Consider the following 61,072-nt stretch of genomic DNA (forward strand, 5'->3'; position numbering starts at 1 on the left):
AAGACATCACTAGCTAGAGACTCCTTGAATTTGCCATTTTCATCTTGGAATTTGCTGAAAATTTCTGGTTTTCAAGGAAGAATACACAATATTAACCTTCCTGCAAATGGATAATAATTTTAACAACTTTAAATTAAAGATGTGCTTCATGCATGGTGAACTTACCAGGAGAGATGTTGAAACCATGTTGCCTGAGCAATCGAAATTGAAGTGAAGAAGTGCTCAAATCATCGCAGTTTGAGGTTTGGTTGTAAATTTGATCCAAAATCTCATCAATTTCTTTCTCAAAGTGGTATGATATGCCAAGGCGTTCAATAATGTCAATCAAATTCAACGTATCAGACAACTTTCTTCCAGTTGCTAATAGCATACTCCTCGTTTGTTCCTTCAATGCTTCAATCTCTTGAGCATACTTTTCAGCAACCTATTTATAATGTATTTAAAAAAAGAAAACTGATAATTAGAAAAGCTAATGTTGTTCAATAAACATAAAGAAGAAACTAAGCATGTTTGCAAGATGAAACTACAAATGAAGAATACTACTAAATTACATGATTATCAATGGAGAATGAAAGGAAATGATCACCCCAGAGTCTAGGGGAGAAGTCGGCGACGGGACGAACAATCTCTTCTTCAAAATTGCCAACTACAGCTGAGGCCATTGCTATAAAATTTATACTTTTAGTACCACAAAGAGTTTTGGTTCTTAGTTCTCTGAGGGAGAAAGAAAGTAGACTGATGAGTGAAACTGAAGAGAAGGCATAAGTATTTATAATGCTTTCTTATTTCTTCATTTCAGTTGCCTTACTTGACCATATATATACCACATAGTCACCAATCATCATCAGCCTTTTGATTTCTTCATTGGCGTCTCAGTGAATCCAATTTAATAGGTGTAGTATTTCTTTAAGTTTTCTTATATTAATTGTGTTGTGGGACGTCATATGTCGGAAATAATGTTTTCCATGAAAAATGTTTTTCTAGAAAATGAGAGGTTTTATCACTTTTTTTTTTATTTGACTAGAGAGTGAAAAATAATTTTCGGATTTTTTTTTTGTGTGTTTGGTTAGAGAGTATAGAATATTTTTAGGAAATAATTTTTATGCTACTCTCCTCAACCCACCTTCTCCTAAATCCCTATGTTCCCGTGACTCTATTTTCTTCAAGAATTCAATTATTCTTTTCAAAATTCATACAAATCTAAAGGAGCTAATGTGCTACTTTACTTTTTCACATAAGAATAATATTGAAATTTGAGCTCGGTAACTAAAAAGAAAATACTTTATTTTGTTGAAAAAGAAAGTATCATTTCTACGACATGAAACGGAATTACTTATTTTATTGAATGAAAGAAAATACTTTTTTTACATCATGAAAAGAAGGTACTCTTTTTGTTGAAAAAAATATTTTTTCTATTTCAAGAAAAGAAAATACTTAGTCTGTTAAAATGAAAGAAAATATTTTTTCTATATCATCAAAAGAAAGTGCTCGTTTTGTTGAAATGAAAGAAAATAATTTTACTACATCATGAAAAGAATATACTTTGTTAAAATAAAAAAAAAAGCACTCTATCTACGACATGAAAAAAAAAATACTCTTAATAATAGTTCTATTTAGGGTGAGCGCTAGGCGAGGTGGGGTGGGTGGGAGTGGGTGGGGTGTGGGGGAGTAGGGGGTTGGGGTGGGTGAGTAAGGGTAGTTTTGGGGGTGGGGTGGGCTGGTGGGAACTGGGAATAGGGTGGAGAAAGTTGAGAATGAGTTTTGAAAAATATTTTTCCTTCTTTTGACAGGAAAAACATTTTCATGCAGAAAATATTTTTTTAAATATTCAAGCCAACCAAATATGAAAAAATAGAAAAATATTTTGCGAAAAATATTTTCCATCATACCAGACGCACCCTATATTTATCCTCTATTATACTATTCGATCAAATTTATTTTTATCGTTATACTATCCGGATAAATTCACCCCTATCTCTAAAAAAACGTATAAAAATTAAATCTAGTTCTAATGGCAATCCACAATCCCCTTGTATACATACCCGTGTTGCGCGATCAATACAATTGTATCAAATGGTCCATTCGTGACGAAAATTTTTTAGAGAAATTTTCATAAAGCACTATTTTTTGGTAGTAATTAGCCATTAGATACCATTTGCTATATTACGGATTATAGATACCTTTTGAGTGATTATAAGATGTATTTGATGTATTTAAGCTATTGTCTTCATGAATACAGTAGCAAAAATAGGCGTGAATCAGGAAAGTCCAGCTAATCAGTTGTTGTATTCGAGTGTATCCGACTGTATTCATGGAGTGAAACATGGGATTACAGCTGGACAGATTATTGTATTCAACTGTATTCGACTGTATTCACGGCGTGAAATAGGGGATTACACTGTTTTTAAAACGGAAAGTGAATCAATTAACATAATAGACTCCTAGTATAACTCAACAAACTCAATTATAACACACAAATTTTGTATTTTTAGTTATAAAAAAGATTCTCAACCAAAAAATACCCCAAAACATAGCAATCTTCAGAGAAATTATATAATACATCTTAATACATAAATTATATTAATTAAAAAAAACTTATGAATACATTCATGGCATACAGCGAGACGGTGAATACGATGAAATACATAGAATACAGCGGGATACATTGAAATACAATGAAAAAAAAGACAGAGAATACAATAAAATACATGGAATACAGCGAGATACATTGAATTACAATAGAAAAAAAAAGACAATGAATACAATGAAATACATGAAAATACAGCGTAATACGTTGAAATTACATTGAAATATTTTACAAGAAATGTTCTTCTTCATCGCGAAAGATAAAGTTGTGGCGTGGATGTCACGTAAAATTGCTCTGGATTGATAAAGGTGATTTAAAACTGAATCAGGGGAAGGCAAATCAGATGGAATAACAAGCTTTGGTTGCAATTGCGGAGGCGGCTGTAGCTGTTGCACGCCGGAAACAGCCGTCGCCGGCACTAAAACAGCCGTCGCGGGCGGCGAAGATAAATCCACAAATCCTTCTTTCTCATGCTTCTACTTCACTACCCCAAGAGTCATCTGTGAAAATTTCTCCTTTAGTGCCCCCTTACATCAATTTGTCTTCTTATCGAGTTTATCAGTTGTAGTCAATCTTTCAACTAGAGGAGGGTGGGAATATTGATAAGCCGAATACCAGGGATCTGTATTCATAGCCGACAAGTTTTCTTCCTGCAAGATCTTGTTACAGGATATTAGTTGCACATAATATCACCAATAAAGTGTTTGGTTACCTTTTGAATCTTTTATACTTTGCACAAATCCGGTGAAAGGAGGAGGAGATCGAAAATTTTAATGTGATGGGGAAAGAGAATGGGATGTATCAAAGTAGAGAGAGAAAGAAAATAGTTTAACTGATTAGCGTATTTAGTGGCTTAGGGCTAGGAGGTAACCAAAATTAAATATTTTGCTATAAACCTTAAAAGGTATCTATAGAATATAATTTCTTTAAATGTTATTTATTTAAAATAAATAAGGTGTTAACCTTTACTATAGGAGGTAAAAATTCCTTTGTTTGTTATTCTTCCTTTTTGTTTCTCCCCATTGCATATTGACTCATTAAGTTATTTTCTTTATGCATAATAGTATATCATTTCAGACCTGGTTAAGCTTCACAACAGTTCACTTCTAATTACTAATATAGCTGATTGAAGCAAAAATTAAAATGCCTTAAATAAATAAGTTTGAGAGATTATCGGTAATTATTAGGACTTGGAGCAATTTTTTAAAGTTTGATAGAAATAGAGGATAAATTTGGTGAGATAGTATAACAACAGGTATTGTTGGTGAAATTACAAGTAATTACAGTTGAAAAATAAGATGAAGAAAAATAAATAAATATTTTTCAGGCTGAGGCGCGGATATCTCGCTCTCTTTAAGGAGATTCAAGCCTACTGCGGTAGCATCTTCACCGGTCCAGCAGTAATACTCTTGACTTGTCCCCTCCGGGATACAACAGCCCGCAACGTCGTATGACTAGAACAAACTCTGGACAAGTTATTGAGTCTAAAGCTCCACCAAAATGAACACCTTCCTTCAACAAAAATAATATTCTCTTTTGTAGATAATAAGTTGGAGACTTAGATTTTTCTCCTTCTCTTACTCTCTTTTCATGCACACTACAATATTTTCCCATCTACAACACAAGGAAGAGCCAACACTATTTATAGGTGTAAAATTATTCCATAGGATAAATAACAAAGTAGTGAGATATTAAAATAATAGACATGGGTTAGTAGTTACAAAATATAAGCTTTAGTGGGTAATGGTAGATCATGAAATACGCAAACCTCTGGGAATGAAGCATTAACTTGAACCTATTATTGGAACCTTCAAGGGATGGTGGGATGCAAAAACTACCAACACAATACACAAACAGATTATGCAGATTGTGCCTACCATCATATGCTGGGAAATGTGGAAGCAATGGACCTCATGTAGATATGGCAACAAGAACAAGTTCAACCACATCGCTATGAAGTACCAAGGAGTCTAGACCATAAAGCAGGCAATTGCGAAGGTGATTCCTGGTATTGATAGCAAGGTCCAGTGGCCTTCTTATTGTGATAACATAGAAAAACTCAAGCCGGTTTAAACCTGGAAGCAAGTTAGATTGAAAACACCCTCGTCGGATACTATCAAGGTCAATACTGATGGGAGCTTCATCAAAGAACTGGCGCGGCAGGTATTGGGGGTATTGTGAGAAACAGTAATGGTGACTTAATCATGGCTTTCTCAGTCACAGAGTAATAGCAACAATATGACTGAAGCTCTTGCAGCTGAGTTTGGAGTGAAATGGTGTAGCCATCATGGGTTCACTAATTTTGTTCTTGAACTCGACTCTCTGATCATTACAAATATGTTGACTGAGAAAGACGCCAACAACCTCAAGATTAAGCAGATTGTGGACAATATCATCAACTCCATAAATGATGCTAATGTCTGCGTGCAACACTGTCTTAGGAAGGGTAACCAGGTAGCTAACTGTCTAGCTAAACTTGCTGCTACTTCCAATCAGGCCAAGATTTTTCAGAATTTCCAACGACTACCAAACATGGCTAAAAGTATTCCTTCTTGATAAATGGCAGCTGCCCACAATATGAACAAAGTATGAAAAATCTAATTTCTTTGTTAGTTAGAGTTGTATATAGTGTTTGAAGTGAGGACCTATGCGTTTTTGTTTTCTCACTCCTCCTTCATTTTATTGGGTGATGGCATCACCCCTGTTGTATTGTTTATGAGGAACAGTTTTATGCCCCCCTCACGTTCGTTTTTGTGAAATATAACATAGCCCAGAAACTCCATCTGGGTAGTTTATTTTTTTTTTTAAAAAAAAAGTGTAGATCATGGCATTAGTGGTTTCATTAGTTATACAAAAGTAATGACCACTTTCTTGCTAGTTTATAACCACTATTTCACAATAAATAATGCACTTTAATATTATAATTTTAATATTAAAATACACTAACACCAACAAATATAAATTTGACCAAATAATATAACAGTAAGGATAAATTTGTCGAATAGTATAACAGAAGAAATATAGATAATATTCAAAAGTAGAGGAGTAAATATGATGATCCTTTACCCATCTTATAAACGTAAAATGTCTAGCCGCCTTAGTTAAGAATCTTTCTTGGCCATACTCCGGAAATTACTAGAGAATTTCCCCAGCATAGTGACAAAAATATTCATATTGTGGCTTCACAATAATTAGTATACAAAATTTATTTGTTTACGTCATTGTGGTTCTTTGAGTCAGCTGAATTGTTTGGACTCTGAAGAAAGTTGCACAGTTAAGTAGACAAAGTCGGCTTTGACCAGATGTTGACAAACGAAGTTGCAGATATATATTATATTATTATATTTGTCTTTACATATCCTTTTTCTGGCCAAAACAAAAGCCTATAAAAGACCATAACTGACCTTTGAATTATATCATCGAACCAACTAATTAATCTCCATTTATCTCCCAAAATGGAATTCTTCAGCTTGATTTCCATTTTCCTATTTCTATCTTTCCTCTTTTTGTTAAAGAAATGGAAGAACTCCAATAGCCAAACCAAAAAATTGCCACCAGGTCCATGGAAAATACCAATACTAGGAAGTATGCTTCATATGGTTGGTGGAGAACCACACCATGTCCTTAGAGATTTAGCCAAAAAATATGGACCACTTATGCACCTTCAATTTGGTGAAATTTCTGCAGTTGTGGTTACTTCTAGGGAGATGGCAAAAGAATTACTAAATATTCATGACGTCGTTTTTGCATCTAGGCCTAAAATTTTGGCCATGGACATTATCTGTTATAACCCGTCCGATATTGTATTTATCCCGTAAAAATAGCACGGTATAGCCAGTTTTCGGACTGGTCATTCAAAAATAGTCAGCGTTTACGAAGTCAATGAAAAAAAGCCACTATTTTGCTGTAACAGAGACCGGTCCAGCATAATATACTGGAGTTCGGTACACCTGTGTATGAACTCCAGCATATTATACTGGACCGGTATACTTTGCTGACTCCATTATAATATACTGGAGACTGGAGCACCGGTGCTCCGAACTCCAGTATATTATACTGGACAATTATACTTGCTAGAACTCCAGTATATTATGCTGGAGTTCTAGTGTACTTATGCTGGAACTCCATCATATTTTGCTGGAGTTCCAACATACTTATGCTGGAGTTCCAGTATACTTATGCTGGAACTCCAGTATAATATACTGGCGTATTTTCTGGGTTTTGAACAGTGTTTTCGCTCAGATTTATCTTTACATGAAAAGTGGCTAAATTTCGATTACTTTTGAAACTGGGCTATTTTTAAACGACCAGTTGTAAATCTGGCTATTTTTGAATTTCTGCCATTTATCCCTCATGGAGATCACTGGAGACAAATGTGTAACATTTGTGTCATGGGACAACTCAATGCAAAGAATGTTCGGTCTGTTGGTCCAAGTGAAGTTGGTTTTGAAGATTGACAAAGGAACTCAAGCATGAACCGGGTCCATCCACAGTGTACACAGACACGGGCAGAATCACGCATAAATGATGCACGTGAGGGAGATAAGCTTAACCTATTATATCTGATATCTCCTAATCGAAAAGGTTGCATAATTGATAAGGAGAAGGACTACTTACTCAAAGAGAATACTATCGAAGATAAGGAAGGAGTTAGAAGTTGAAGTTAACTAGAACTATTCCACCAAGGAAGAGTATAGCATTGGAACTCTAGTTATTTCTTATTCTACTAACTCTATAAATTACAGGATGTTCTCACTTTACAGGTACGCAAAACGCTGAAGTTAAAAGTAAGTTGAGAGCAAAATAGCAAGGCATTTTGCAAGCCATTCTTGTGTGATTCAAGTGTGCGAACCTGAAACAACATGAACCAGATAGAAGAACCAATTCCAAGTGTCTGTCTTTTATTCTAGTTCTATTTTAGTAGGTGTTTTCATATTGTACCTTTCAGCTTTATCTAGAAGAAATTGTAATCGGTACTTTGAGTATTCAAGTTATAGTTAACTTGAAGTTGTCGCAACAGTTAGAGGCTGGTTGCTACAACGGGATTAGAGGTAATTCTTAGGTTTACAAAGAGTTTTTGTAAATGTTATTTTGGCTCAATGATTTAGTGAAGTGTTGGGGAAAATCCTACTGAGTAATAGGTCGTGGTTTTTTCACCTTTTGAGCCGGGTGTTTTCCACGTAAAAATACTTGTGTTTTTTACTTTCCGCATTTAATGTTTCCACAATAGTAGTTTAAGGAACACTTAGAAGAACCAGGTCCTTCTATAATCTGTACACGCGAAAATTGGACACCATACAAAATCACCCCCCCCCCCCTCTTATGTGGCATTGAAGTATAAAACATCAATTGGTATCAGAGCGGGTAATCCTTGAAGAGGCTAACACCTTAGGAAAAGATCAAGATGAGTGCACCACCTGGAAACTGTGAAGGGCAATCCACTACTAGGCCACCACTCTTTAATGGCTAGTACTACTCTTGGTGGAAAAACAGGATGACAGATCACATCATAGAGAGTACTATGAGCTATGGGACATTGTCACTGATGGTCCATTGGCTAACTTGAACAAAAATATTGAAGGAGTAGATGTGCCAAAGAAAAGAGCTGACTGCACTACTGAAGACTTGAGGAAATGAGAGAAGAATGCTAAAGCCAAGAAATGGCTTGTTTGTGGACTTGGTCCAGATGAGTACATCAGAATTCAAGGCTGTACCATTACTAAGACAAATATAGGACACACTGCAAGTGGCTCATAAAGGAACACCTCAGGTGAAGAGATGCAGAGGAACTCTCCTGTACTCTCAATATGAGAGTTTTGCTATGAAGGAATGAGAAACCATTCAAGAAGTGTATACAAGTTTCACAACACACTACTAGAAATTCGGGAAAATCGACCAAAGTTGGTCGGTAATGGCCAATAACAGTCCAAAATGCGACCATTTACGTGTGGACGGTATTTTGAAGGTCGGAAGGGCATACCCACCAAAGTTGGTCAAAAATTACCGACCAACTTGGTCGATCAATTAAATTTAAAAATAAAATATTTCAGAAAAAACCGACCAAAGTTGGTCGGTATTTTAATTATGTAATTAAAAATACACCATCTGGGAATCGAACCGGGGTCTGTACTGTGGCAGGATACTATTCTACCACTAGACCATTGGTGCATTTTATTTTAAGACTATCTTATATTTCATTTATACTCTTTAATTGTATTTTTGCACGAAAATAACCGACCAAAGTTGGTCGGTTTTATTAAAAAATAAAATTACCGACCAAAGTTGGTTGGTTTTTAAAATGACCGGCCGAATTAACCGACCAATTTCGGTCGATTTATTAATATTAATTTTAATTTATTTTAAATGAGAAACCGATCAAAGTTGGTTGGTTTCTTGAAAAATAAATTTTGCGGGGACTCAAAAATAGTTTCCCACCTTTTTGCGCCAAATAAAACCGACCAAAGTCTGTCGGTTTCGTAAAAAATTTAGAAAATAAAATACTTTGAAAAAACCGACCAACTTTGGTCGGCTTTTTGGCCGTTTTTTTGACCGACCAAAATTGGTCGGTCGACCTTGGTCGGTTTTTGCCAAATTTCTAGTAGTGACACTGGCAAATGAACTAAAATCTCTTGGAAGGATTATTCCTGAAGAAGAAGGGTTGAAAAGATATTGACTAGAGTTTTACCTATCACATGGGAGAGCAAAATCACCGCCATATAGGAATCAAAGATTATTTCCACCTTTCCACTGGATGAATTAATTGAGAATATTACTGCCTATGAGCTTAGGAGACAGACTATGAAGATGGATGTACCTAAGAAGGAAAGAAGTTTGGCTCTCAGAACCACTGAAGGTTCTGATCTGGAAGATGATGAAACGACCATGATCACCAAAGATTTGAAGAAGTACCTAAGAAGAGGAAAGGGTTCTTCAAGAAGTGGTAGCTACAACAATCAAAAGCTCATGAGAAACAAAACAATGATGGCTGCTACAAGTGTGGAAAGACTAATCACTATATCAAGAACTGTCCTCTGTGGGAAATTGAGTGGAAGAAGGAAAGAGCTAAACGAAGGAACAGGTTCAACCCAAGAAAAGCAATAGCAAAGGATCAACAAAGTCTATGGTCGCTGCTTGGGGAGATAGCTCAGATGAAAGCTTAGATGATGATGATGATGATGATGATGATGATCAACGAGCACTTTTGGCTATTGGAGAATCTGATGAAGAAGCTGAGGTAAGTGTTTCTCATCTAAAAGACAAGATTAAATTTTTTGTCTAAGGAAAGGTTATCTGAGTTGCTCCTAGAGCTAATTGATGAATCTGAGGATATAAACAATTAAAAGGAACAACTGTCAAAAGAGTATGTAGTTGTAAAGGCTAAGTGCAAAACCCTGGAACATAGGGCTAGTGAAACTGAAAGTGAAAATGATGTGTTGAAGAAACATGTTCATGAACGTGACACAACTGTCCTAGAACTTAGATCTGAAAATCTAAAATTGATATTAGTAACAGTAAAAAAGACAGCTGATCACACACAACTCACTTTAGAAGAAAATATAGGAAAAATGAAAGATGAGTTGTACAAAAGAGATGAGCAGATAAGAATCCTAAAGGATGATCTAAGCAAGGTCAAGCATGAGCTAGACAGAACATGCAAATGGAACAGGTCCTCCGATGCACTTTCATAGCTACATGAACACCATAGTAGCAACAAGAGAGGACTTGGCTTCGGGACCTCTGCACCTAAGTTGGATCCCAAAAGCAAGTACCTCACACTGCCTAAGGAAAAAATTTGCACACACTGTGGTAAAACTAGTCACTATAAAAGTGAATGCACTGCAAAAGAAAAGGCAAGTAAAAAGAACAAATAATTTGTTCGAGGGAAAAATAGGCTGCCAAGTTGGGCTAAAAAGAATCTGATTCACCCTTTTGCCTACAGAAAAGGACCCAAACTAGTTTGGGTTCCGAAGACTAACCCCTGATTTCCTTTTGCAGGTCCAAGTGAAAGAGAGTAGCCAAATATGTTACATGGATAGCGGCTGCTCAAAGCATATGACAGGAAGCAAGAACCGGTTCCTTTCACTTGAGGACCTTAAAGGAGGTAATGTCTCCTTCTTAAATGGGAAGAAAGATGAGATCATTGGGGTTGGCAAGGTAGGTAAGACTGATTCTCACTCTATTGAGAATGTCTACCTGGTTGATGGACTAAAATACAGTCTAATAAGTGTATCACAACTATGTGCTAGAGGTAACATGGTTGCATTCACCTCTACAAAATGCTTTGTGATTAATCTTATCACTTACAAGATAGTTTTGCAGGGAAAAAGAGTAAAATATATATATATATATATATATATATATATATATATATATATATATATATATATATATATATATATATTGTGGATCTGTCCACACTCTCAGATAATGAACTCACATTCTCAAGTGTGTTGGATAATGATCCCCTCCGTTGGCACAAAAGACTTGGACATGCCAGTCTAAGTCAACTCAACAAACTAGTCTCCAAGGACTTGGTGATAGGACTGCCTAACATTAAGTTCAAGGAAGATAAATTTTGTGATGTTTGTGCAAGGGGGAAGCAGGTAAGATCCTCTTTCAAAAGCAAGAAAATGGTAAGTACCACCAGAACGATGGAACTGGTCCATATGGATCTTTGTGGACCAATGAGAACTTTGAGCAAAGGTGGTAAGAGATATGTTATGGTGCTTGTTGATGATTACTCTAGGTTTACTTGGACACTGTTTCTAACTTCTAAAGATGAAGCATTTGACATGTTCACTTCTTTTGTTAGAAAAACTCAAAAACAACTAGGTAATCAACTTGCATCAATTAGGTCTGATCATGGTACTGAATTTGAAAATGCTAAATTTGCTGAATTTTGTGATGAGCATGGCATAGATAATAACTTTTCTGCTCCTAGGACTCCATACAAAATAGAGTAGTTGAAAGAAAGAATAGGACAATGGAAGAAATGGCTAGGACTATCCTTCTTTCTAGTAAACTGCCTCATAGTTTCTGGGCAGAAGCTGTGAACACTGCATGTTACATCATAAATAGGTGCATGACTAGACCTCTTGTTGAGAAGACGCCCTATGAGTTACATAAAGGGAGAAAGCCAAATATATCCCATCTTAGGGCATTAGGATGCAAGTGTTTTGTCCACAATAATGGTAAATCTCTAGGTAAGTTTAATCCCAGAAGTGATGAGGGAGTATTCTTCACATAGTAAAACTTATAAGATCTATAACAAAAGAACTATGTGCGTAAAAGAAATTGTACATGTGGTTTTTGATGAAACTAACATTCTTTCTGAGAGGCAAGAACATGAAAATGAAGAAATTGGGCTGGTAAGAAATTCAAATGAAACCACAGCCCAGACTAAAGCTGCACCAGAGGACGGAACAAGTGATGGAACAGGTTCTTCTACACAGGGCAACCTGATAGGGGGAACTGAACAAAGAGGAACTGATCCTCAAACTTCAAGGGAACCTGTCCATGAACCTGTTCCTTAGCAACAAAACATGGAAGAAACATCTAGGGGAAACCAGTTGGTTGTGAAACCTTATCAGTACCAAAGTTCTCATCCCATTGAGAACATAATTACTGATCCAACCTCGGGAACCAAAACCAGATCTTCTTTGAAGAATCTTTGTGCTTTGATGCTATTCTATCTCTTATTGAACCTAAAAATATTGTTGAGGCTTTGCAGGATGCTGACTGGATGAATGCAATGCAAGATGAACTCAACCAATTTGAGAGAAGTCAAGTTTTGCATCTGGTACTAAGGCCCAAGGACAGATCAGTAATTGGCACTAAATGGGTCTTCAGGAAACAAACTTGATGAAGATGGAACAGTTATAAGGATCAAGGAAAGATTGGTGGTTCAAGGGTATAATCAAGAAGAGGTCATAGACTATGATGAGACTTTTGCTCCAGTTGCAAGATTGGAAACTATTAGACTCCTTATAACCTTTGCTGCTTACATGGAATTAACTCTCCATCAGATGGATGTCAAGAGTGCCTTCCTCAATGGCTATCTAAAGGAAAAAATGTTTGTTAAGCAACCTCCGGGCTTTGAAAGCAAGGAATGTCCTGATCATGTGTACAAGCTTGACAAGGAAATTTATGGGCTTAAGCAGTCTCCAAGAGAATGGTATGAAAGATTATCAAAGTTCTTGGTTGATCATGGCTACAAGAGAGGTAAAATTGACAACACTTTATTCTTGAAGGAAAAAGGTAAATATCTCTTGGTAGTTCAGATATACGTTGATGATATAATCTTTGAGCAACTACCGATAAGCTAAGTAAAGAATTTGCTCAACTAATGGGGAGTGAATTTGAAATGAGTATGATGGTTGAGCTTAATTTCCTTTTAGGCTTACAAGTTAAACAAAACTCAAATGGAACTATGATCCATCAACAGAAATATGTGAAAGAGTTGCTTAAAAGGTTTAAAGTGGAAGATTCAAAGAAATCGATACTTCTATAGCAACAGCCACAAAATTGGATATAGATGAACCTAGTTCATTTGTTGATCAGATGTTGTATAGAGGAATGATTGGTTCTCTGTTATATCTCACTGCTAGCATACCTGACATTGTTTTCAGTGTAGGCCTTTGTGCTCGATTTCTAGCAAATCCAAAGGAGTCTCTGTTAGCTTGTATGGGTCCACCAAATCGTAGAGTACCTGGTCCTCTACAAGTTTCTGCTGAGAGCACTTAGTAAGGCAGTAAGTAAATAAGGTAGAGGATTTTTACGTGGAAAAATCCCGCACAAGGGGATCAAAAAACCACGACCTACCCTGTAGGCTTTTGACTTCACTAACTTGTAATCTTACCTATTACAAGCCACTTTACAATGCTTCCGATTGTAAAGACTTCAAACTAACTTGTGGCACCTTTACCACAAGCCACTTTGTGACTATCCTAGTTACAAAGGCTTTTTCTAACTTGTGGTGCTATCACCACAAGCCACTTTGCAATACTAGATTACAAAGACTTTTCTTTATGACTAAATCTAGCCACAACCTAAACTCAACGAGTCTGAGGATTTACAAGAGAGTTCCTAATCAGTAAACTTCTAAGTAAGCAATTTAGGAGATATTGTAGTGCAATAACAAGGTTACAACTCAACTAGGACAGCAATGATCAATCGTTTTGGAACTGGTCCGTAGTGGCGATCAACCTTGTTCAAGCTTGAGAGAATGATCTTTTCTGTTTTTTGCTAAAGGCTTGAATGAGAAACAGAACCCTTCTAGTGATGTTTTTGTATAGATCGCCTTTGGTACATCTTGATCACATCAATTGAAATGATGTGAGTACTTTGTTTGGTTAGAGAATGAGTGGGCTGACAGTGTGGTGCAGTGCGGCAGAAACAATGCCATCAGTCACTTCAGTTCCAGCTGTGTCCAATTGACTCTATACTGCTATATAGGAACCACAGGGGCATCAGGTCCTTATTTGGTTCTTAGCTCCTGAATCTGTAGCAGTTAATCTTTTACTGGAGTACGTTAAAGTTTGCAGCAATTCAGGTTCCCTAAGTGATTCTGAGCAGTATGTTTGTTAGATCATCAAAACATAAGGCAAGAGTGTTTAAGATCTATCAATTTCCCCCTTTTTGATTATGACAAACTTAACTGTTATAGGGTCAGGCTTTAGGCAGTAAAAAAAAATTCAAGGAGTTCCCCCTGAGACTATGCCTTACCTTTTCATACAAACCAGTTCCCCAATGTGGTTCCCCCTGAGTCCTATGTCCTATATTAGGCTTCCATTTCTTCCCCCTTTTGGCACCATTAAAAAGAATAATCAGCACAAAAAAGTTCATCTAAGCTAACTCATGCCACATATGTGCACACAATCATGAGAAGGAATAGAACATAAGTAGAGAGTACTAGACAAAGTAAGAGAGGATTCATATTAATAATTTTTTAATATGCCTCTTCCTTTGAAAAAAGGAAGAGACAGCATTGGACTTGTTCACGGGAGCAGTAGTAGTAGTACATCCCAACCACACAACAAAAAAAACAAAAACAACCACCAAACATCAACAGAAAAGAGATATCCAGAAAACTGGTCACTGAAGGGAATATTAGGGGGCACTAGGAGGAAAAGGCTTGGAAGCTGCAGCAAGGGTCTGGAGAATAAGGTCTATTCGGGCGTGTCCCGACTTTTGCTCGTTGAGCAGTTCAGCCTTCAGGTTCTCAACTTGCGCCTTGAGGTCAGCATTTTCTTGGGTCAAGCGAATCACCTCATCATTCGACATGGGAACCACTCGAGCTTGCTGGCCTTCCAGTATAGCGTTTCTGGCCTTCAATCGATGTATCTCCTCAGCTGCACTGTTCTGGGCATTGATGAGCTGAGACACAGTTGAAGTGCTTCCTACACCCCCATACTTCTCAATACACTCACACTCTTCCAAGGTTGTCTGAGAGACTGTCTGTTTACGGGTCCCTACTTTACCTGTTCCTAAAGGAACCTCAAAGTGTTGGAACACTCTCGTGTGCAAGAATCTGTAGGGAAGCCCGTGATTGCCATCCTTGAAATCAGCCACTTTCTGTATGTGCTCAATCATTATAGCAAGCAGACTCACAGGGTTGAAACTGTCCAATTGCTCCATTAAGAATAGATCGAATTTTGAAGTTACAGAGCGCCTTTCTGCTCGAGGCAAGAGGACTTTGTTAACCAGCTCAAACAACAACTGGTAGATAGGAAGCAGTGCTTTCTTGTGAATCTGGTCCCCTTTCTGATTGGAATTATCTTTCACCACCGCATTTCAGAAGTTGTACTGGCAAACATCTCGAACACTCTTCACGCAAACTGTAGGAACTTGAAAAATTTCCCCAAGCACTTTCACATCAAATACAATGTCCACACCATTGACCAAGCCACAAACATGGTCAGTATCCACTGGAAACAAGCTGGCAAAGAACCTCTGGACCTCCTCCTCATACACTTTGGGAGCATCCACGTAGAAAAAGATGCGTCCACTGTTGAAACTCCACCATTTCCAGGATTTGACGCATCCCGGCAATTTTTGAGATTGTGGGGTCAAACGTACGCCCCAGCAGAACTTTCTGGTGCCTCAATCACTCAGAGCCCAGGCAGACCTCACTTCGTGCTTTCTTTCAAGAACTAGGTTCTTCAACTGTTTCATATTTGCGTTTCCTTTGCTTTTCTCCACTGACTTTACCTTTCCCTTTGGACTTGACAAGAATATCCTCATCTCTCACTACCTTCTGCATTCTAGACTTGGTAGTAGACCCTTTCTCCAGAGAAACAGACTCAGACTTTTTCGAGGACCCCCTGACAAGGTAACCGGGTTTCTCAGGAGTTCCTTCTTCCACCTCAACGACAGGGATAAATTTATTCTACAGGTACACCATCATTCACCAACTTTCTTCTTTTCGTCTTACTGCTTTTCTTGCTCCTTTGGAGTGCAAAATTGTAGGCCACTTTGACTTGAAGCCGGGTGGTGGGGCGCTTGATTTCAGACTCAGGAGTGGAAACAACCCTTCGCTTACTTATGAATGAGTCTAGGGCCACGTTGTCCAAGTCCGCTTCATCACTAAATTGTATCTCTGGTCCTTGAATTTCCAGGGGCACATCGTCGAATGCAGGAACACCACTGTCCTGGGCATGAGAGTCCTGACCTGGGTCTTCCTGAGTGGGATCAGGTTCCCCATGGGAAGCCTCAGTAGGGTGTGTTACTGCATTTCCTTCAATGGCAATAATGGCCCCTTCTTTACTTACACTTTCTGACGCGTGTTTCTGGGAAATGACCTTATGCAATACCCCATCAGCGGATACCACAAACACCATCTTTTCTTTGTCAACCGGTGCTTCCATAACCACGGAGTCGACTGCAATAATGGCGGAGCCTGTTGTAAACTCAGTGTTGTGACCTTGTTCTCCATTTAGGGATTCTGAGTTGGAGGATGGTTGGAAAACTGGGGAAGGTGTGACTGGAGCAGTAGGAGTGATAGAGGGTGACAGAGACTCAGAAACGATGAAGGGTTCCATAGATGGGCCAGAGGTGGTTACAGAAGAGGCATAGAGATCGGATGTTTTCTCAGCCATTGGGAGAGGTGGTGTGATGATAGGGCTTATGGTGAAGAAAGGAAAAGGAGAGGGGTTTTTAAATAGAGAGGATAATTATGAAGGAAAAAGAATAGGCACCGTTTCCGAAATGATGGTTGGCGTGGAGAATTGTGATGTTTCAGAGGGAGACGGAACGCTTGAATCGAAGGGACGTGACAGCCGGATCTGAAAAGTTGATGATATGGCAGTTGTATTTTGTACCTTTTAAGACGTGTATTAAAGGATGTACAAAACTATTAACCTTTAGTACAAGGACCTGGTTCTTGAGAAACATTTTCTTCAAGCTCCCTCTTCCTTTTTTTAAAATAAAATCCTCTTTTATCGGTCATGTACTGCATCTACTGCTTCTATGCTTAACATGCGTGTCTACCTGCAATGGTATTTGAAGTGAGTTAGACAGAGCCAAGAAACACTTTAAGCTAATTAGTTCTTAAAAATACGACCCAGCTGAAAAGAAATCAGGTTCTCAATTTGGCGTCAATAGTCCCAGCTTTACTCTGTTTCTTTCAAACTGTTCCCTAATTAGTGCCTTGGTGAAAATGTTTGCAATTTGATCTTCTGTGCTGCAGAACTTCATGCATATCAACCCTTTCTCCACATTATCTCTCAGAAAAATGATGCCTCACATCAATATGTTTGGTCCTTTTATGTTGAACTAGATTTTTTGCCATATTGAGTGCACTAGTGTTGTCACATAGGAGAGGTACACTCTCAGTGAGAACTTCAAAATCCTCTAGTTGTTGCTTGATCCATAGAAGCTGAGCACAACAAGATGCTGCAGCTACATATTCAGCTTCAGCTGTTGAAAGAGCCACTGAATTTTGCTTCCTTGTACCCAAGAGATAAGACATGAGCCTAAGAAGTGAGCCATTCCAGAAGTGCTTTTTCTGTCCACAAGATAACCTGCATAGTCTACATCAGCATATCCAATTAGATTAAAACTGCCATCTGATGGATAATATAGCACCAGGTCCTGCGTTCCTTTGAGATATCTTAGTATTCTTTTAGCTGCCTTCAAGTGAGATTCCTTAGGATTTGATTGAAACCTTGCACATAGCCCTACGGTGAAAACAATATCAGGTCGACTGGCAGTGAGATAGAGGAGAGACCCAATGATGCCTCTATACATAGTTTGATTCACAGGAGTTCCAGCTTCATCCATGTCCAGTCGAGTGGCAGTTGCAATGGGAGTGTCTATCACCTTCGATGCTTCCATGTCAAACCTCTTCAGAAGTTCCCTAATGTATTTTTGCTGACAAATGGAAGTACCCTTTGGAGACTGTTTTACTTGAAGACCCAAGAAGAAGTTTAATTCTCCCATCATGCTCATTCAAATTCACTTCCCATAAGTTTTGCAAACTCTTCACACAACGAGTCAGTCGTTGCCCCAAAAATGATATCATCAACATAAACCTGAACAATGAGCAGGTTCCTTCCTCGTTTCTTTAAGATGAGAGTATTGTCAATTTTCCCTCTCTTAAAACCATTTTCTAAGAGAAATTTTGACAATCTTTCATACCAAGCTCGAGGAGCCTGCTTTAGCCCGTACAGAGCTTTGTACATCTTGAACACATATTTAGGGTGCTCATGACATTCAAACCCTGGGGGTTGCTTCACATAGACTTCTTCCTTAAGGATTCCATTCAAAAATGCACTTTTGACATCCATTTGGAATAAGGTGAATTCCATATGAGATGCAAAAGCGATTAAAATTCTGATAGCTTCCATCCGGGCCACTGGAGCAAACGTTTCATCATAGTCAATCCCTTCCTCCTGATTGTAGCCTTGGACAACTAGCCTTGCCTTGTTTCTTGTGGTAATTCCATGTTCATCGCGCTTGTTTCTGAACACCCACCTGGTTCCTATAATGGTTCTATCTGGGGGTCTGGTTACCAAGTGCCACACACTGTTTTTCTCAAACTGGTGCAGTTCTTCTTGCATGGCGATAATCCAGTCTGCGTCTTTCAAAGCTTCCTTGATGTTTTTGGGTTCTATTTGGGAGAGAAACACTAAGAAGGCAAGTGAATTTCTAGCTCTTGACCTGGTTTGTACTCTAGAGTCTAGAGGAGTGATGATGTTGTCTATAGGGTGAGAGCTTTGGTGTCTCCAATTGGACACCAGAGGTTCACTCTGAGAGGAGGGAAGTATGTTTGGCTGGTCTTCCTCTATCCTTCTTTCAGGTGCTAGTGGAGTTCCCTGAACTGCATCAACCACCCTTTCTTCAGCTTTTGTGGTCGTGATTAAGGTGCTTGGTTTTGTTGACGATGAGGCAGCATTGTCGTTATTTGGCTCCTTTACTTGACTCATCATGTCTGTCTTTCCGTTTTTCATGTTAATGACTTCACCAGGAACAAGTGAGGGTTCTCCATCTTGATCTTTCTCAGGACTCTTCTCACATGATGGATAAGATTCATCAAAGATAACATGGACACTCTCTTTAACACATTGAGTCCGCTTGTTATATATCTTGTAAGCCTTGCTTTGAGAAGAGTACCCAAGAAATATTCCTTCGTCACTCTTGGCATCGAATTTACCAAGCTAATCCTTTCCATTGTTGAGAACATAACCTTTGCATCCAAATATTCTAAGATGAGTCAGCTTGGGTTTTCTTTCATTCAACAATTCATAAGGTGTCTTATTTAGATGTGATCTGATCATTCACCTGTTCACTAAATAGCAGGCAGTGTTGACAGCTTCAGCCCAGAAATTTTTTGCAAGCCCACTGTCAATCAGCATTGTTCTTGCCATTTCCTCCAAAGTTCTGTTCTTCCTTTCTACTACTCCATTTTGCTGGGGAGTTCTGGGATCTGAGAAGTTGTGAGTGATTCCATTTTCATTGAAGAATTCATCAAATTTGACATTGTCAAATTATGTTCCATGATCTGATCTGATACAAACAATTCTAGACTCCATCTTTACCTGGATTTTCTTCACAAAGGCCACAAATACCTCAAAAGTTTCATCTTTTGTTCTGATAAACAGAGTCTATGTGAATCTGGAATATTCATCCACAATCACGAAAATGTATCTCTTTCCTCCTCTGCTTTGCACCTTCATAGGTCCACACAGATCCATATGCAGGAGCTCGAGCGACTGTGAGGTGCTCACATCTCTTTCTGACTTAAAGGAGGACTTCACATGTTTTCCTCTGGCACAGGCATCACAAACCTTTTGAGCCTTGAATTGTGACACAGGCAGACCATGGACCAGGTCCTTCTGAATTAGTTTGTTCAAAAGAGAAAAGCTTGCATGCCCCAATCTTCTATGCCAAAGTTCAACATCATCGTCAACAGCCAGACAACTCAGATCACCATTCTGTAAGGATTCAAAGTCAGCAACATAGATGTTCTTGTATCTTTTGGCCACCAGAACTATTTCACCAGTCACAAGGTCAATGACTGTACATATTTTGGACAAGAACTCCACCTTGTTTCCCTTATCACAAATTTGAGAAACACTCAGGAGACTGTACTTAAGTCCATTGACATAGTACACATTTTCAATAGAGTGAGTGAGTGACTTCCCAACTTTTCCAACTCCAAGAATGTACCCCTTTTTGCCATTGCCAAAGGATACACTCCCTCCTTGCAGGGCTTCTAGTGAAAGAAAGTCTGTGGTGTTCCCAGTCATGTGTTTCGAACATCCACTATCCATGCACCATTGTTGACCGCTTCCCTTCACTGTTCCCTGCACAAGAAAATTAGGAGTTAGTTTTAGGAACACAAACAAGTTTGGGTCCCTTGTAGTAACCAAGAGGATGAATAAGAGCTCTCTTAGTCCATCCAGGTAAAGTGCGTTTTCTGTGAGTGGAACCTGGTCCCTCTTTTGTGGTCACAGTTTCAGCAGCCACTTTATCTTTTGGTATTGACTGATTCTTGCCTGGACACCTTCCATGGAGTGCCCAGTGTTCCCACATTGGGTACGAGGCCAGTTATCAGATTCGGTGGACGTTCTTACTGTGAGGGTTGTAAGGATCTTTCTTCTTTGGGAACCCTGCTGTTCGCCCTTTCTCACTGTCATTAGTGAACAACGCCGTGGTAGCTTCTACGGACCAGTTCCACTTTAGAGACTTTTCAAGATCATTTATTGCTTTTTCTAGATTGACTTGGAGGAGCTCGTTTTTCTCAATTTCAGCACTCATCCTACATGTTAAGGCCTTCACCTCATCTTCAAGTCTAGAATATTTCTCACTCACTATCTCCCCTCCTCTTCCAGAGCTTTCGGGTTTTGACTCAGTCAAAGGCTTTGCTATTGGTTCCCTTTGGTCAGAAGTTTCTGCCAAGAGATCACTCTTTTCTTTTCTAAGAATTTCAATGGCTTTCGTTTGATCAGTAATTACAACAACTAAGTCTTTTCTAATATGTTCAGATTCTTCTAGTTCTAAGAACAAGGAATCCCTATCCTCCGCAAGACTACAAAAGGTAGTAATTAAAACATCAACTAAACACAAGAGTTTTTTTGGAGAATAGGATTTCAGATTTCTCTGAACATCCCTGAAGGTTACCTCTTCGTTGCCATTGTCTTCATCATTGTCTGATTGAGCCATCAAAGCAAGCGTTGAGTCATATTCAATCTCCTCGCCTTCAACTGCCATCGTGGGACTATCATCAGTGTTAGATTTTTCTAGTTTTACTAGTGTAGTTCCCTCATAAGCTATTTTTAAAGCCTCCCATATTTCCTTGGCAGTGTCACATGTAGAGATTCTGTCGTACTCTTTAGGTTCCAATCTATCTACCAGGATTTTCTTGGCACGAAAATTCTTCTCCATCGCTTCTTTTTCTGCTTCAGTGTATTCTTTGGTGGTCCTTTTTACAGAAAATGGAATTTCATTTTGTACCTTGATTGGAACAAACGGACCATCGCAGATAACATCCCAAAGCTCGCAATCCTCAGCCATGATGAAATCATGCATTCTAGCTTTCCACCACCAATAGTGTTTTCCATCAAACTTGGGTGGGTGGTATATGGATTATCCTTCTTCAAAATTTAGTGGAGCCGTCATGAGGATCCTTCCTAGGTGTTAACCTGATAGGAGGAACCTGCTCTGATACCAATTGTTAGCTTGTATGGGTCCACCAAATCGTAGAGTATCTGGTCCTCTACAAGTTTCTGCTGAGAGCACTTAGTAAGGCAGTAAGTAAATGAGGCAGAGGATTTTTACGTGAAAAAATCCCGCACAAGGGGATCAAAAAACCACGACCTACCCTATAGGCTTTTAACTTCACTAACTTGTAATCTTACCTATTACAAGCCACTTTACAATGCTTCCGATTGTAAAGACTTCAAACTAACTTGTGGCACCTTTACCACAAGCCACTTTGTGACTATCCTAATTACAAAGGCTTTTTCTAACTTGTGGTACTATCACCGCAAGACACTTTGCAATACTACGATTACAAAGACTTTTTTTTATGACTAAATCTAGCCACAACCTAAACTCAACGAGTCTGAGGATTTACAAGAGAGTTCCTAATCAATAAACTTCTAAGTAAGCAATTTAGGAGATATTGTAAGTGCAATAACAAGGTAACAACTCAACTAGGACAGCATTAATCAATCGTTTTGGAACTGGTCCGTAGTGGCGTTCAACCTTGTTCTTCAAGCTTGAGAGAATGATCTTTTTTGTTTTTTTGCTAAAGGCTTGAATGAGAAACAGAACCCTTCCAGTGATGTTTTTGCATAGGTCGCCTTTGGTACATCTTGATCACATCAGTTGAAATGATGTTAGTACTTATTTGGTTAGAGAATGAGTGGGCTGACAGTGTGGTGCAGTGCGGCAGAAACAATGCTGTCAGTCACTTCAGTTCCAGCTGTATTCAATTGACTCTATACTGCTATATAGGAACCACAGGGGCATCAGGTCCTTGTTTGGTTCTTAGCTCCTGAATCTGTAGCAGTTAATCTTTTGCTAGAGTCCGTTAAAGTTTGCAGCAATTCAAGTTCCCTAAGTGATTCTGAGCAATAAGTTTGTTAGATCATCAAAACATAAGGCAAGAGTGTTTAAGATCTATCAGTCTCACTTGACTGCTGTCAAGAGAATCTTGAGATACTTGAAAGGCACCACTGACCTTTGTCTTTGGTATCCAAAAGGTAGTAATTTCAACCTAGTGGGATATGTTGATGCTGATTATGCAGGTTTTCTTGTGGATAGAAAGAGCACCTCAGGTATGACACACTTTCTTGGCTCATGTCTTGTGTCTTGGACTACCAAAGAAGCTGAGTATGTTGTTGCTGCCTCATGTTGTGCTCAATTGTTGTGGATGAAATAACAATTAATGGATTTTGTAATTGATGTAGGTTGTATCCCTATATTCTCTGATAACACTAGTGCCATTAGTATGACCAAGAACCCGGTTCATCATAAGAGATCTAAGCACATAGATGTTAGGCTTCACTTTTTGAGGGACAACTATGAGAAGGGTTTGATCACTGTGGAATTTTGTGCTTCTGACAAGCAAATAGCTGACATCTTCACAAAAGCTCTAAGTAGAGATCACTTTGAAAGGAACGGGTTAGAATAAGGGATGATTAAGATCACCTAAAAGAAACCAGTTCTAACTCAAAATTGGCTAGAAAATTGTGAATTTTTGTACATAATTAGATTAGACTTTGCTCAGTCTCATACTTTCATAAGTATACTCTTGTGCCATGTGCTAATATGACTCATTAATCTCTAATGATATTGTTGGCTTATAGGAGTCCACCAAATAATAGAGTACCTGGTCCTCTATGAGATGATGTCTAGAATGCAGTAAAGACTGAAAGTAAAGAAGACAAGAGATTTTCTACGTGGAAAAATCCCACACAAGGGGATCAAAAAACCACGACCTACTCTTGTAGGCTTTTAACTCTACTAACATGCAATCTGTCTATTACAAGCCACTTTGCAAAAACCCTATTGCAAAGACTTCAAACTAACTTGTGATGCTACCACCACAAGCCACTTTGCAAAAACCCTATTGCAAAGACTTCAAACTAACTTGTGATGCAACCACCACAAGCCACTCTATAACTATCATAGTTACAAAGGCTTTAAACTTATGACTATCCCTAGTCACAACATAAACTCAGAAGTTTTACGAATTTTGGTTTGTTCCTAAGACAACGCTCCTAAGAAAGCAAACTAGGAAATACAATGAAGAGCAAACAACAAGATTACAACTCAACTACGGATGTACATAAACTCATTAAGAAACTGATCCTTAGTGGAGTTGTCTTCTTGTTCTTGACACACCAGTGACTTCAATGCAGGATGAACATTGTTATGCTTGAGAGAATATCACTGAATGCACAAAGAATGGTGTGTCTTGCACCAGGTTGTTTTATCACAAAAGATAGCTCAATGGATAGTGATGTCAACTCTTGGTGTACGCTTCTTTCCAATGAGAAGTGACTGGTGTACAGTCTGCACAGCCACTTCTGGGCAGTTGCATTCCAGCTGGATAGTGGACTTTGTACTTCTTGTCAGGACACACCTGTGACGATCCGGCCAGTCGTCTCATGAGTTGCCACTCCGTTTTTCCCCATTTCTGCTTCTTTATGTTTTTTATCCGTGTTTCGAGGTATTGGGTAGGTCGGATTGAATCCGGAATGATTTTGGTGAAGTTTGAGACACTTAGTCTCTTTTAGGAAAGTTTAAGTTGGAAAAGTCAATTGGATGTTGACTTATGTATTAAAGGGCTCGGATGTGAGTTCTGATAGTTCGGTTAGCTTCGGGAGGTGATTTTGGACTTAGGAGTGTGATCGGAATGGGTTTTGGAGGTTTGGAGAAGGTTTAGACTTGAATTGGCGAAGTTGATATTTTGGTGGTTTCCGGTTGGTAGGTGAGATTTTGATGTAAGGGTCGGAATGGAATTCGGAGAGTTGCTGTAGCTTCGTTGTGTCATTTGGGATGTGTGTGCAAAATTTCAGGTTATTCGGACGTGGTTTGGTTGGGTTTTTGATCCAAAGCGGAGTTCGGAAGTTTTTAGAAACTTAGGCTTGAATCCGGGGTATTTTGGTTGATTTGATGTTGTTTGAAGTGTTTTGATGATTGAAACAAGTTTGAATAAGGTATTAGGATATGTTTGTGCTTTTGGTTGAGGTCCCGGGGGCCTCGGGGTGATTTCGGGTGGTTAACGGAGAGTTTGAGGTGTAATTGCAGCTACTGAGATTGCTGCTTCTGGTGTTTTTGCACCTGCGGTTCGGGGACTGCAGGTGCGGCGCCGCACGTGCGGAAAGGGAGCCGCAAATGCGGATTTGAGAGGAAGAGCCAGGAGCCACAGATGCGGGGGATTGACCGCACCTGCGAAGGCGCAGGTGCGGAGAGTTGACCGCAGATGCGGTATTTTGCCGTTAAGTGTTTTCCGCAGATGTGGAGGTAAGACCGCTTATGTGGTACCATAGAAGCGGCTATAGTGCCGCAGATGCGGAATAACTGGACAGAAGAATTAAAAGAAGTCCTTCGCGAATTTTGGGTTATTTCACCATTTTTGACTTCGGCCTTGGAGCTTTTTGGGCGATTTGAAAGAGGGATTTCAAGGGAACTTCATTGAGGTAAGGATTTTGGACCAAAAACTCATTCCTATGCTATTATTTCATGGATTAGAGCTAGAATTTATGGAAATTAAGGGTGAAATTTGGGGAAAGCTAGGGTTTAGGATTGGAGACCTTTGATTGAGGTTTTGATGGACCATTTGAGGTCGGATTTCTAAGTTTTTCGTATGTATGAACTCGTGGGAAGATAAGGAAACTATTGGCGTGAAAATTTCTAAATTTCAAGACGTGGGCCCGGGGGTCGGGTTTTGTTAATTTCGGGACTAATTGTTGATTATTTTTTCTTGGGTTTCGTTCCCTTAGCATATTTTGACGTCCTCGTTCTGATTTTGGTTAGATTCGACGCTCGTGGAGGCCGATTCGTGGGGCAAAGGCATCGCGAGCTAGAGATTTAGCCGGTTCGAGGTAAGTGATGATTGTAAATGATGTTCTGAGGGTTTGAAACCCCGGATTGCACATCGTAGTGCTATGTTGAGGTGAGACACACGCTTGTTGACGAGCGTGGGGTCGTACACTATTGGGGATTGTGACTTGGTCCGTCCCGGTTGATGATTTTACCGCGTATTTGACTGAGACTTATTTGCTATCATTATGATTTAAGCTGAATGCCATATTTTGGCTTCGTGCCAACTATTTGAACCCTTCGGGGCTTTTTATTGATATTTCCTCACTGTTTTAACTTACTACTTGAACTCAGTCATGTTATTTTCCACTGTTTTATTACTTAGCCATTTTTACTCGGTTTTGAGACTTAAATGATATTTTAAGTGATGTTTGGGCTGAGAAACACAATTTTACTATTGCCCAAGGGGCTTGTGAGGATTTGTGACTGAGTAAGGCCGAGGTCCTATGTTGTAAGGAAACACTGATACTGATTTGAGGCCGAGGGCCTGAGATATGTACGCCACGAGGTGGCTTGATTGATATGAGGCTGAGGGCCTAGATTTGATGCCACGAGATGGCTTGTTATTGCGCTTGGGCCGTAAGGGGCCCCTCCAGGAGTCTGCACACCCCCAGTGAGCGCGGGTACCCATTGTGATGTGAGATTGAGCCCGAGGGGCTGGTATTGTTCTGAGATGTTGCCCGAGGGGTGGATTTGTGGATACTGTGCCCGAGGGGCGAGATTCTATTTGTTTACTATACCCTAAATTGTCTGTCAATTACCTGTTCATTGTTGGAAAAAGGATTTTTACTTGACTTTTCACTGGTTTACTGTTTTTAACAGGTTTTACTGCTTCATTATAGAATGCCTTGAGCCTTATGTGTTTTCTTACCTTCAGTCATTATTTATATTTGTTACTCACTGAGTTGGAGTACTCACTTTACTCCCTGCAACCTCTGTGCAGATTCAGGCGTAGCTGGTTCCGCTCCCGAGTGTTGATCCTTCCAGCTTCAGGCGGACATTCGGAGTACACGAGGTAGCTGCCTGGCGTCCGCAATTTTTGTGTTTCTCCTCCTTTATCATTTCTATCATGTTTCACACAGATGTATTAGTTTACAGACTCAACAGACTTGTATTATGACTTATAGATGCTCATGACTTGTGACACCCTGGTTAGGGCTGTGTTGGGTTATATTTCCGCACTTTATTGATATTATCCGCTACTTAATAATATTAAAAATGATGTTTTAGACTGTTTATGTTGTTTAACTGCTTAAAAAGGTAAATTGGGTTTAGTTGGCTGGCCTTGTCTTCAAGAGAGGCGCCATCACGACCGGGTTGGGATTTAGGGTCGTGACAAGTTGGTATCAGAGCCTAGGTTGCATAGGTCTCACGAGTCATGAGCAGGTTTAGTAGAGTCTCGCGGATCGGTACGGAGACGTCTGTATTTATCCTCGAGAGGCTGCATAACCTTTAGGAAAACTTCACATTCTTGAACTTCGTGTTGTGCGAATTTATTGATCCGAGTACTAAACTTCTGTTGTTCTATTCTCTCACAGATGGTGAGGATGCGTGGTACCGGACAGGGTGTACGACCACCAGTACCACCAGCCGGGGCCAATAGAGGCCGAGGACGCGGTCGTGGTAGAGGCAGAGAAGTGAGGGCAGCACCTGCAGATCCACCAGCTGCCCAAGTTCAGGACCAGGTCCCAGTTGTGGACCCTTCAGCCGCACCAGCTCAGGCACCAGCTATGCCTATTGTGATTCCGGGTCATCATGAGGCCTTGGCTCAGATATTATCAGTTTGCACTGGCCTAGCTCAGGCGGTTTCAACCACTACAGCTGCAGCTACTTCTCAGGCCGGGAGAGGCAGTCAGACTTCCGCCGCCCGAACACCTGAGCAGGTCGTGCAGGGACTTCAGATGCCGGGGGCACACCCAGCTCAGCCGGTTGCCGCTGCTCATGACTATGTAGTTCCTGTCATGCCAAAGGATGAGCATCGTAGGTTGGAGAGATTTGGTATACTTCAGCCTCCGACCTTCAATGGAGTAGGGGGCGAGGATGCCCAGGGCTTTTTGGACAAGTGTTAGAGGATGCTTCGTACAGCCGGTATTCTGGAGACCAGCGGGGTCGCTTGCACTACCTATCAGTTTTCAGGACCTGATTTTACTTGTTGGGGGGATTTTGAGAGGCGTAGGCCTGTTGGTGCAGCACCCCTTTCCTGGCAGCAGTTCTCCGTTCTCTTTCTCGAGAAGTATGTGCCGCAGTCTCGCAGAGAGGAGCTGCGTAGGCAGTTTGAGTGGTTGCATCTGGTGGAGATGACCATGTCACAGTATGAGTTGAGGTTCTTTGAGTTGGCTCGTCATGCCATCTGGTTGGTCCTGACAGATAGAGAGAGGACCAGGAGATTTGTTGATGGTCTTACTTATCAGCTCCGTATTCTCATGACCAGGGAGAGGGTGACTGGTGCTACATTCGAGGAGGTTGTGGACATTGCCCAGAAGATTGAGTCTATCCTTCGCCAAGAGCGAGAGGAGAGGGAGGCCCAGAGGCCTCGAGGATCCGGTAGATACAGTGGTGCTCCTTCGAGGGGCCAATTTCAGCACGGCAGAGGCCGACAGTTTCGACATGGTCAGTATGATTGCTCAGGTAAGGGCCGACAGGGCCATTCTTCACTTAATGCCCTTCCAACTCAGAGCTCATCCCGTGCTCCATCTATTCAGGGCTCTTCTATGCCGAATGTATCTGCTAGTCACTCCGGTGCGAGGGGTTCCCATCAGTCCCCTTCTCCAGCACCTGGGAGTTGTTATGAGTGTGGCGAGATGGGTCACATGTGGAGGCAGTGTACACGTCGTGTTGCTAGTTCATCCCAGCAGAGGGGCCAGTCATCAGCTTCAGCGCCAGTTGCTCCACCACCACCCGCCCAGCCAGCTAGGGGTGGGGGTCAGTCAGCCAGAGGTCGCCCCAGAGGGGGAGGTCGATCGGGGGGTGGTCAGGCCCGTTTTTATGCTCTTCCAGGCAGACCCGATGCTATCGCTTCAGATGCTGTTAGTACAGGTATTGTTTCAGTCTGCCACAGAGATGCCTCTGTATTATTTGATCCCGGTTCCACCTATTCTTATGTGTCATCATACTTTGCTCGTTATTTGGGCATGCCCAGTGAGTTTCTTGCTTTACCTGTTTATGTATCTTCCCCGGTGGGCGATACTGCTATTGTAGACCGTGTGTGGTAACTATTGGGGGTCTGGAGACCCGAGTGGATCTTTTATTATTGAGTATGGTGGATTTTGATGTTATTTTGGGCATGGATTGGCTGTCTCCGTGTCGCGCTATTCTGGACTGTCATACTAAGACAGTCACATTGGCTATACCGGGTGTGCCACGGATCGAGTGGCGAGGCGTGACTAATTATGTTCCTAGTAGAGTGATCTCTTTCTTGAAGGCCCAACGTATGGTTGGGAAGGGTTGTCTTTCGTATCTTGCCTTTGTGAGGGATGCCGGAGCTGAGACTCCTAGTATTGATTTTGTTCCGGTTGTGAGGGATTTCCCTGATGTATTTCTTGCAGACCTGCTGGGCATGCCACCGGACAGGGATATTGATTTTTGTATTGACCTAGTGCCGGGCACTCAGCCCATTTCTAACATATCGTATGGCACCAGCGGAGTTGAAGGAGCTAAAGGAGCAGCTTCAGGAACTCCTGGGTAAGGGGTTCATTCGGCCTAGTGTGTCACCTTGGGGTGCGCCAGTTCTGTTTGTGGAGAAGAAGGATGGCACTATGAGGATGTGCATTGATTATAGGCAATTGAACAAGGCAACAATTAAGAACAAGTATCCTTTGCCTCGCATTGATTATTTATTCGACCAGCTTCAGGGAGCGAGGGTATTTTCTAAGATTGATCTTCGTTCCGGTTATCACCAGTTGAAGATCAGGGATTCGGATATTCTTAAGACGGCCTTCAGGACCAGATATGGTCATTATGAGTTCCTGGTTATGTCTTTTGGGCTGACCAATGCCCCAGCAGCGTTCATACATTTGATGAACAATGTGTTCCGGCCTTATCTTGACTCATTTATCATAGTCTTCATTGATGATATTCTGGTATATTCGCGCAGTCAGGAGAAGCACGCCGAGCATTTGAGGGTTGTGTTGTAGAGATTGAGGGAGGAGAAGCTTTATGCAAAGTTCTCCAAGTGTGAGTTTTGGCTCAGTTCAGTGGCATTCTTGGGACACGTGGTGTCCAGTGAGGGTATTCAGGTTGATCCAAAGAAGATAGAGGTGGTTCAGAGTTGGCCCAGACTGTCCTCAGCCATAGAGATTCGTAGCTTTCTTGGTTTGGCAGGCTATTATCGCGGGTTTGTTCAGGGATTCTCATCTATCGCATCGCCTTTGACCAAGTTGACTCAGAAGGGTGTTTCATTCGTATGGTCGGAAGAGTGTGAGGAGAGCTTTCAGAAGCTCAAGACAGCCTTGACCACAACTCCAGTGTTGGTTAGCTTCAGGTTCATATACCGTGTATTGTGATGCTTCGAGAGTAGGGATTGGTTGTGTGTTGATGTAGGAGGGTAGAGTTATTGCTTATGCTTCTCGTCAGTTGAAGCCCCATGAGAAGAACTACCCCGTTCATGATTTGGAGTTGGCTGCCATATTTCACGGGTTGAAGATTTGGAGGCATTATTTGTATGGCGTATCTTGTGAGGTGTTACCGACCATCGCAATCTTCCGCATTTGTTCAAGCAAAAGGATCTTAATTTGAGGCAGCGGAGATGGTTGGAGTTACTTAAGGATTATGACATCACTATATTGTACCATCCGGGAAAGGCCAATGTGGTGGCCGATGCTTTGAGCCGAAAGGCGGTGAGTATGGGGAGTTTGGCATATATTCCAGTTGGGGAGAGACCTCTTGCGGTTGATGTTCAGGCTTTGGCCAATCGGTTCGTGAGGCTGGATATTTCGGAGCCCAGTCCGGTATTGGCTTGTGTGATTTCTCGGTCTTCCCTATATGAGCGCATCAGAGAGCGCCGGAATGATGATCCACACTTGCTTGTCCTTAGGGACAGAGTTCAGCATGATGATGCCAGAGATGTGTCTAATGGAGATGATGGGGTGTTGAGGATGCAGGGCCAGATTTGTGTGCCCAATGTAGATGGGCTTCGAGAGTTGATTCTGGAGGAGGCCCATAGCTTGCGGTATTCTATCTATCCAGGAGTCGCGAAGATGTATCAGGATCTGAGACAACATTACTGGTGGTGGAGAATGAAGAAAGATATTATGGATTTGTAGCTCGGTGTCTCAATTGTCAGTAGGTGAAATATGAGAATGAGAGACTGGGTGGCTTGCTTCAGCAGATGGATATTTCCGAGTGGAAGTGGGAGCGGATCACTATGGACTTTGTGGTTGGGCTTCCACGGACTTTGAGGAAGTTCGATGCTATTTAGGTGATTAAGGATAGGCTGACCAAGTCCGCGCACTTCATTCCTATCTGTACTACTTACTCTTCCGAGCGGTTGGCAGAGATATATATCCGGGAGATTGTCCGGTTGCATGGTATCCCAGTTTCCATCATTTCAGATCGGGGCACTCAATTTACTTCCCAGTTTTGGAAGTCTGTCCAGCGGGAGTTGGGTGCTCAGGTGGAGTTGAGCACAGCTTTTCACCCTCAGACGGACGGGCAGTCCGAGCGCACTATTCAGATATTGGAGGATGTGCTACTCACTTGCGTTGTTGATTTCGGAGGGTCATGGGATCAGTTTCCACCGCTTGCAGAGTTTGCTTATAACAACAGCTACCAGTCGAGTATTCGGATGGCTCCATAGGAGGCCTTGTACGGGAGGCGGTGTAGATCTCCAGTTGGTTGGTTCGAGCCCGGTGAGGCTAGGCTATTGGGGATAGATTTGGTTCAGGATGCTTTAGATAAAGTGAAGGTGATTTAGGAGAGACTTCGTACAGCGCAGTCAAGGCAAAAGAGTTATGCTGACAAGAAGGTTCGAGATGTGTCCTACATGGTTGGTGAGAAGGTTCTGTTGAAGGTCTCGCCCACAAAGGGTGTTATGAGATTTGGAAAGAAAGGGAAGTTGAGTCCGCGGTTCATTGGGCCTTTTGAGGTACTTCGGAGGATTGGGGAGGTGGCTTATGAGCTTGTCTTGCCACCCAGCTTGTCGAGTGTGCATCCAGTGTTCCATGTTTCTATGCTACAGAAGTATATTGGGGACCCGTCTCATGTTCTGGACTTCAACACGGTTCAGTTGGAGGGTGATTTGACTTATGATGTAGAGCCAGCAGCTATTCTGGAGCGTCATGTTCGAAAGTTGAGATCAAAAGATGTAGCTTCGGTGAAAGTGCAGTGGAGAGGTCGGCCCGTGGAGGAGGCTACCTGGGAGACCGAGCGGGAGATGCGGAGCAGATATCCTCACCTGTTTGAGGCTTCAGGTATGTTTCTTGACTCGTTCGAGGATGAACGTTTGTTTATGTTGGGGAGGATGTGATGACCCGGCCAGTCGTCTCATGAGTTACCGCACCGTTTTCCCCATTTCTGCTTCTTTATGTTTTGTTTATCCGTGTTTCGAGGTATTGGGTTGGTCGGATTCAATCCGGAATGGTTTTGGTGAAGTTTGAGACACTTAGTCTCGTTTAGGAAGGTTTAAGTTGGAAAAGTCAACCGGATGTTGACCTATGTATTAGATGGCTCGAATGTTAGTTCCGATGGTTCGGTTAGCTTCGGGAGGTGATTTGGGACTTAGGAGTGTGATCGGAATGGGTTTTGGAGGTTTGGAGAAGGTTTAGGCATGAATTGGCGAAGTTGATATTTTGGCAATTTCCGGTTGGTAGGTGAGATTTTGATATAGGGGTCGGAATGGAATTCCGAGAGTTGCTGTAGCTTCGTTGTGTCATTTGGGATGTGTGTGCAAAATTTCAGGTTATTCGGACGTGGTTTGGTTCGGTTTTTGATCAAAAGCGGAATTCGGAAGTTTTTAGAAACTTAGGCTTGAACCCGAGGTGTTTTGGTTGATTTGATGTTGTTTGAAGTGTTTTGATGATTGGAACAAGTTTGAATAAGGTATTAGGATATGTTTGTGCCTTTGGTTGAGGTCCCGGGGGCCTCAGGGTGATTTCGGGTGGTTTACGGAGAGTTTGAGGTGTTATTGCAGCTGATGAGATTGCTGCTTCAGGTGTTTTCACACCTGCGGTTTGGGGACCGTACGTGCGGCGCCGCACGTGCGGAAAGGGAGCCGCAGAAGCGGATTTGAGAGGAAGAGCCAGGAGCCGCAGATGCGGGGGATTGACCGCACCTGCGAAGGCGCAGGTGCGAAGAGTTGACCGCAGATGCGGTATTTTGCTGTTAAGTTTTTTTCGCAGATGCGGAGGTAAGACCGCATATGCGGTACCGCAGAAGCGGCTAAGTGCCGTTGATTCAGAATAACTGGACAGAAGAATTAAAAGAAGTCGTTCGCGAATTTTGGGTTATTTCACCATTTTTGACTTCGGCCTTGGAGCTTTTTGGACGATTTTAAAGAGGGATTTCAAGGGAACTTCATTGAGGTAAGGATTTTGGACCAAAAACTCATTCCTATGCTATTATTTCATGGATTAGAGCTAGAATTTACGGAAATTAAGGGTGAAATTTGGGGAAAGCTAGGGTTTAGGATTGGAGACCTATGATTGAGGTTTTGATGGACCATTTGAGGTCGGATTTCAAAGTTTTTGGTATGTATAAACTCGTTGGAAGATAAGCAATCTATTGGATTGAAAATTTCTTAATTTTGAGACGTGGGCCCTGGGGTCGGGTTTTGGTAATTTCGGGATATGTGCTAATTGTTGATTATTTTTGCTTGGGCTTCGTTCCCTTAGCATATTTTGACGTCCTCGTTCTGATTTTGGTTAGATTCGACGTGTGGAGGCCGATTCGAGGGGCAAAGGCGTCGCGAGCTAGAGATATAGCCGATTCGAGGTGAGTAATGATTGCAAATGATGTTCTGTGGGTTTGAAACCCCGAATTGCAAATCGTAGTGCTATGTTGAGGTGAGACTCACGCTTGTTGACGAGCGTGGGGTCGTACACTATTGGGGATTGTGACTTGGTCCGTCCCGGTTGATGATTTTACCGTGTATTAGACTGAGACTTATTTGCTATCATTATGATTTGAGCTGAATGCCATATTTGGGCTTCGTGCCAACTATTTGAACCCTTCGGGGCTTTTTATTGATATGTCCTCACTGTTTTGACTTACTACTTGAACTCAGTCATGTTACTTTCCATTGTTTTATTACTCAGCCATTTTTACTCGGTTTTGAGACTTAAATGATATTTTAAATGATGTTTGGGCTGAGAAACACTGTTTTACTATTGCCCGAGGGGCTTGTGAGGATTTGTGACCGAGTAAGGCCGAGGGCCTATGTTGTGAGGAAACACTGATACTGATTTGAGGCCGAGAGCCTGAGATATGTATGCCACGAGATGGCTTGATTGATATGAGGCTGAGGGCCTAGATTTGATGCCACGAGATGGCTTGTTATTGCGCTTGGGCCGTATGGGGCCCCTCCAGGAGTCTGCACACCCCCAATGAGCGCAGGTACCCATTGTGATGTGTGATTGAGTCCGAGGGGCTGGTATTGTTCTGAGATGTTGCCCGAGGGGCGAATTTGTGGATACTGTGCCCGAGGAGCGAGCTTCTATTTGTTTACTATACCCTAAATTGTCTATCAATTACCTGTTCATTGTTGGAAAAAGGATTTTTACTTGACTTTTCACTGGTTTACTGTTTATAACTGGTTTTACTGCTTCATTATAGAATGCCTTGTGCCTTACGTGTTTTCTTACCTTCATTCATTATTTACATTTGTTACTCACTGAGTTGGAGTACTCACTTTACTCCCTGCACCCTGTGTGCAGATTCAGGCGTAGCTGGTTCCGCTTCGGAGTGTTGATCCTTCCAGCTTCAGGCGGACATTCGGAGTACACGAGGTAGCTTCCTGGCGTCCGCAGTTTTCCTGTTTCTCCTCCTTTATCATTTCTATCATGTTTCAGACAGGTGTATTAGTTTACAGACTCAACAGACTTGTATTATGACTTATAGATGCTCATGACTTGTGACACCCCAGTTTGGGCTGTGTTGGGTTATATTTCTGCACTTTATTGATATTATCCGCTACTTAAAACTATTAAATGATGTTTTAGACTGTTTATGTTGTTTAATCGCTTAAAAAGGTAAATTGGGTTTAGTTGGCTGGCCTTATCTTCACGAGAGGCGCCATCACGACCGGGTAGGGATTTAGGGTCGTGACAACACTATAGACCAGGTCCTAGTTGTGTTTTTCTTCTGTGACAGCTGCTAGATGGTCACTTTCTTCTGCTACGTTCCAGCTGTGTATTTGACTTGTACTTTTGTCGGAGAACCCTAAGGGACCAGGTTGCCAGGTCCTTGTTGTGTTCCTCCCTGTGGTTGTTTATCTATATGCTAATTTTCAGACTTCAACAAGGTCACATGAAGTATATACCCTGTGGGCCAGATTGCCAGGTTCTCTATCTGGTTCTTCAGGGCAAGTTTGTTAAATCATCAAAACATAAGACGCATATGGCCAAGACATTAAAAACCCATTGATTTGCCCCTTTTTGATGATGACAAACTTAGACATGGACAGTATTTGTTTAGAGCAGAAATAACCAGATGAGATACCAGAACTAAGTTCCCCCTTAATGTCAGATCTCCCTCCTTTGTGTTGATAGTTACCCCTTAACCTCAGACTTGATTCTCCCTCATTTACACACAAAAGGCATATTACCCCTCACCTTCACCTACACACTTGCTTCCCCCTCCCCCCCCTTTGGCATCATTAAAAGGAACAGGTAATTAGCAAAAAGAAGAGCACAAGCCGGTAATAAGCATAAAGATGTCTAACACAACTTGCTCATGCCACATATGTGCACACAACATGATAGAAAAGAGAAGCCATAGGAACACAGTATTGTACATGCAATTAAGGGGAGCTGTTATATTAATGTTTACCATGGACTGAGCAAGTCAGGAGCAGTAATGTTAAGTTCAACATGCCATCACAAAAACAAGTAAGCAAAAGTAAAATAGCAGCCACAGGATTTTGGAGCTAAAATAGCTAGACACTAAGGGGATCCTAGGGGACACTAAAGAAAGGAGGCTTGGAGGGAGAGACAGCAATGGTTTTGAGAACCAGGTCCAGTCTAGCATTTGCAGACAGTTGTTCTTCAAGTAATTGCGCCCGAAGTCTATCATTTTCCTTTGTCGGTCGTACAACTTCCTCATTGACAAAATCAGGTCCTTTAGTTGCTTGACTGAGCTGAATTTCCAGTATGGCATTTCTAGCCCTCAGCCTTCTGATCTACTCAGAAGCTACATTTTGAGCGTTGATCAGCTGAGAAATGGTCGATATGCTTCCACTTCCACCGACTCTTTCTACACATTCACATTCTTCTAGAGTGGTCTTAGAAAAGGTCTGCTTGCATGTACCTACTCTAGGATTCCCCAATTGGACCTTGTAGAATCTGAACAACTGAGTGAGGAGAAAGCCATATGGTAATCCATGATTTCCACCTTTAAAGTTTTCCACCTTTTGCATGTGGTCTATCATGATTGCTGGAAGATTGATTGGAACAAATTCATCAAGCGATTCCATTAAGACCATATCCGACTTTGTAGCAATAGACCGCCTCTCAGAACGAAGTAAGAGTGCCTTATTGACCAATTCAAAGAGGAGCTGATATTCAGGAAGCAATACCTTCTTATACACCTGTTCCCCCTGCTGAATAGCTTGCTCTTTCATGATCGTTCTCCTAAAGTTGACACCACAAACACCTTTGACTGAGGACATCCCTTCACATGGGATTCTGAGAATCTTTCCCAATGCTGAAACATTGAGTATAATGTCTACTCCATTTACTAGCGCACAAATGTGATCCCCCTCAACAGTGAAGAGAGATGCGTAAAAGCTCTGCACCGCATCTTCGTACACCAGAGGCATGCTTTCCTGTAACAAGTGCTCCCATTGCTGAAACTCAACGATCTCCAGAATTTGCCTCATACCTGCCATCTCAGAAATTGCTGGGTCAAATGTACGACCCCACAGGACTTTTTGAGTTCTTAGTCTCTGCTGCCAAAGACCTCTATCACTGGACATTGTACCTAGGGCACCAGGTTCTCTAACGGTTTCCCTTTTTTGTTTTCTAGATCCTTCAACAGATTTTCCTTTCCAGCTTGCTAACCCCTCAGTATCATCTTCAGACATGGCTTTCTCTGCTTGACCTCTTTTAGATTTGCCGTTGTACTTCACGGATGGCCCTTTTTGTTCCTCAATAGTTTCATCGGATGCCTTCTCCATAGACTTTTGAACTTTCATAGAGTGTTCTACTAAGGAAACAGGTTCCCTGGGAGCTTCTTGGTCTAACTAGTTTACAGACACACTCTTATTAGTGGCAAAATCCTTTGGATTCATTTTCCTCTTTTTCCTTGACTTGACACTCCTCTTACTTTTCTGTAATGTGGATTCAAAACTCTCTTGCTGCTGAGACCTGAGAGTGCGTGATTTGGAGGAAGACTCTACAAGCTTGGAGTGATCAGGAGGTGCAGGAGCGAGTTTACATGGAAGAGAATTAGGTTCATCAGAAGGTTTTTCTGAGAATATCTCATGAGCCAAGGACTCGAGGAGTGCTGTGGTTCTTACATCGTCTAGGGATGGAATTTCTTCCCCTTGGTACTCAGACGAGAGATATGCTCCTTCATTCATCAGACTTTCAGCAGCTATAGCCATGATGTTATGTGCTGCTTCCTTTTCTGGTGACTCCTTGAGAGTCACTGAGTCCAACATGGAGGAAATCAGATACTGATCAGGATCATCCTCGGGGGCTTCTGACACTTGAGGAGTAAAACCTCCTGAGTATTCTTTTATAAGATCATAGGAGTGACTAGACATAGGATTCTCAAAATGATGGTAAACAGAGTTTATCATAAAAGGGAAAACTATAGGAATGGAGGAGGAGCCAGGAGTGGTTAGGGTGGTAGAAGGCGTGAAATAGTAACGCTCTGGGGATGATTTCGAGGATAATAAAGAAGTGGGAGCGGTGTCAATGGTGGGGGAATGAGACAAATTTTTCGATCTCCATTAGATGAGTACTTGGTAGACTAGTAGAGAGAGAGAGATGGAGAGAAGATCTCAGCTGTACAAAGTAGATGAAGGTTCATGACATGCCGTGAGAGAGAAAAAAGGTTTTATTGAAAGAAGGGCTAATGAGGAGTGGAGAGTGAAACAGGTTCTGAAAACGACGGTAGGTTTTTGGGAAAGTGTTACTGTGCAGAGGGGATGAAAGGATTTGAAAGACAAGACATGACACGCAAACTTTGAAAAGCCGGATGATGTGGCAGTTGAGTTAATTTTCTTTAAACACAAAAAAATTTTGTTTTTTGTTTTTGTGAGGGCATGCAGAATAAGCATATTACTACTAACCTGAGGTACAGGTGCCTGATGCCAGATTAATTTTTTTTAAACAGTTATAGCAGCTCCTCTATTCGCAGTTCATGACTGTACCTTTAGCTTCTATGATCGTCATGCGTGTTTACCTGCAACGGTATTGATGTGAGTTAGGCTTGGTCAGAAAACACTTTAGCTACCTTTACCCGACGGTGTCTTACATATCCGCCTGATGGAGGATCAGGTTCTTCATTAGACTTTTGTGACCCCATTTTCACCTTGATTGATCCAGAATATTCTCTACTCGAGGCTTTGATGCAAATATCTGGAATTTGGTCTTCTGTTCTGTAATACTTACAACAGATCAAACCCTTCTTCATAGTGACCCAAAGAAGATGATCTCACCCTTCAATGTACTTGATCCTCTTGTTGTTTGAAATTCTTCTTCAGTTGTGGATGAGGCTACTGATTTTTGCTTCCTTGTCTCCCAAAAGACGAGGCATGAATCATGATAAGTGAACCGTTCCAGAAAGGCCTTTCTTTCCCAGAAAAAGCTGCAAAGTTACCATCATCATAGCCAACAGGATTAAGAACACTTTCATCTGAGGGGTAACACAAGACCAGGTCCTGAGTTCCTTTGAGGTATTTCAAACTTTTATGGGCAGCCTTCAAGTAGGATTCCCACGGACTTACACTTTGGATTTTATTTTGAAGTGAAGATACAGAAGGGGCTAAAAAAAATCCCTCCTTTTTCAAAAGATTGCACGCTTATCTAACTCTAGAATAAAAGAAGGTGATTGACTTGTCACGTAGATAGGAGCCTTTGGTTTTCCAATTTGAAACAGAAGTTTGATTGATGAGGGAGATTTGGAGGTTAATTTGATTTCCCCACACTTTGTGTTCTGTTGCTTGTGGAGTGCCATGAGTTGCATCTCCACTCTTCCTTCAGCTTCAGTGGTAGTAGGTTACGTACCAGGTTCTTTGTGAGACGTGGAGGATGATGTTGCGTTGTCTTTTTCCAGTCTCCTTCATCTTACTCATTTTATCATCCTCCCTATTTGAAGCCCCAGATGAGTTGCCTTTGATTCAGGATGGACCCGATCATACACCTGTTCACTAAGTAGGGAATCAACATTTCCTGCTTTTGCCCAGAAACTCTTGGCGATGTTCAATTCTGTCCCGTGGTCGGATCTGATCTGTTCTCCTTCAATTTTGTCTTTACTTAAATCTACTTGATAAGGTCCATTCATACTTTAAAAGCCCCCTCCTTTGTTTTTCGAACCAGTGTCCAGGTGAATCTTGAGTTTGGCAGACCACAGACAAGGTTCCTCTGCATTAATTTATTCAGAAGTGAGAACCTTGCATATACCAATACTTCATGCCAATGATTCCGACTACGCCCATCTCATATCACCAGCTTATGGAGATTCATAGTCAAGAAAGTAGATATTCTTGTTTCCTTTGTCCGCTGAGACCACTTGTCCAGTTATCAGATTGGTAACTGTGCACACTTCTTGATAAGAGCTCTACTTTGTTTCTTCTATCACAGATTTGAGAAACACTCAAGAGACTGTACTTCAGACCATTCACATAGTACACGTTCCCAACTGAGTTCCAGAGTGGCAAAGAACCTTTCCAACTTTACATTCGCCAAGAATGTACCCTCTACTTCCTTTTTAATTGAGGATACATTCCCTTCCTGCAGGGCTTTGAATGAGAAGAATTCCAAGATGCCTCCTTTTCTTTTTCAAAATTAGCTATGGTCTGATCTCGGTCCACTACACAGAGCACTAGATCATCTCTAGATTGCTCTGCCTCTCTTAGTTCTATGGCCAAGATCTCCTTATCGTTTATAAGGCTATAATAGGCATCAATTAGGACATTAGATAAAGACCTTTGCTTCTTAGAAGAATAGGATTTCAGATTTCTCTGAACATCCCGGAAGTTTAACTCATCGTCTTCATCTTCTTCATCATCATCATCTGACTGAGCCATCAGCGCGAACAGTGAATCGCACTTCGTTGCTTCAGTTTCCACTGCCATCATGGAACTGTTTTCTGCATTTGATTCCCCTTCGGATTCACTCCAGGAGTCTCCCCAAGCAGCAAGAGCCTGCTTAACAATATTGTCTGCTGCACCCTTTCGATTGAATCTTTTATCTGTACCAGGTTCCTTTTTCCTACTTTGTCAGGATTTTGCTTGTATTGCTCCTGTTTCGCGAGTGGGCAGCCTTTGATGAAATGCCTTGACTTTCCACATCTTTGACAGAGATCGTTGTTCCTTGTTTTACTTGAACTGCCCCACTTTGGTATACCACCATTTCTTCGAACCATCTTTTGAAATCTCTTAGTGAGATAGGCCATGTCACTATCTTCATTACTTGAGCACTGCTTTCCGCTTTGAGTACCAGGTTATTCTCCTTCTTAGGCTCTCTTCTTTCGCTGTCTTTCTTTCTTTTCATCTCGTATGTCTTCAAATTACCAATCAACTCATCCATGGTCAGAGTTTGTAGATCTTTAGCTTCTGTGATGGCATTTACCTTACTTTCCTAAGACCCAGGTAGGACACTGAGGATTTTCCTTACAAGCTTGTTTCTGGGAATGACATCTCCAAGTGAATGAAGCTCATTTATGAAGGAGGTGAATCTAGTGTGCATATCTTGTATAGATTCATCATCCTTCATCCTAAAAAGCTCATGTTCTATGGTGAGCATGTCAATCTTGGATTGTTTGACCTGAGTGGTTCCTTCGTGAGCGGTTTGCAACGCCTCCCATATTTCTTTGTCAGTGTCACATGCTGAGACTCTGTTGTACTCATCAGGTCCTATGCCACACATCAAGATTTTCTTGGCACGATAGTTCTTTTTTACAGCTTTTCTGTCAATGTCGTTGTACTCTTTTCTGCCTTTCGGCACCATTTGTCCTATTTCTTCAATCTTCTTCATGGGAACATGCTGACCATCACAAATAATGTCCAACAGTTCTGAATTTTCTGCCATCATAAAATCAAGCATGCGAGTCTTCCACCAGCCATAGTATTGACCATTGAATCTGGGAGGTCTATAGGTTGATTGTCCTTCTTCAAAGTTTGGTGGAGCAACCATTGAGGATCCTTCCTAGGTGTTAGCCTGATAGAAGAAACCCGCTCTGATACCAATTATTAGCTTATATGAGTCCACCAAATTATAGAGTACCTGGTCCTCTATGAGATGATGCCTAGAATGCATTAAAGACTGAAAGTAAAGAAGACAAGTGATTTTCTATGTGGAAAAATCCCACACAAGGGGATCAAAAAACCACGACCTACTCTTGTAGGTTTTTAACTCTACTAACTTGCAATCTGCCTATTACAAGCCACTTTGAAAAAACCCTATTGCAAAGACTTCAAACTAACTTGTGATGCAACCACCACAAGCCACTTTGCAAAAACCCTATTGCAAAGACTTCAAACTAACTTGTGATGCAACCACCACAAGCCACTTTATAACTATCCTAGTTACAAAGGCTTTAAACATATGACTATCCCTAGTCACAACATAAACTCAGAAGTTTACGAATTTTGGTTTGTTCCTAAGACAACGCTTCTAAGAAAGAAAACTAGGAAATACAATGAAGAGCAAACAACAAGATTACAACTCAACTACGGATGTACATAAACTCATTAAGAAACTGATCCTTAGTGGAGTTGTCTTCTTGTTCTTGACACACCAGTGACTTCAATGCAGGATGAACATTGTTATGCTTGACAGAATATCATTGAATGCACAAAGAATGGTGTGTCTTGCACCAGGTTGTTTTATCACAAAAGATAGCACAATGGATAGTTATGTCAACTCTTGGTGTACGCTTCTTCCCAATGAGAAGTGACTGTTGTACAGTCTGCACAGCCACTTTTGGGCAGTTGCTTTCCAGCTGGATAGTGGACTTTGTACTTCTTGTCAGGACACACCACAGACCAGGTCCTAGTTGTGTACTTCTTCTGTGACAGCTGCTAGATGGTCACTTTCTTCTGCTACGTTCCAGCTGTGTATTTGACTTGTACTTCTGTCAAAGAACCCTGAGGGACTAGGTTACCAGGTCCCTGTTGTGTTCCTCCCTGTGGTTGTTCATCGATATGCTAATTTCATACTTCAACAAGGTGACATGAAGTATATTCCCTGTGGGCCAGATTGCCAGGTTCTCTATCTGGTTCTTCACGACAAGTTTGTTAAATCATCAAATCATAAGACGCATAAGGCCAAGACATTAAAAACCCATCAGATATTATCTCTATTTTCTTGGAAAATTTAGACTTACACAAGAGATTTTTCAGTAAAGAACTTGGTTCATCAAGATTATTTGGTACGTATTCTCCCCTTTGCATAGATTGATGTAACTATATTTGGATCATGATTAAGAGAAAAGTTCCATTCAATACCAAACCCCTTTGTACTTATCTGTTACAAAATGGACCAGTTCGTTCAAAAAGGGAGTCCAAACCGCATTAAGTGCCTAGATTCTAGGGAATCTCTCGAACGTCTTTTCAAAATAGAAATTCAGTTTGATTAGACTTCGAGACATCGTCGTTACCCAATTAAACACTCCTCTTTAAATTGATTAGGCTTAGTGTCTTCTTTACTTAAACTTTTCAAGCCGTCAAACTACTCATCATCTTTTCTCATCATCCAAACACACTAAAACTCACTTTCTTTTCTTACTCCCACGCAAAGAAATGGCTAACACCTCTAATAATCCCTCATCATAATCCCTCATCACCACCCATGGAAACCTCACCCACATCATCTGATACACATTCGACTACTTCCTTCTCTAAGAAAGGAAGGGTAAAAATGATGGCTCGCAAGGTTGTTGCTGGTAGAGAGCAAATCAAGAATGAAAAATTGAAAGCAGGTAGGGAAGAAGAACCCCAGAAATATGATGAGTCATTCAAGTATGCAACTGCGGGAAAGGAAACTATTTCTTCTGAGACAGAGCAGGTAACGTCTGGTCCTAAAGTTACCCCTGAAACTATTTTTGAGGTTGCTACCAATTTGGAGACTAGGTATGTTCTAGTAGGATCTATGGCAGGTGTTAAAACTACTGAGTCTGGAAAGGTGGGTTGTAAAAATAAAAAGAGAAAAGAAAAAGAGACAGAGGGTGCTCGAAGTAAAGTGAGGGGAATAGGAAAAGGAGTGGCTGAATTTTCACCCACTCCTGTTGGCTTAACTAAAGAATCAAGTGCTATGGTAGTTTGGGGTGAAAAACTGATGGAGAAAAGGAGACTGTGAGAGAAACACGGGGAAGTGAGTCTGGAGAAGCTGCTGTGGGGTTGGTTAGACTAGGGAAGAATGTTGAAGAACCTTTTCCATATGAACAGGAAACCCTCGCATATCTACTTGAAAGGGTGACTGGCAGTTATAATCCCAAGAAGAAAGGATGTTCTAGAGTGAAAATTCGTGGCACTACTAGGGAAAACAAGAAGAGAAAGGTTGCCTCTTTTATCCCTGTAGAGACTCCTCCTACAAGAGGAAGAGCTACAAGGAGTCAGAAGAAGCAGAATAAGGCTAAACTGGAAAAGGCCTTAGAGGAATTTTAGTTTATATGCGTCCTCCAAACTATAGACTACCTGGTCCTCTATGAGATGATGCTTAGAATGCTGTAAAGACTGAAAGTAAAGAAGGCAAGAGATTTTTACGTGAAAAAATCTCACACAAGGGGATCAAAAACCACAACCTACTCTGGTAGGCTTTTAACTCCACTAACTTGCAATCTCCCTATTACAAGCCACTTTTCAAAATCCTATTGCAAAGACTTCACTGACTTGTAAAAACCCTATTACAAGCCACATTGCAAAATCCTATTGCAAAGACTTCAACTAACTTGTGATGCACCCACCACAAGTCACTCTATAACTATCCTAGTTACAAAGGCTTTAAACTTATGACTATCCCTAGTCACAACATAAACTCAGAAGTTTATGAATTTTGGTTTGTTCCTAAGACAACGCTTCTAAGAAAGCAAACTAGGAATTACAATGACGAACAAATAACAAGATTACAACTCAACTACGGATGTACATAAACTCATTAAGAAACTGATCCTTAGTGGATTTCTCTTCTTGTTCTTGACACACCAGTGACTTCACTGCCGGATGAATACTGTTGTTGCTTGAGAGAATATCACTAAATGCACAAAGAGTGGTGTGTCTTGCACCAGGTTGTTTTATCACAAAAGATAACACAATAGATAGTGATGTCAACTCTTGGTGTACACTTCTTCCCGATGAGAAGTGACTGTTGTACTGTCTGCACAGCCACTCTGGGCAGTTGCGTTCCAGCTGGATAGTGGACTTTGTACTTCTTGTCAGGACACACCAACGAACCAGGTCCTAGTTGTGTTTCTCTTCTGTGACAGTTGCTAGATGGTCACTTTCTTCTGCTACGTTCCACTTGTACATTTGACTTGTACTTCTGTCAGAAAACCCTAAGGGAACATGTCCCTGTTGTGTTTCTCTTTATATTGATTGCTTAGAGTCACTCACTTGTTCCCGTGTCGGAGAACCCTAAGGGACCAGGTTACCATGTCCTTGTTGTGGTTGTTCATCCATTTGTTGATTTTCAGATTTGGACCAGTACAGTTGAAATGTGGATCAGGTTCTCTATCTGGTTCTTCATAAAAAGTTTGTTAGATTATCAATACATCAGAAGCATAAGGCCAAGACATTGAAAACCCATCAATTTTCCCCTTTTTGATGATGACAAACTTAGATTTGGACAGTATTTGTTTAGAGCAGAAATAACCAGATGAGATGCCAGAACTACACGAAGTTCCCCCTTTATCTCAGATCTCCCTCCTTTGTGTTGATAGTTCCCTCTTAACCTCAGACTTGATTTTCCCTCACTTACACACACAAAGCATATTACATATTACCCCTCACCTACACACTTCTTTTCCCCCTATTGGCATCATTAAGAAGAACAGGTAATCAGAAAAAAGAAGAGCACAAGCAGGTAATAAGCATAAAGAAGTCTAATACAGCTAGCTCATGCCACATATGTGCACATGACATGACAGAAAAGAGAAGCCAGAGGAACACAGCATTGTACAGGCAAAGAAGGAGAGCTGTTTTATTAATGTTTACATTGGATTGAGCAAGTCAGGAGCATTAATGGTTAAGTTCAACATGCCATCACCAAAACAAGTAAACAAATGTAAAACAGCAGCCACAGGATTTTGGAGCAAAAATAGCTGGACACTAAGAGGATCCTAGGGGACACTAAAGGAAGGAGGCTTGGAGGAAGAGACATCAATGGTTTTGAGAACTAGGTCCAGTCTAGCATTTGCAGACAGTTGTTCTTCAAGTAATTGAGCCCGAAGTCTATCATTTTCTTTTGTCAGTCGTGCAACTTCCTCATTGACAGAATCATGTCCTTTAGCTGCTTGACTGAGCTGAGTTTCCAGTATGGCATTTCGAGCCCTCAGCCTTCTGATTTCCTCAGAAGCTACATTTTGAGCGTTGATCAGCTGAGAAATGGTCGAGATGCTTCCACCAACTCTTTCTACACATTTACATTCTTCTAGAGTGGTCTTAGAGAAGGTCTGCTTGCGTGTGCCTACTCTGGGATTCCCCAATGGGACCTTTTAGAATCTGAACACTTGAGTGAGGAGAAAGCCATAAGGTAACCTATGATTCCCACCCTTAAGTTTGCCACCTTTTGCATATGATCTACAATTATTGCTAGCAAATTGATTGGGATAAACTCATCAAGTGCTTCCATTAAGACCATATCCATTTTGTAGCAATAGATCGCCTCTCAGAATGAGGTAAGAGCACTTTATTGACCAGTTCAAAGAGAAGTTGATACTCAGGAAGCAATACCTTCTTATACACTTGTTCCCCTTGTTGAATAGCTTGCTCTTTCATGATAGCTCTCCTAAAGTTCACCCTGCAGACACCCTTAACTGAGGACATACCTTCACACGAAATTTTGAGTACCTTTCCCAATGTAAGCTTCGAGTACAATGTCTACTCCATTTACGAGCGCACAAATGTGGTCCCCCTCAACAGTGAAAAGAGATGCGTAAAAAGTTTTTACTGCATCTTCGTACACCAGAGGCATGCTTCCTTCAAACAAGTGTTCCCACTGTTGAAATTCCACAATCTCCAAAATTTGTCTTCTGCCTGCCATCTCCGAAATTGCTGGATCAAATGTACGACCCCCCAAAACTTTCTGAGTTCTTAATCTCTGCTGCCAAAGACCCCCATCACAGGGCATGGACCTCAGCTAACCAGTTTCTTTAACAGGTTACCGTTTTCGTTTGCTAGACCCTTCGGCAGACTTTCCTTTCCAAATTGCTATCCCCACAGTATTGTTCTCAAACACGGCTAGCTCAGTTTGACTCCGTTTAGACTTGCTGCTGTACTTCACGGATGACCCTTTCTGTTGCTCAATAGTTTTATCGGATGCCTTTTCCATAGACTTTTGAACTTTCATAGATTGTTGTACTAAGGAACCAGTTTCCCTGGGAGCATCCTTGTCTAACTGGTTTACTGACACACTCTTATTAGTGGTAAAATCCTTTGGATTCATTTTCCTCTTTTTCCTTGACTTGACACTCCTCTTACTTTTCTGCAATGTGGGTTCAAAACTCTCTTGCTACTGTGACCTGATAGTGGGTGATTTGGAGGAAGACTCTACAAGCTTGGAGTGATCAAGAGGTGCAGGAGCGAGTTTGCATGGAAGAGAATCAGGTTCATCAGAAGGTTTTTCTGAGAATATCTCATGAGCCAAGGATTCGAGGAGTGTTGTGGTTCTTACATGTTCTAGGATTAGACTTTCTGCCCCCTGGTACTTAGACAAAAGATATGCTCCTTCATTCACCAGACTCTCAGCAGCTATAGCCATTATGTTATGTGCTGCTTCCTTTTCTGGTGACTCCTTGAGAGTCACTAAGTCCAACATGGAGGTGTTCAGATACTGATCAGCATCATCCTCAGGGGCTTCTGACACTTGGGGAGTAAAACTTCCTGAGTGTTCTTTGATGAGATAATAGGAGTGACTAGACATAGGATTCTCAAAATGATGGTAAACAAGGTTTATCAGAAAAGGTAAAACTGTAGGAATGGAGGAGGAGCCAGGAGTGAGTAAGGTGGTATAAGGCGTGAAATAGTGACGCTATGGGGATAATTTCAAGGATAATACCAAAGTGAGAGCGGTGTTAATGGTGGGGGAATGAGACGATTGTTCGATCTTCATTAGATGAGAACTTGGTAGATGAGTAGAGAGAGAGATGAAGAGAAGATCCCAGGTGTACAAAGTAGATGAAGGTTCATGACTTGCCGTGAGAGCGAAAGAAAGTTTTATTGGAAGAAGGGCTAATGATGAGTGGAGAGAGAAACAGGTTCTGAATAGTTCTGAAAACGGCGGTAGGTTTGTGGGAAAGTGTTATCGTACAGAGGGGATGAAAGGATTTGAAAGACAAGACATGACACACAGACTTTGAAAAAATCGGATGATGTGGCAGTTGAGTTAATTTTGTTAAACACAAATTTTTTTTTTATTTTTGGGAGGGCATGCAGAATAAGCATATTACTACTAACCTGAGGTACAGGAACCTGATGCCAGATCAATTTTTTTTGAAAAGGTTTTAGCAGCTCCTCTCTTCGCAGTTCATAACTGTACCTTTAGCTTCTATGATCGTCATGCGTGTTTACCTACAGCGGTATTGATGTGAGTTAGGCTTGGTCAGAAAATACTTTAGCTACCTTTACCTGACGGTGCCTTACATAGCCAACTGATGGAGGATCAAGTTCTTCATTAGACTCTTGTGACCCCATCTTCACCTTGATTGATCCCGAATATTCTCTACTCAAGGCTTTGATGCAGATATCTGGAATTTTGTCTTCTGTTCTGTAGTACTTTCCACAGATCAATCCCTTCTTCATATTGACCCTCAGAAGATGATCTCATCCTTCAATGTGCTTGATCCTCTTATTTTTGAAATTCTTCTTCAGTTGTTGATGAGGCCATTGAGTTTTGCTTCCTTGTCTCCCAAAGAATGAGGCATGAATCATGACAAGTGAACCGTTCCAGAAGTGCTTTTCTTTTCCATAGAAAAACCAGGTTCTTTGTGAGACGTGGAGGATGATGTTGCGTTGTCTTTCGCCAGTCTCCTTCATCTTACTCATTTTATCATCCTCCCTATTTGAAGCCTCAGATATTTCCCAGAGACCAGAGTTGGTTCATCATATTGATCATCACCATTTCTTTCTTGGCAAGAGGAGGTGTCTTGTTGAATACCCCATGAGCACCTCCTACCATTCAGTGTGCCCTTTGTTGGAGACTTTGAGGCCTTGTTTTGTGGATTGTACCCCAGAAGGATTCCTTCGCTCGTCTTTTTGCATTGAGCATCCCAAGCTGATCCTTCCTGTTGTGAAGAACATGGCATTTCCTTCCATTTGGCAGCTCATAGTGGGTTTTGATACAGAAGGGACCAAATCAGACACCTGCTCTCCAAGTAGAAAGCAGTATTTACTGCTTTTGCCCAGAATTTCTTGGCGATTCCATAGTCGATGAGAATTGTCTATGCAGCATTTTCCGATTCCGTTCTTTCTTTCAGCAATACCATTTTCCTGTGGAGTCTTTGGTGATGAGAAATTGTGAGTGATCCCTTCTTCCCCCTCCCCATTTTTGTTTTTGCTTGAATCCTTTTGGCAAGAACCATTAACTCTCGAGAGTCTCCTCCTTTGTTTTGTGAACTCATGTCCAGGTGACACTTGAGTTTGGCAGACTACGGACCAGGTTCCGCTGAGTTAATTTATTCGGAGGTGAGAAGCTTGCATTTACCAATCCTTCATGCCAAGGTTCCGACTTCACTCATCTCATACCACCAGCTTGTGGAGATTCATAATTAATCAGAGTGGATATTCTTGTTTCCTTTGTCCACTGCGACCACTTGGCCAGTTATCAGATTGGTGACTGTACTTTTCAGGCCATTCACATAGTACACGTTCCCACTTAAGTGCCAAAAGAACCTTTCCACCTTTTCATTCACTGAGAATGTATCCTTCACTTCCTTCTTAAGGATACATTCCCTTCCTGTAGGGTTTTCAGGAGAAGAGATTCAAGATGTTTTCAGCTGCGTGCTTTTAAGCATCCACGGTCCATAGTCCATCGCAGTCCGCTTCCTCTCACTGTTCCCTGCTCATGTAAATAAAGGGTTAGATTTAGGAACCCAAACAAGTTTGGGTCCCTTGTTATGATAGAAAGGAAGAATGAGGGCTTTCCTAGTCCATGTAGGCAACATCCGCTTTTTGCGAGTGGTACCTGGTCCTTAGTTAGTAGTCACTTCATCAGTAAACACTTTGTTTTTCTGAGCAGACTGAACCCTGTCCTGGCAATTTTCTTTAAAATGCCTATTGTTCCCACAGTGGGTACATAGCCAGTTATCAGGTACAATGACATACTTGTTGTGGGGGTTGTAGGGAGTTTTCTCCCTTTGTAACCCGATGCCCTACTTGTTCCACTATTGTTGAGATACATGGCAGTGACATCATTTGAGGACCAGGTCCACTTCAGAGATTTCTCAAGATCATTTCTAACTTTGTCCAATTCAGCTTGAAGTTGCTGATTCTTCTCGAGTTCACTGCAGAGACTAGTTTTCACAACAGTTAATTCCTTTTCAAGCATGATGTGCGTCTCACTGGCTACTTCCTTTCCTTTCCCAAGACTTACATTCCTATGTTCTCTATTGAGTCCCTCAATGGTTTCCTCTAGATCAGTGCATATTACTAACAGGTCATCCCTTTCTTCTTCAGTAGGTACAACTTTTTCTTCTAAGGTGTGTTTCTCATTATTAAGGCCTTCTATTGTTTCTTTTAGATAAACAACTACTACCATCAGATCGTCTCTCTCATTTTCCACACTAGTTATTCTTTCATTCAAGGCTTCCTTTTCTTTTTCAAGATTAGCTATGGTCTCATTTAAGTCCACTACACAGACCACTAGATCATTTCTAGATTGTTCGGCCTCTCCTAGTTCTATGGTCAGGATTGCTTTATCGTTTATAAAGCTATAATAGGCATCAATTAGGACATTAGATAAAGACCTTAGCTTCTTAGAAGAGTAGGATTTCAGATTTCTCTGAACATCCCTGATGTTTACCTCATCGTCTTCATCTTCTTCATCATCATCTGACTGAGCCATCAGTTCTAACAGTGAATCATACTTCGTTGCTTCAGTTTCCACGGCCATCATGGAACTATTTTCTGCGTCTGATTCCCTTTCGGATTCACTCGATGAGTCTCCCTAAGCAGCAGGAGCCTGCTTAACAATATTGTCGGCAGCACTTTTTCGATTGAATCTTTTATCTGGAACCAGGTTCCTTTTTCCTGCTTTGTCAGGATTTTGCTTGTATTGCTCCTGTTTCGCGAGTGGGCGGTCTTTGATGAAATGCCCTGGCTTTCCACATCTGTGACAGAGATCGTTGTTCCTTGCTTTACTTGAACTGCCCCACTTTGGTATACCACTATTTTTTCGAACCATCTTTTGAAATCTCTTAGTAAGATAGGCCATATCACTATCTTCATTACTTGAGTCACTGCTTTCCGCTTTGAGTACCAGGTTCTTCTCCTTCTTAGGCTCTCTTCTTTCGCTGTCTTTCTTTATTTTCATCTCGTATGTCTTCAGATTACCAATCAACTCATCGATGGTCAGAGTTTGTAGATCTTTAGCTTCAGTGATGGCATCTACCTTACTTACCTATGACCCAGGTAGGACACTGAGGATTTTCCTTACAAGCTTGTTTCTGGGAATGACATCTCCAACTGAATGAAGCTCATTTATGATGGAGGTGAATCTAGTGTGCACATCTTGTATAGATTCATCATCCTTCATCCTAGAGAGCTCATATTTGGGGTGGGCATGTCAATCTTGGATTGATTGACCTGAGTGGTTCCTTCGTGAGCGGTTTGCAATGCCTCCCATATTTCTTTGGCAGTGTCACAAGCTGAGACTCTGTTGTACTCATCAGGTCCTATGTCACACATCAAGATTTTCTTTGCACGATAGTTCTTTTCTACAGCTTCTCTGTCAGTGTCGTTGTACTCTTTTCTGCATTTCGGCATCATTTGTCCTGTTTCTTCAATCTTCTTCATGGGAACATGTGGACCATCACAAATAATGTCCCAGAGTTTTGAATCTTCTGCCATCGTAAAATCATGCATGCGGGTCTTCCATCAGCCATAGTATTGACCATTTAACCTGGGAGGTCTATAGGTTGATTGTCCTTCTTCAAAGTTTGGTGGAGCAGCCATTGAGGATCCTTCCTAGGTGTTAGCCTGATATGAGAACCCTGCTCTGATACCAATTTTTAGTTTATATGAGTCCACCAAACTATAGAGTACCTGGTCCTCTATGAGATGATGCTTAGAATTCTGTAAAGACTGAAAGTAAAGAAGGCAAGAGATTTTTACGTGAAAAAATCCCACATAAGGGGATCAAAAGCAACGACCTACTCTTGTAGGCTTTTAACTCCACTAACTTGCAATCTCCCTATTACAAGCCACTTTGCAAAATCCTATTGCGAAGACTTCACTAACTTGTAAAAACCCTATTACAAGCCACTTTGCAAATCCTATTGCAAAGACTTATACTAACTTGTGATGCACCCACCACAAGCCACTCTATATCTATCCTAGTTACAAAGGCTTTAAACTTATGACTATCCCTAGTCATAACATAAACTCAGAAGTTTACGAATTTTGGTTTGTTCCTAAGACAACGCTTCTAAAAAACAAACTAGGAATTACAATGACAAACAAATAACAAGATTACAACTCAACTACGGATGTACATAAACTCATTAAGAAACTGATACTTAGTGGAGTTGTCTTCTTGTTCTTGACACACTAGTGACTTCAATGTCGGATGAATATTGTTGTTGCTTGAGAGAATATCACTAAATGTACAAAGAGTGGTGTGTCTTGCACCAGGTTGTTTTATCACAAAAGATATCACAATGGATAGTGATGTCAACTCTTGGTGTACGCTTCTTCCCGATGAGAAGTGACTGATGTACTGTCTGCACAGCCACTTCTGGGCAGTTGCGTTCCAGCTGGATAGTGGACATTTTACTTCTTGTTAGGACACACCAACGAACCAGGTCCTAGTTGTGTTTCTCTTCTGTGACAGTTGCTAGATGGTCACTTTCTTCTGCTACGTTCCAGCTGTGCATTTGACTTGTACTTCTGTCAGAGAACCCTAAGGGAATAGGTCCCTGTTGTATTTCTCTTTATATTGATTGCGTACAGTCACTGACTTGTGCTCGTGTCGGAGAGCCATAAAGGACCAGGTTACCAGGTCCCTGTTGTGTTCCTCCCTGTGGTTGTTCATCCATTTGCTGATTTTCAGATTTGGACCAGTACAGTTGAAATGTGTATTGGGTTCTCTATCTGGTTCTTCACAATAAGTTTGTTAGATCATCGAAACATCATAAGCATAAGGCCAATACATTGAAAACCCATCAAGGAAAGTAAGATAAAAGCTGCTGCTAAGGGAAAGAAGAAGGTGGTTGAGCTTGTTGAGGCAGTTGCAATTGATGAGATGGTCATGATCCTTCGAGATGAAGAGGAGACAATAGATGTGGAGGTTGTGACTCCAAAAGGTAAGAAAGTCAAGACTTCCTCAAAGAAGTCTGTTTCAAAAACAAGGTCTGCTGAGCCATCTACTTTGGCTAAAAGAACCAAGTTTGCATTGAAATCAAGAAAAGTGAAAATTGTGAAGGAAGAAGAATGAAGTGCAGAAGAAGAAGAAGAAGAAGAATAGACTCCTCAAGGATATGGAGGAGGACGGAATATTACTGCTGCTTGAGAAGTTACAATTGCAAGGTTGGAAGGACATGGTCCTTAAGATGGATGGAAGGCTGGCCAGAACTGAAGAGTTAATGACAAACTGTAAGATCAAAGATGGTAGGGTCACTAGTGTGGTAAAGGGAGTGGCCGTGACTTTTGATGATAAAGAATTGGGAGTGATCTTAGGTGTGCCTGCTGAAGGGTACAATGATTATAAGAAATTTTAGTGGCCAAGTCTAGAGAATCTCCCTACTGCCCTTGCAATTACTATAAAGTTTGGTGACAATGAAGAGGAACTTGAGCCCAAGGCTATTTACAAAAGTGAGATGAAGCCACCCCAAAAAGTGTTGTTCGAATTTTTTAATAAATGTGTGTTGCCAAGGCAGATAAGGAGGCAAATCAATTGGCCTGAATTTATCATCCAGCTTATTGACAGGGTCCTAAACTGCACCAAGACTCAAGCCACACCCTATGGGTTTATTCTCACGGCTGTACTTGAACATTTCAAGGTACCCATCAAGAAATGGGAAGTTGGTACAAGCAAGGATCATTTTGGGACAAACACTCTAACTGTTTGTGACTATGAAGTTCAAACCACTCCCAAAGAACCTGGTTCATCCAAAAAGGTACCAGTGAACAGCAAAGTGCGAGCTTTGGTGCAGGAAAGTGGGGCTAAGGATGCTGAGATTGTTAGGCTGAAGAAGAGGTTGGCTGAAGTGGAGAGTGAGAGAGATGTTCTCAGAGCTGAGCTAGCAAAAGAGATGGAGAAGAATGATGGCATTCTTCAGGAAATGCTGAAACTGCTCCAAGCCAAATGCCAAAAACCCGGTCCTTCCCAGTCTTAAGCCTCCTAGCTTAGTGTAGATCAATTGTGACCCAGTTCGAGATTTTTTTTCTTTTGCTCATGATCCAGTGCTCTTATTTCTTTTTATGCTTTGTGGTAGGATCTTATCAATCAATGAAATTCATTTCCTTTTGCTCTAGCTATTTGTTGATATTTCTTAGATGGCTAATATCCTTACATTGATAGATGATGCTTAAATTGTGATTGCATTTGAAGTAGCCCTAGTGGCCATGAGTAATTTCTATTAAAATATGGTTATCTCACATAATTATGCAACTTTTAGATGATGCCAAAAGGAAGAATTAGGTTGTGCTTTTACTTTGGACTGTGATATTTATAACCTAATTAACATGGTCCTTGATGATTAGTGACTTTAAAAAGGTAAATTGTTCTAACTTTGTGTTGATGTTGAGCTGAGTTGAAACAGGGCCTACGCTTATCAAAAGCACAGAGTTTGTCATCATAAAAAAGGGGGAATTTGTTGGTCCAAGTGAAGTTTGTTTTGAAGATTGACAAAGGAACTCAATCATGAACCAGGTCCATCCATAGTGTACACAGACACGGGTAGAATCAAGCATAAGACATGCACGTGAGGGAGATAAGCTTAACTTGTCATATATGATATCTCCTGATCGAAAAGGTTGCATAATTGATAAGGAGAAGGACTCCTTACACAAAGAGAACACTATCCAAGATAAGGAAGGAGTTAGAAGTTGCAGTTAACTAGAACACTTTCACCAAGGAAGAGTACAGCATTGGAACTCTAGTTATTTCCTATTCTACTAACTCTATAAATTACAAGATGTTCTCACTTTACAAGTACGCAAAACGCTGAAGTTAAACGTGTGTTTAGAGCAAAATAGTAAGGCATTTTGCAAGTAATTCTTGTGTGATTCAAGTGTGCGAACCTGAAGCTACATGAGCCAGCTAGAAGAACCAGTTCCAAGTGTCTGTATTTTACTCTAGTTCGATTGTAGTAGGTATTTTCATATTGTACCTTTCAGCTTTATCTAGAAGTAATTGTAATAGGTACTTTGAGTATTTAAGTTATAGTTAACTTGAAGTTGTCGCAACAGTTAGAGGTTGGTTGCTAGAATGGGATTAGAGGTAATCCTTAGGTTTACAAAGAGTTCTTATAAATGTTGTTTTGGCTCAGTGATTTAATGAAGTGTTGGGGAAAATCCTACTGAGTAGTAGGTCGTGGTTTTTTCCACCTTTTGAGCAGGGTATTTTCCACTAAAAATACTTGTGTTCTTTATTTTTCGCATTTATTATTTTCGCAATAGTAGTATAAGGGACACGTAGAAGAACCAGGTCCTTCTATTATCTGTGCACGCGAAAATTGGACACCACACAAACCACCCCCCCCCCTTTGTGTGGCATTTAAGTATAAAACATCAAAGTTATTCAGCTCGATAAGACGTGATGAAGTCGTTCGTCTCATTGACTCTATCCGGTCAGATTCTTTTTCAGGTGAGCTAGTTATTTTTACACAAAGGATCGTTTGGTTCGCGAGCTCCATGACGTGTACATCAGCATTTGGGCAAGTAGTGAAGGGGAAAGACGTATTTGCCAAAGAGATTAGAGAAGTAATAGGGTTAGCAGAAGGCTTTGATGTTGCCGATATCTTCCTTTTATACAAGTTTCTTCATGTTCTCAGTGGAATGAAGCGTAAACTTCTGAATACCCACCTCATGGTAGATGCCATTGTTGAGGATGTCATCAACGAGCACAAGAAAAAATCATGCAACTAGGAAAACTAATGGAGCATTAGGAGGTGAAGATTTAATTGATATCCTACTAAGACTCATGAATGATACAAGTCTTAAATTTTCCTTCACCAATGACAATATCAAAGTTGTTATTGTTGTAAGTACTATTGAATACTACAATACTATGTTTTTCTTACTTTCCCATATCCATTGCCATAGCTAAAATATTTTTAATTTTATACCAAGAATAAGAATTTCTTGTTAGAAAAATAATTTAATGTGGTAACATGGCCATTTTTAATTTGCAGGACATGTTTGCTGCCAGAACAAAAACTTCATCAACAACAATTGTATGGGCTATAGCTGAAATGATGAAGAATCCAAATGTATTCACCAAGCTCAGGCAAAAGTGAGAGAAGCCTTTAAAAATAATGTAACATTTGATGAAAATGATGCGGAGGAGCTGAAATACTTAAAGTTAGTTATTAAAGAAACTTTAAGACTTCATCCACCATCTCCACTTTTGGTTCAAAGGGAACGCAGGGAAGATACAGATATAAACGGCTACACTATTCCATTGAAGACCAAAGTGATGGTTAATGTTTGGGCATTGGGAAGAGATCCAAAATATTGGGATGATGCATAAAGCTTTAAGCCAGAGAGATTTGAGCAATGCTCTGTGGATTTTTTTGGTAATAAATTTGAATTTCTTCCTTTTGGTGGTGGATGGAGAATTTGTCCGGGACTGTCATTTGGTTTAGCTAACCTTTACTTGCCATTGGCTCAATTGCTGTATCACTTTGACTGAAAACTCCCAACCGGAATGAAGCCAAGAGACTTGAACTTGACTGAATTAGCTGGAATAACTATTGCTAGAAAGGGTGATCTTTACCTTAAAGCCACTCCTTATCAATCTTCTCATGAGTAATTTAATAGCATCAGGTTTTTTAATTCCATTGTCAACCTCAATATTGTGTAATCTTTCTAATGTTTCAGGTTTTACCGATTTGTAATAAATGTTGTTTTTATAACATGTATCACATCCCATGTACACGAAAGATGCATTAACTAATTAATTAATTGTGCCATTATATTATGCACTACAAGAAAGTTAAGATACGACGATTAAGTCCCATAATTGTCAGAAAATGAATTGCTGACATTTATATTAGTGTTGGTAAATAAATTATGATATTTATTTACGACTCTTATCGAATGTCACCAATTTTGAGTTATAGCTCATTCAAGGTGCGACATATAAGGAAATGTCGACAAATCATACCCATCCTTGTGACACATACTTAGAAATGTCGGAAAATTATCTCTAATTAATCAGCTTTTTTCTTCCTTTTAGATGTTAAACAAAATAATAAAATCTAATTTAATACCACAATCATTCATATAACTTCGATACCACAAGTCATACACAATAAAAGAAATTTGTATTAATGATAAAAGAGTAACTTACATACTTTAATTTTTAAAATCACATAACACTATTAAATTATGATTCTCAAAGCAATACAAATTTATTCCTGATGCAACTTCAGAACAAGCTAAGAATGCTATGATAAACTCCAATGATGTGATGACCTAATAGGTCATCTAGAGTTTTAAACCTAAATTTCATTTTTTGAAATCTTAAAAAACTCATTTTAACCTTCCTCAATTTGATTGCGCAGTCCGAGTCATTTTCTGGAAGGCTTTTATGTTATAGATTGATAAAGTATGAAATTTTGCCTTTAAAATCCATTTGAGTTGACTTCGGTCAATGTTTGGAGCAAACGGATCTGGATCCGTATTTTGATAGTCTCGTTGGGTCCGTATCGTGATTTGGAACTTGGGCATATTCCTAGAATCGAATTCGGAGTTCCCTAACTCGAGTTATCGCTTTTTGTAGAAATTTTGAAGTTTAAAGGCTTATGAATCTAAAGGTTTGACCAATGTTTGACTTTATTGATACCGGGTCCATATTTTGCTTTTGTAATTCGGTATAGGTTCATTACTATATTTATGACTTGTCTTTCAAATTTTGTGAGAAACGAAGTTGGTTTGGCGTGATTCGGACGTCCGGTTGTTAAAATAGAAGTTCTAAAGTTTTCTTGAAAATTTCATTTGATTTGGTGTCTGATTCATAGTTGTAGGTGTTATTTTGGCAATTTCATCACGCGAACAAATTCGTATGATGTTTATGGACTCGTGTGCATGTTTGGTTTGGAGCCCCAAGGACTCGGGTGAGTTTCGGATAGGCCACTAAGTGAGTTTGGACTAGAAACAATGCTGGTATGCTTCAGTTCTAGTGCAGGTCTTCCCAAGAGCCGATTTTCCCAAGAGGCGATTTTCCCAAGAGCCCAAGAGCCCAAGAGCCCTTCTTCCCCAATTCTAGAGGCGATTTTCCCAAGAGCCCTTCTTCCCCAATTCATTGGTAAGTGATTCTAACCTATTTTCTTTCAATCTTTCATTGCATTTCATAAGATTTCAACTTAAAATCTAGGATTTTCATGGTGGAAATTGGGGGTTTGGGAAGAATTAGGATATTTTGTAAAATTGGAATTTAGACCTCAAATTGAGGTTGGATTTCAAAATAAATCACATGTTAGTTTATATGAATCCACCAAACTATAGAGTACCTGGTCCTCTATGAGTTTCAACTGAGAATACTAATTAAAACAGTAAGTAAATGAGACACGGGCTTTTTACGTGGAAAATCCCAACTCAAGGGGACAAAAATCACGACCTACACCTGTAGGCTTTCAACTTCACTAACTTATAAACACACAATTACAAGCCACTTTGTAATGACTCAATTACAAAGACTTCAACTCAACTAACTTGTGATACACTTACCACAAGCTACTTTGTCACTCACTAGTTACAAAGACTTTAACTTATGACTAACTCTAGTCACAACACAAACTCAGAAGGTTTATGATTTTGAGTTTCCTAAAATAAAGCTTCTAAGAAAGCAGGATAGGAGATACAATGAAGAACAAACAACAAGATTACAACTCAACTACGGACACTCATAGACTCATTGTGGAACTGATCCTTAGTGGAGTTGTCTTCTTGTTCTTGACACACTTGTGACTTCAATGCTGGATCAGATCTTTTATGCTTGAGAGAATATCACTAAATGCTCAAGTAAATATCTTATGCCTTACACCATGTTGTTATACTACCAAAGACATCCCAAGGATGATGTCAATTCTTGGTTGGTACACGCCTCTTCCCAATGGGAAGTGACTGTTGCACTGTCGCGTGTACAGTTGCAGGCAGTTACTTTCTGCAGTTGCTTTCCAGCTGTATAGTTGACTTGTACTTCTGTCAGAGAACACCAAGGGATTAGGTCCTTGTCTTGTTCCTCTATTTTCTTTACTTGCAGTAGTTCACATTAGGTGGAGTTCAGGCTGGAATTCGTTCATTTGCAATGTGTACCAAGTGTGTCAGGTTCCCTATCTAGTTCTTGACAGTAAGTTTGTTAGATCATCAAAACATAAGGCAAAGACATTGAAAACCCATCAACTTCCCCCTTTTTGATGATGACAATCTTAGACATTGATAACATAAATTTAGAGTAGAAATAACCAGATGAGGTACCAGGAACTTCACAAGTTCCCCCTGACTTTATGCTTCCCCTTTAATCAGATCCCGTATTTCAATTTCAATTATAATTCCCCCTTTTGGCATCATTAAAAAATACACAAGCAGTCAAACAACATAAAGAAGTCTAACATAGCCAACTCATGCCACATAAGTGCACACAACATGACAGAAAAGAGAAGCAAAAGGAAAACAGCATTGTACAAGCAAAAGGAAGAGTTGTTTCATTGATATAAAAATGGACTGATTAAACAGGAGCAGTAACGGTGAAATCCAACATGCCATCAAAAAGAAATACAAAAAGAAAACAATAGCCACAAAACATTATAATAGAAGGCAACTGGTCACTGAGAAGTTTCTAAGGGGTACTAGAATAGGGAGACTTGGAGAAGGAGGCAGACAGCTGCTCTTCAAGCAGTTTTGCGCGAAGCTCATCATTTTCCTTGGTCAAGCGGGCAACTTCTTCATGGGAAGAATTAACAAAACTAGGTGCCCCAACACCTTGACTAAGCTGAGTTTCCAGTATGGCATTCTAAGCCCTCAACCTCCTGATCTCTTCGGTAGCAGCATTTTGAGCATTGATCAGCTGAGAAATGGTCGAGGTGCTTCCACCAACCTTTTCTACACACTCACACTCTTCCAGAGTTATGGGTGCCCACTTTGGGATTGGCCAAAGGAACCTTGTAGAACTTAAACACTCGAGTGAAGAGAAAGCCGTATGGAATCCCGTGATTGCCACCTTTAAATTTTGCCACCTTTCGCATGTGTTCTATCATGATTGTGGGCAGATTGATTGGGTCAAACTCATCAAGAGCCTCCATTAAGACAAGATCAGACTTTGAAGCGATAGACCGCCTCTCAGCACGAGGTAAAAAGCACCTTATTGACCAGCTCAAAAAGAAGCTGATACTCAGGAAGTAGTGCCTTCTTATGTACCCGTTCCCCCTGCTGAATAGCTTGCTCTTTCATAATAGCTCTCCTAAAGTTAGCTCCACAAGCAGCCTTGACTGAGGACATCCCTTTTTGGAGAACTTTCCCCAAAGTTGAAGCGTCAAGCACAATGTCTACTCCATTTACTAGCATACAGATGTGGTCCCCCTCAACAGTGAAGAGAGATGCGTAGAAGTTTTGTACCGCATCTTCGTACACCTTAGGCACATCCTCTTGAAGCAAATGATCCCACTGCTGAAATTCCACCATCTCCAGAACTTGCCTCATACCTGCCATCTCTGAGATTGCCAGGTCAAACATACGACCCCACAAGACTTTCTGAGTTCTCAATCTCTCCTGCCAAAGACCACTATCACAGGGTATGGTCTTCGTAGAACCAGGTCCCCCTACAATTTCCCGTTTTCGTTTTCTAGACCCTTCAACAGACTTCCCTTTCAGCTTGCAACCCCCACAGTATCTCTTTCAAACATGGCTTGCTCAATTACAACCTTCTTAGACTTACTGCTACCCTTCACAGATGTTCCACTTTGTTTTTCAATAGCTTCATCCGAAGCTCCAACCACAAACTTCTGGATTTTTGTAGATCGTTTCACTAAGGAACTAGGTTCCTCTACAGCATCTTCATCAACCTCAACCACTGGAATGCTTTTACCAGTCACAAATTCCCCCTATTTCATCAACCTCTTCTTCTTTTTCTTGATACTCCGCTTACTTTTCTGCAAGGCAGACTCGAAAGCCTCTTTCTGCTACAACCTAGTAGTGGATCGCTTGGAAGAGGATTCAGGAGTCACTGCTGGTTTGTGTATCTTAAACCGCGCACTGAGAACCATATCATCTTCATCAACAGGGACATCACTAGGTGGAATGGATTCCAAGGGCTTAGGATAAACAAGAGGTTCCTGGTTTGTTTCAACTGGAAGAGAATCAGGTTCTCCAACAGATGTTTCTATGACTATTTCATGGACTGGAGACTCGAAGAGTACGAAAGTTCTTTCATCACCTAGGAATGGAGTTTTTTCCCCCTGAGACTCAGACAAAAGGGAGGCTCCTTCATTCAAAAGACTCTCAGCAGCGATAGCCAT

At 40.8% G+C, this 61,072-nt stretch overlaps 2 pseudogenes; one reads left to right on the forward strand and one right to left on the reverse strand.

Moving 5' to 3' along the window:
* LOC109217137 overlaps positions 1-695 on the reverse strand; it is a 2,546-nt pseudogene extending 1,851 nt beyond the window's left edge.
* A 5,347-nt stretch (positions 696-6,042) lies between these two features.
* On the forward strand, positions 6,043-59,733 carry LOC109217136 (annotated as a pseudogene).
* The last annotated feature ends 1,339 nt before the right edge of the window (positions 59,734-61,072 follow it).

The sequence above is a fragment of the Nicotiana attenuata genome, unplaced genomic scaffold, assembly GCF_001879085.1.
Source record: "Nicotiana attenuata strain UT unplaced genomic scaffold, NIATTr2, whole genome shotgun sequence".
Lineage (NCBI taxonomy): Eukaryota > Viridiplantae > Streptophyta > Magnoliopsida > Solanales > Solanaceae > Nicotiana > Nicotiana attenuata.